General features: G+C 39.9%; 1 protein-coding gene across 2 annotated transcripts; it reads left to right on the plus strand.

Annotated features, from left to right (window-relative positions):
• The first annotated feature begins 6067 nt into the window (after nucleotides 1-6067).
• Nucleotides 6068-55745, plus strand: tbc1d9 (TBC1 domain family member 9). 2 transcript variants are annotated; one of them, XM_031896085.1, is made up of 20 exons: nucleotides 6068-6140; nucleotides 26561-26671; nucleotides 28478-28596; nucleotides 31205-31433; nucleotides 32127-32388; nucleotides 34410-34617; nucleotides 35561-35767; nucleotides 36490-36660; nucleotides 39887-40037; nucleotides 40171-40385; nucleotides 41993-42110; nucleotides 43044-43329; nucleotides 43879-44008; nucleotides 44160-44258; nucleotides 46004-46072; nucleotides 47163-47403; nucleotides 47987-48052; nucleotides 48768-48854; nucleotides 49976-50079; nucleotides 52028-54163. In XM_031896085.1, exons 1-20 carry the CDS (start codon nucleotides 6083-6085, stop codon nucleotides 52727-52729), a joined length of 3633 nt encoding a protein of 1210 aa, XP_031751945.1. In that variant the 5' UTR covers nucleotides 6068-6082; the 3' UTR covers nucleotides 52730-54163.
• Nucleotides 55746-56086: the final 341 nt, after the last annotated feature.

Genomic DNA, 56086 nt, shown 5'->3' on the forward strand with positions numbered 1-56086 from the left:
TTCCCTTTAATACAATCCAGCTAGAGTTGTTGCCCAGTACTTTACCAGCCTAGCCAGTAAAAAAATATGCTTTATGCTATTATGTTATTTAAGAGGAAGTATATCCCTTTTTCAACATTAGTTCAATAAGTCTTGTGCCGAACATACTTTCCTTTATTGTTTTACTTAAAAAAACAATTAGAAAAAAAGTTAAATCGCACACTCTATGCCCTGGTTTTAAAACACAACAGTGGTCCATGGCCCATGTATTACAAACTTCTCTTTATATAAAAGCCTATCAAAGGCTACAGATGAGGGATGGGAGAAGTTTGTTTATACAGAGGGCTACTCAGAGGAAAAAGATCATACAAAAGATGAAGGAAAATTGTCATTTTACTTTCAGAATTTTAAAAATTAAAACCATAAAACCAGAATGGGTGGCAAATATTTGTCCCTTTAATGGCATTCACGTTAAATTACAGCCAAAGGAATGGTGTCTGCTGATAAATACATTTATATTCAGTTTAAATAAACCTATAAGCAACATACATTGTAACTGGATACACAAACAAGGTTTAAGTTAAACAACCCATTGGTTACAGGAGCAGCCCTCCCTGTGCTCACTTGCTGATGTTTAGATGCATTTACTCTAGTGGCTTCTGACCACAAGAGCAGAAAGCACTGAGAGTTTACCAAAAAGCAAAGTTTTTTCTTACTGTCATACAGAAAATGAATTTAAATGTCAACACAAGGGAAAGTTCCAGTGTTTTTTCCTTTGCTGCACGCAGAACCTCAAATACATTTATAGATAACTTTTCTGCTTTCCATTTGGGTTATGTGTAGGTGCTTATATATCTATATTTATGAATTGGGTCAGCATTTATTTTGGCTCTAGGTTTGTCTTCTTTATTTTCCACCTACATTTAAAAATAAGATAATAATACAATTATGAAATTATGTTTTTTATGAAAACGTGAGCATTTTCTTTGCTTAATAACTTTTTAGGCTAATGATGAGGACACAGATATTACCTCTCAGTGTGGCAATGTTCACCCTTGGCACACAAGTAAGGCTGCCCAGACTTTCTTTGTCTGTAAGGTGGCCATCCTAACTCAGATGCAGGGGCCTAATGAGGACCGCATCAATGTGCCAATGTGGGCCTCGTTGCAATTAAATATCAAACGTCCCCAATAGTTATCTGCCCAATTTTCATCCAGATATCAGTTAGGCAGGTCTGTCTATGGACCCCACACACATGCCAAGAAGCTGCCACCTCGGTCAGAAAGGATGGCAGCTTTTATTGACCCATTTTATTGACCCCGCAGGGGTCAGTCCTTGGTCCTTTGCTTTTTAACTTGTTTATTAATGACCTGGAGGTGGGCATAGAGAGTACTGTTTCTATTTTTGCTGATGACACTAAATTGTGCAAAACTATAAGTTCCATGCAGGATGCTGCCGCTTTGCAGAGCGATTTGACAAAATTGGAAAACTGGGCAGCAAACTGGAAAATGAGGTTCAATGTTGACAAGTGCAAAGTTATGCACTTTGGTAGGAATAATATAAACGCAAACTATCTACTGAATGGTAGTGTGTTGGGGGCATCCTTAATGGAGAAGGATCTAGGGGTTTTTGTAGATCACAAGTTGTCTAATTCCAGGCAGTGTCATTCTGTGGCTACTACAGCAAATAAAGTGCTGTCTTGTATAAAAAAGGGCATTGACTCAAGGGATGAGAACATATTTTTGCCGCTTTATAGGTCCCTGGTAAGGCCTCACCTTGAGTATGCAGTGCAGTTTTGGGCTCCAGTCCTTAAGAAGGATATTAATGAGCTGGAGAGAGTGCAGAGACGTGCAACTAAACTGGTAAAGGGGATGGAAGATTTAAGCTATGAGGTTAGACTGTCGAGGTTGGGGTTGTTTTCTCTGGAAAAGAGGCGCTTGCGAGGGGACATGATTACTCTGTACAAGTACATTAGAGGGGATTATAGGCAGTTGGGGGATGTTCTTTTTTCCCATAAAAACAATCAGCGCACCAGAGGTCACCCCTATAGATTAGAGGAACAGAGCTTCCATTTGAAGCAGCGTAGGTGGTTTTTCACGGTGAGGGCAGTGAGGCTGTGGAATGCCCTTCCTAGTGATGTGGTAATGGCAGACTCTGTTAATGCCTTTAAGAGGGGCCTGGATGAGTTTTTGAACAAGCAGAATATCCAAGGCTATTGTGATACTAATATCTACAGTTAGTATTACTGGTTGTATATATATAGTTTATGTATGTGAGTGTATAGATTGGTTAGTATAGGTTGTGTGCTGGGTTTACTCGGATGGGTTGAACTTGATGGACAATGGTCTTTTTTCAACCCTATGTAACTATGTAACTATGTAACTATGTATTCTCAGCCCCATTAATCTGTCATAAAAACCTGCTGCAGCTTCAGGTTTTCTGTACCCCCATATACTCCTGGAAGTATGTACCTTTAGCATATTATTATCTAGAAATAGATGTTAGTATTTTGGGTTCATTCCCATACTATTCCTTAGCAACAGACGTCAATTTTTCACTTGATTTTATGCCTAAACCTTTACCTGTGATATAGGCAGAGCTGAAGGTGATGGAAACAATGGCCAGGGTGTAATGGGGCCCATCCACTCTGGTTAGCTTGATTTAAGCAGCGGTATCCCAATGCCATCCAAAAGACAACTACTGTTAGGTTCACCAACAAGTGTTACAGCTGAACTTCCCATTATGTTTGTTTTAATTATTCACAATTCTATGCATCCTCTGTATATTAGTATGATGCCTAGTGTGGCTTTAAACTTTATTGTGTAGGCATGCCTACATGGTCATCATGTGTTGCAGTTATGAATAACTAAAAATAGTTGTAAAACAACTTAGAATTACCATTTTTATTCACTTCCCAATGACTGTGAATTCAGCAAAACAAGATACAAAACACCAGCTTGCCTGATGAGCCTGGCCATATGCCAAAGCATAAGATCATGATGCTCCTTATAATAAGAAGCTGCCACCTTGCTCCGTCTCCATGGCTACAGCACTGCAGAGAAGAGTGCTGTAGGCTGGGAGGAGGCTGCAGAAAAAATAGGAAAAGAAAAGCTGTAATCTAAGACTACAAACCATTAATTTTCTAGTAAGGATCTATATTCGAATAGATAACGTCTTGGTTGTACAATGGGTATAAATAAAGGAACTTTTTTGTAAAATCCATGAAACCATATCAACATATTGTTTTTAAGAACATTCTCTCTTCTCTGTTAAAGTGGCCATTAGAGTTTGGCATCCAATTGCCCTGCAGATCATATAACATATAGATACTGTATGAGTACTAAGATCTTAGTGCACACTGACAGGGAGTGCTGCTGAACTGCGACCAAATCAATCAGTTCAATTCCATACCTTGTGTTATACACTGTAGGAGTAGCCATACACCTCAGCCTTCAGCCATGTGATGTGTGCTCTTATAAACTTCAGTCACACTTTACTGCTGCATTGCAAGTTGGAGTGATGTCACCCTTCCCCCAGCAGCCTATCAGCAGGTAACAAGATAACAGCTCCCTGACACCTGCATTCAGAAAAATGCTCCCTTGATACGTGAATAACAATAGTAAAAATCCAAGTCCGGCTCACCCAAGTTATGACACTTCAGTTACACTGAGTAGGAGAAGCAATAGCTTATCTGTAAGCAGTTCCATTGGGAAGTGCTGTCATTTTCTAAAAGCTCAGGATCAGGCACAATGACCTGAGATAGCTGCAAGCACACCAATATTACAGCTAAAAAAATAAATGTATTGGTTGAAGAATGACATTTTTAGTGGTAGAATAAATTATTTGCAATTTACACAGTGTAATTTAGTAATAAAAACTACACCATAAAAATCTGACAGTATCCCTTTAAAGCCTTTACCCTAAAATGAACATTTAGCACTTAGCAATAAGATGAACTCTCTAGCATTTAAAGTGGTACACATCACCAAACTGCCACATCCATGACACACACCCTGGGCGAGCAGATTCTCATTAGGCAAAGCCCAAGCCTTGTGAATGTGTTGTATCTATTTTTCTTTAGTGACACAGAGGGAAGCACGAGCAAACCAATATAGCTTTCTCAAAAGTAAATGTTTTGCAGCATCTTCTATGTCTAACTCTAGGGTATAGTATACTTCTTTTCAAACTGAATTATGCGTCTGGTTCATCCCTAGTTAAAATTGATAACCCTTGCAATCCTTACAGTTTTGGAGCTTTTTACAAGCAAAGAATAAAACTTGAACGCCAACATTTGTTGGAATCTTCCGTAGCCTATACAAAATAGTGTCCCTAATATAATTTTTGCTACTGAATATTCTGTATAGTGCACGGTGTCTGGTTTTGACTATGGAGCCCTGATCACAAGGCTTAGTTTGACTATTATACAGTATAATAAGTCTGTGTTTGGGGAGCAAGAAGGATTGTGATGTATCACGTTTTATAGCCATGAGGCTGTTAGCCTCCCCAAAATACTCAGCTATATTTAGATAAGAACATTAAATGTTCTTAAGTATGTCAGAACAAAGTACTTATTCATTTAGGGTGATAATGTTCAAAACATGGACATGCTGAGGCTGAGGTCACTTTACAAAACACAACATGATAACAGAGAAAGTTAATAAATTATAAGTGGAAAAACATTCCACTTGAGAGTGGATAAAGAATCCAATAACTTGCGGTCTTGCTGTTAAACCATGTTATCAGCCAGGCTCTCATTCAGCTTTCTCTTCACCTTTGCCTTAATATTTTTATTGTCTATCTGCCTTGACCACTAACCTCACTGTTTCTGTATCTCTTCTGCCCTTCTCTGCCAGCTAACCTTGAGCTGATCAAACCTATTAATAATGTCATCTATTTAGCATTCAGCACTTTCACCAAAACAAGTACGAAGAGCTGGAGCAATTTTCTGTATAAATGTAGGCAATGCTTGCCAGAGCAGGATGAATATGGGCAGAAGGTGGGAGCAACATAAGCACCCCTAGTCACTTTCCCTAGCTTGAATATCATTCAGGCACATTTGGACGAAAAGTACTAGGTAGCCTGTAGTTACCACCTACCTAAAGCAGGCATTAAGTACAGGGATACTTTGCACAAAGCAGTTCACAAACAATTCCCCAGGCACAGGTTCTCTGGGCATAGAACCTAGAGTACAATGGTAAATATTAATGCATAATTACAAAACGCTAACATATTCAGCAGCACTGTATAGTAAATGGGTGTGTACATTGAACATACATATATTTACATACAAATATAAAAACAATATAAAGGAGAAAAGAGTGCCCTGCCCAAATCTACTGGTTCAATTTCAGGTGTCACCATATTGACATGCATGCACTATAGTCAGCCACAAAATGATAAAGGTTAGTGCATTGCCTAGCAGTAACCAGCCAGTCACCAGTCATCTGGAGAGCAGTCTGTACAGCTGCAGGGAATGCTTTGTGTTTTTAGCAAGTATTTAGAGTACACCATGGTGCTGCAAAAGCAGTCCAATACTAATAGCTGACTCTGCTGCACTTAAAGGGTTAACCTTTCCCTTAGTACTAAACAAACTATATTCTGGTGAACAGAAACAATACACAACCCGCTGCTTGTAAGTGTAGAGCTTTTCTTTATCATTTGCATTTATACATATTTGCTGTATTTTTATCTCTTTCGGGGTCTGAGGTGAGAACTTTGCAACCAGTATTAAAATTAATATATCACAAGGCAATTATTTTTAGAAAGTATTTGAACTAAGACCTTCTAGAGAAAGAACTATATGCAAGTGCTATACCTCTTTTTATCAGAAGAACCAGAGTAGTTGTTTATACCTGTAAGAGAATGCAGAGGTCATTTATAAACAGCAAGTAACGTACTTTTTAGTCTGCAGGGTGCACAATATTTGCCCATGTGTTGGTTTTAATGTTATATCTAAGACCACTGAGCCACATGCATCAAGTACAAGTTACAACAGCTTTCTTGCAACTAAGCAACAAGGAGCAAGAGAGTGCTGGGGGGGGGGTAGCTGCAGAGGTGGCCTTCTTCCATGGGTGGAGTGTATAATTATCTGACCCTGCACCTAATGCTGAAAGAGAAGTGGCTGTCTGAAGTCTCTACAGGCAACAGTCAAGAGTCAGTAGGTACAAACTTATCCAGTCATTCCATGTGCCAACTTGTGCCAAACGAAAGGCCTATTCATTATGTGGGGCTGGAGGTGAGTGTATTGTAAGTGGTCTTTAATGTAACTGGCACCTGAGGAATTAAGTGGGTTACAGGATGCATGTGAGTGCAGGTACAATATTTTAAGTCTGTTTAAAATAATTCCACATGTCTCCCTTTAAGCTCCCTTTCTGTACATATTCAGGTTCCACTTGCACTGTATTTGAGCACACATGAGCTCATGTGTACATACCTTTATGGAAAGGTGTGCAGGCATATTTCTTTTCTGTTTGTATTTCCAGACTGTATTTAGACACCTTTTTACTTTTTGCTTGAATAGTAGGAATATGCTTATGTCACCTAAATCCTAAATTGCGCTAATGGAATTTCCTTGCATAAAAGCTTTATTCTCTCTCTTATTCTCCAGGGCAGCCCCTGCATGCAGGTGTCTCCTAATAAACATTCTAATACACACAGAAAATATAACCACTCAGTAACAACTTGCTTGAACACAAGCCCCAGTCTGTTCTAAAATTGTCATGTTATTTGTATATCCTAATCAGTAATAGCAATGTTACTTGTCTTTGTCCATATACACACACCCTGAACTGCAGCATGTGCTCAATTGTGCTGTCAGCATTTTCTCTATTTAAAATAAATGCTTCTTCTTTAGTTGCATTCCTTTATATATACAAAGTAAATGATGGAGGCAAACCTTATTTTGTGTGACTTAGAGGGCTTTCCCCCTATATAAAGTAGAAAAGCTGGTTAGACCAGTACAGCCACTATAATGATTGATGTCACAAGTAAAAGGCTAACAGGTAGAACGCTTCCAGACCACAACATATTGCAGGGTTGTATGTATGTATATTTTTATTTAAATAGCGCTACTTATGTACACAGCACTGTACAGCAGAACAATAAATAGATAATAATAATAGAACAAACAGGGGGTCAGCGATAGATAAGTAAATACAAAGTACGACAATAAATTCAAATAAATAAAAATGATGGTTGTGTTAAGGATTCCACAGACCTAAGTATGAAAGTGACAAGAGGAAAGATCCCTGCCCCCCCCTAGAGCTTACAATCCAAATGGGAGTGTATTATACAGACACTAATAGGAGGATATTAAGTGCTGAAGGTTACAGTGGGTGACACTGTCCTATACTGTCCAGTTTCCAGATCAGGTTCTGTGTCTTTGAGTTTAGATCTGTAAAGACAGAGGGAGGATTCTCTCCGGAGGAAATCAGGGAGGGCATTCCAAATGTAAGAAGCAGCTAGGCAAAAGGGTTTAAGGCTGGAAACAGCAATAGTAGTGGGGGGTGCAACCAAGTGGTTGCTCTGTGAGGAACGAAGGAGTCGGCCAGGGACGAATGGAGACATAAAAAGAAATGTAGGGAGGTGCAGAGGAATCAAGGGCTTCAATGACTTTATAGATTATTGTTTGTTCTATGGGAAGCCATGATAAGGACTTCAGCAGAGGAGGGGCCTGTACCCTCTTGGATGAGAGGAGGAAAATTCTGGCAACAGTATTTAATACAGACTGTAGTTGGAAGAGATGGGGGTTAGGGAGGCCAGTTATTAGCAGGTTACAGTAGTCTAGTCGGGAGAGGATAAGAGCATGCACGAGTGTCTTAGCTGTTGAAAAATGGATTTTGGCAATATTGCATAAGAAAAAGTAACAGGTTTTTACAGTTGTGTTAATATGGTCAGAGAAGGAGAGATAGGAGTCTTCCTCAGACAACATATTGAGCTGACAGGGTTAATGAGCAAGCCATCAATAGAGATAGTATAGGTGGAGTAGGACCAGTCTTGGGTGGAAAGATGATCTCTTCTGGTTTTGTTAGGTTCAGTTTGAGGTGGTGTTGGTTCATCCAGTTGGAGATTACTATGAGGCAGAGGTTTGAGTTCAAGTTTCAACTGTTAATGAAGGGGTTGCTAAAAATATTTGGATAACATTGGCATACAAATAATAGTTAAAGCCAAATTAGTGGATGAGATCTCCTAAAGACAGAGTGTAGCGAGGAAACAACAACATACATAGCCTTGTGGCACTCCTACATAGGTGGAACTGGAGATGAGGTTTTGTTAGCATAAAAGCCAAGGATTGGTTAGAAAGGTAAGAAGAGATCCAGCATGCCTGATTACAGATACTAAGTAAATACAGAATTTGCATCAGGAGGGAGTGGTCAACTGTATCAAAGACAGCTGATAGGTCAAGAAGGATTTGTATAGAGAAGTGAACTTTGGCTTTGGCAGCCTGAAGATTGTTTGTAACTCTGCACAACGCCATCTCATTAGAGTGTGCAGGACAGAAACCAGATTGTAGTGGGTCCAACAGATTATGCATGTTAATGGTTAATATGATAAACCATGGCGGCCCACTGTTTTTTAAATTATTCATAAATTACCTTGAGGTTTGCATTGTAAAACCTATCTCTGCTTGATTATGATGTTACAATGTGCAGAGCAGGTTCCATGCAGCATGACTCCACTTTGCAGTGTAATATGAATATAGAATTTAGGACAAGTGGGCAGCAAACTGGCAAAATAGCTTCAAGAGTAAGAAATGCATTTAAAAGGTTATGCACTTAAATGCTAGATATACACATTGTGTTGCATTGTGTTGGGGGTAGTAATGTTAAAAAGTGACTTTTACATTTAACGTTCGTATCTTTTGATCAAGTACCAACAAACAAATAAAGTTATTTTTTACATGAGAGAATTTTTACAATCTATAGTTCTGAGAGACATGAAGGACATTGGACCCCCCTATCATCCTGTAAAGAACTAGACTCATTGTATTCAACAGAGCTTATCTACTATGTAACCTGTTCTCCTTTTTTAGAATGAATGGTTACCCCCACGGCTACACTACACTATAAACTATAGATGTCTTTCTGAAGCAAACAAAATGTTTTAAGTGATGAGTAACTGTGCACTATATTTAAATGTTTACATAAAACACTTTTTGCTACTGGTCCTTGAGAAAGATTTTGGGGGTTTCTGTAGATAACTAACACACAGCTCTAAGCAATGTCAGTAAGTGTCTGCTAAAGTGAATAAATTACTTTCTACTATAAAAAAAAACTGAAATGACTCAAGGGGTGAATGTAATTTATAAGTCCCTGGCAAGGCCTAACCCTGAGTATGCAGTGCAGTTTTGGGCACCAGTCCATAAGAAGATATTAATGAGCTGGAAAGAGAGCAAAGGCATGCAACTAAGCTGGGGAAAGGAATGGAATATATAAGTTATGAGCTATGTTGTTTTTTTCCTCTGGAGAAATGGTGCTTGCAAGGGGAAGTGATAAGGTAGATATTTTCATTTAAATCAGCACAAATGGTTCATCACCATGAGTGGGATGGCTATGATGACAGATTTGCTTGCCTTTGGGAAAGAAATGTATTGATTGCACTGTTGCTTTGCAGCACTGTGGTAACAGGTTTATTTCCAGCCAGAGCTCTATCTGCAAGGAGTTTGTATGTTCTCTCTGTGCTTGCATGTGTTTCCTCCTAGTAATCTGGTTTCTTCTAGCACTCCAAAAACATACAGCAGGTTAATTGGTTCCTGATTAAACTTGACCATACTGTCTATGTGTGAAGGTCCATTGGGGCAGGGACTGATGTGAATAATATGAATGATGTATAAGCAGGTGCATACGCTGAAGTGTCAACTTGATGAACAGATGTTTTTTTACCAACCCAAACTAACTGATAATTTAGCTGTTTATGCAAAAGAAAACACATTTCTGACCATCTCCCATGTCTCATTGACAGATACAGTATCACAGATAACACTACCCTCTTTTGGTCAAAGAAGAGCATATTGTTGAATGCCACTGAATTTTCTGCTTCACCCAGCAACTTTATGGCAGGCAAGCATGGCAGACTCAAATGGCCTGCGCTGAAATTAGAAGTAATATTTAGTGATAGCTGCAGATGTTCTCTGGGGGCTGCGTGGATTGTTGGGAATTCTGAAAACTTCTAGTTATGCCACTTTCCGTGGGCCATTCATTTAGAAGGGGTGAAATTAGTTTCCCAAGTTGCTCAAGATCAAATCAGTTGGCCAGTGGGCCTAGGAATTGACTTGGGGGGAGATATTTGGGTTCAATTATTATGCTGAGTTTTGTCACTGCAGACTTTTTTTGCAAGAGACCACACACAGGATTGGTCATAATTCAGTGTTGATCATTTTATTGCTTTTATTAAACTTTGTGGTATATTTCATTCCCACTGTACCAAGGGCACCCCATAGAATAGTGGACGTAAAAAATGAGCACCATTCTGCAAACATGTAATTTAGGAAGACTGCATTGGCCTATCTTTCAAAGGAAAGTAAAGCTACCCTCTGAAATAAACTGAGAATCGTGAGTATTTTAATAAACAGTTGCACTGATTACACCAGAAGCAAGAGATCAGACTGCACTGCCATCTGGAAATGAAACTTGGCACCCAAATGCTTTGTTCGCCCTGTATCAGGTCAGCCAGAAAAGCTGCTTCTTTCTGCTTTCTTGGCTTACGACCTGGAATATTAACAACTATGGACATCACAATGTTGTGTTGCTTTTATCTCCAGTCAGAGATGAGATACATATACATAGGGAAAAGAAATTACATTGTACCGGATGCATGTGCAAAAATACTAATGGATGAAACATTTATCCTTTAGTGCTATGCACCAGGTTAGAAATCCCCCTTTCCTAGCCTGCATGTCTAGCCAGCTTGGAAACGCCCCATGGAACATCTACATGCTGTGCACCACCTATCCATTTTGAGTACAGTGGTGCCAACTGTAGGTGCAACATATGGGGTAAAATGGAAACAGTACAAAACAGGCAACTTGTCCCTTGTTTTGTAAATGAGTGTCATAATGTACAATTATTTTATACTTTAAAAATAAATTGGCATTTTTATTTGGAAAGCATAATATTTTCATTTAAAAAGAAGGATCATTATTGGGTTATTGGTGGCACAAATCTAGGGGCCATCCTAGCTGGAGCCAAAAAAACAATATTTAATACTAGGCTCCTTAACAAAGATCTATAATACTTTGAACAGGGCCATGTTAAGTTCCATGGAAAGCCATATAGCCCACTGGGGGAGTCCACCCCAAAATAGTGATGCACTGTTGGTACAGCTAAATATGGTCTAAAGCTGACCATACAGTGCATTGTTTAGTTAAATTATAGTTTCAAGATATCTGATTCGTAGCACTGTCTCAAATTGCTACGTGACAATGTTATTAACAAATGTTATTGACCCTAATCCTAGCTAGGCTGCTGGCTTGGAATATGTCTGATAACAGCTGAACAACTGAAGCATTTTGTTAAAATCACAGCTAGTTTTGGTAGCCTCCCACAGCCACATGGCCATAAAGCCTTGAATCCAGACTGTGTTTGCTAGCTCACCCATCTATCAGACATTCACTGAGCGGATCACAGAAGAATATGACCCTCTTTTGAACTGGGGCAGTAACCCATGGCAACAAATCAGATGTTTGTTTTAATTGTTCAGCTTTAGCTGGCTGAAAAAAGCCAATCACTTATTGTATATATATATTATATATATATATATTATATATATTATATAAGTGAGACCACAGCCCTGGGTGTCTTGACTTCTCCAGCTTGGTGGTATCCCTTGCTATCTCCATTTCCTTTTCCAAGTACTTCCAGTTGAATTTTAAGGATTCTTCAATGTCATCTACGGGTGTGTGATTAATCTTAGCGCCAGTGACTTTGCTATTTTAATCACGTGTCGCTTAACCAATACTGGGAGTGTACAATTAGTAGAATTTGATGTAATTTGCACTAGTACATCAATTTTAGATAAGTGTATTGAATAGACTTTTATAGGGTGTTTAATCTTGTATCTTGTTGTAGGTCAACTACCTCCTTATTAGGTATTCGGGTTTAGCAAACCATTTTGAACAAAGCTCTAAGTCATATTATGTTGTAGTTCAACTTGTTAGGTATTTGGGTTTAGCAAGCCATTTTGAACAAGTTAAAAAAAAAATCCTATTTGTATACACAATTTCATCTGTAGTGCTTGTCACTAATGAGAAGGGGAGTGTGATAATAGTCAATATCACTCACATGTCACTTAGTAATTTGTTTGGAAAAGTAAATTTAAGTGATCAGGAGAGGTACCTTTTTTTCCTTTAAGAAAAGTAAATTGAATATACCTTAGAAGGGTTGTTTTTTCTTTCCTCCTAATTTATTAATGGAAACTGCTTTTCACTGCACATAACAAGCTGTTTTTTACACAAAAACTGTCATAAGCTGCGGAGGGCAGCTTTCATTTGCAAGAATGACAAGAGGCACAGGGATGAGGGGATTAAAAAGCTAAATATAACATATGCATTAGGCCTTAGTGCTATATAATTACCCGACACACACGATCCTCTGCGCCAGAATTCACACTCACTTTATACCACCCATGCAATTTCCAGTTCAGCGGATAGGCCACAAAATTCTTGTAACAGCCCCATTGGTATTTGGGCAATGGCACATAGGGATATTTGTTGCCCATAAGAAACCTGTGCTGGCCTTGAGCAACAAATCTCAGAAAAATGTGGGATCCAGCTTTATCCCTGTCCTTTGTGCCACTGACATCACCTTAAGGTTGATTCCACATTGGATGAATTCTAGCATGTTGTCCCCAAACTATTTTTCACTCACTGGTAAGGTAACAAACCACTAAAAATCACCATTGTTCTGTGTCAATGTGAATCACTGGTGCATACAGGGTCTTGTCTGTGACAGGTGCAGGTGGCTGGGCGCATACTAAAAATTTGTATTCACACCAGAATGAGGTGTATTTCTATTTGTGTCTCCCTCCCACAAAATGCAGTGAGGGGCTAAGTTAGAACTGGCCCAAAACCCTCAACTGTGCTGCTTAACCCCCCCACCATCACAAGCGCACACTTGGGGCTCATTTATAAACCTACAATCAATCAATGTTTAGATTTTTCCAGGTAGAACAATTAAAAAAAACATCTTTTTTGTTGCCATGGGTTACTGCCAGGGAACAAAGTTACCCAGTGTTTATAAATGATCCCCACTGACTGTCAGAGCGAGCCCCTGCTATTCAGCGCACACTCCGCTTGTAAAGGAGCGCACAGGCGCTCTCTCTGTCAGTCTGCCGCCAGTTCTCCCAGTCAACCAGGACCCAACTAGGGGGAAACAAAATACAGTTTGTGCTTAGTGCCCCTGCCACCCCTGTGCCCTAGGTACCTGCCTCTCCTGCCTACCCCAGACAAACCGATTCATTGCTTTAGGGAGAAAACACTACAAAACACACTATGTGCCTTTACCCTAAGGTAATGCTGCTCATGGGTCAGGTGATTATTGCTGTGGGGAAAGCTAGGAATCTCCCCTTGGGCATATGCCCCCATTGCCATTCTATGTAGTGCAGCTCCCCAGAACCTATAAATAACCTCGTCTAATAGTGATGCTGGGGGACCCATTCCTGGTGTCTCAGTTGTACATCTGGTACAGACCCCAGCACCCACTGCCCAGGGAACAGATTACAGATCCAGCCCACTGCCCAACCTGTACAGCCACACGCTGATGTCATTGTTATCAGTCCGGCTCCGCCCCCCACTGTTGTCATCCGCAGTCCCCGCCCTTCCATTCTGAGGGTGCCCGGCTCTCCTGTCAGAACTGGCACTAAGGTGACCTGGCTATTGGCTGCTGTGTCCCTCCTCCTGCATTGCTTCCTAGGGTTCCCGGGTGAATGGATCTGCTTGGGATACTGCTACGTTCCTAATTATAGGTTATTATATAAACTGACAATAAAATTAAACTTCTAACTTATAGTTACAAACTGTATCCCTATTAAAAGCAAAAATGTAAAGCAAACATATCCGTTTAGTTGCTTTTATTATACAATTTCATATCTATGTTTACATTTGGGTTAGTTGAAGTTAAAAGGAAAATAAGATAAGATGGTACGGTCGCACTCCATATGTTGACGTTGCAGCGGAGGCCAGAGGGATAATGGAGCAGGTTAGAATGCTGCAGCACAGTAGGAATTAGGGAGCAGGAGGGCGGGGCCAAAGAGAAGGGAGGTGGGGAGGGGCGGGGCCAAAGAGAAGGGAGGTGGGGGAGGGCGTAGGTAGGAGGTAAGAAGGAGAGAGATGGGTGGAGGGAATAGGACAGAGAAAGTGTGCTGCAGCCCAGTACAATCGCTTACATATAGGGGATCGCTTGGAGCTGAATTAGGGGAGACGCGATAAAGCCTTATCAAGGAGATTTTAGACTGGGGCAGGACTCTCTGTCGCTTTGCACATAAATGTCCTAAATCGGAGCCCGTATGCTGCACTGGCTCAGACAGCGCCTCCAAGGCAGGTGCCTGGGATTAGCCAGAGGCAGGGAATCAGATAAGGTTGTATATTGGATGGTATGAGCCCTGCTGGGCATTGTGGTATAATCTCCATCCTGGAGAATATAAAAGATCGCTGCGTCTGCTAGCCAGCGCTTGCCTGCGATCACATTACTTGTCTGATTGTCATCATTTCGGTCAGTGCTGGGAGTCTGTGATGTCAATGGACAAATCAGTCAGAATAACATGAATGAGGAATCGGTGATGTAACTGAGAGAATATCCTCCTCCTCCCATGGCCATTCTGATGGCTGCTCGCCTGTGAGCTACTTGCCATTGTGTGACAGGGAGACAAGGGTGAATGCCTCGGAATCTGCTGCTGCCATCACATCGCATCGTGTAGCCCAGGCAGCCTTCTATTGTGTAGGGCACACAGGGGATGCCGCACTCTCTGCCCTGAGCGCTGCTGGCCCCAGGCTGGTCCTGTCCATGGGCTGGTGCTGAGCAGAGACCAAACACAACATGTGGGTGAATCCAGAGGAGGTGTTACTGGCAAACGCCCTGTGGGTCACGGAGAGGGCTAATCCCTATTTCATCCTGCAGAGAAGAAAGGGCCATGGGACGAGAGGAAGTGGGGGACTGGCAGGTAAGTGTCCTGACTGCTGGAAACTCTTCATGTTGGGAGCCTGCTTCTTTAATTCCCTTCCTGCAGTTTTATCAGGGGCCCAGAGGTAAAGGTCCCCCCACCCAATTAATGTTATTTTGCACAACAAACAACAATGTCAACTTTCTAAGGACCCAAGAATTAGTGTAGAATACATTCTGTAATTGCTATTGGTTATTATAGGAAGCAGTTGCGCTGCATTAAAGGGGACGAGGGAGATCCAGTCTTAATATCATGGGAACCCATTCTGGGTTCTGATGCACATGTGCCATAACCAAACAGCACGTCTTGTTACCATAACCATATCATTTTTATGCTTTCTAGTGAGATTAGTAGTAATGTTAAGGTTAAAATAACTAAAGGGGTGGTTCACCTTTAACTTAGCTTTTAACATGTTATAGAATGTTCTGTTCCTAGCAACTTTGCAATTGGTCTTAAATATTTATAGTTTTTGCCTTTCTCTTTTACATCCTTCCAGGTTTCAAATGGAGGTCAATGACCCCCAAAAATATTGCTCTGTGAGTTTACAATTTTATGATTATTCTTACTTTTTATCTCTTATCTTTCTATTAAGGTCCTTTCTTATTTATATTTCAGTCTCTGCCTGGTTGCTAAGGTAAACAAGACCCTAGCAACCAGATAGCTGCTGAAATTCCGACCTGGAGCACTGTTGAACGAAAAGCTAAATAATAATAAAAAAAAACCTACAAAAAAAAAAAAAATGAAAACCAATTGCAAATTGTCACAGAATATCAATGTTGACATTGTACTAAAAGGTGATTTAAAAGCGAACAACCTCTTTAAAGGGATTCGGTCATGATTTTTATGGTGTACATTTTATTTCTAAATTACACTGTTTACATAGAAAATAATTCACTCTACCATTTAAAATTTTATTCTTGAACCAACAAATGTATTTTTTATTAGTTGTAATATTGGTTGAGTAGGCAGCCATGTCAGTGCATTGTGCCTGAGTCTGAGCTTTCAGAGAGCCAGTGCTACACATTAGAACTGCTTTCAGGTAACTTATTGTTTCTCCTACTTCCATGTAACTGGAGGAGTCCCAAGCCAGACTTGGATTTCTTACTATTTAGTGCTATTCTGATACCTACCGGGAGCTGCTATCTTGATACCATCCCATTGTTCTTCTGATCGGCTGCTGGGAGGAGGGTGGGGGCGGGATATCATTCTAACTTGCAGTAAAGTGTGACTGAAGTTTATTAGAAGTCACATGGCTGTGGAACCCTGGGAATTGAAGGTATGGCAATGTGAAATTTCAAAAAAATCTGTACTTCAATGAGGATTCTGCTGGAGAATCTCTAATAACATGCGTTTCCCATGTCAGTATTCCTTTAAATATTCAGCTTTAATGAGTTATTGGCAGAGCAGGGTGCAAATTTCAAAAAAACAGGCACAAGCCACCATCTTTTTCACATTTTGCATCCTGCCTCTTCCCCACCCCTAGTAAGCTTCTGATGGAACAGGTTTTTAGACTTCAGAACGGAACACAAGAACCTGTGCTTTCCCCATGAATACAGCACATCCTGCAATTGGCAGTGCTGTACCCATGAGGGATGGACTGGGGAGGGCATGTATATGTCTCCCATCCTACCCTCTAAGATGCATGTCATTCATATGCGCAAGTTTGGGAGCGCTGTTGGCACACAGAGCAAAGTAGCCTTGTGCCCACCAGCTCTGCCCCTTACCCCAGAGTTTTATTCTAGTGCAAGGTGCAGACAGTGCAGTGCTACAGATGCAAGTGCTGGGTTAAAGAGCATCTCTGGCACAATGGTTAATAGCCCCTCTGGTGTTTTGATTGCTGCATTGAGTTTCTGCCGCCTCTGCAAGACCCTCGCCCGGAAGAATTGTAACAGCAGCACAGAACTTGTTGTCCAGGTGTTTATAGAACTTTCTTGATATGGATACTCCTGTGCACTTCTGAGAGTATGTTTGTAATCAGCCCGTAGTATGCATATTTCATAACCTCTCACCTCACTGTAGCTAGCAGTATGTGGAAAAACTAGAAATGAAAATTCACAGTAATGACGTGCAAAAGCCTAACAAACAATGCACAGGCATTTCTCTGTACCAGTTGTGGACATAGTATGGGATCAGGATTAACGGGCCATTGATAATGAGCACTGTTGCTTGTAAGATGCCTTGCATCATGTTACATCACTTCCTGGGAAAAGCAGTGGAATGGCGTTCTCTATGCTGCCACAGCAGCCGAAAGCAAAGTAAGGTTCAGTTCAAACACGAAAGCCTTTTATTTATATCCCCTGTATCCCACCAACAATCTTTCAGGTTACACATTTATGAATATTACAATAAATACTTCTTTGTGGGGCCCTGCAGATGAGCAGGTGTATGCAGTGGGAATGTAAAGTAAATCCTTTGTTCCCTTTGAATTTTTTCATAGTTTTTCATACAGAATAAAAACTCATTCCTATGATATTCTTGGAAGCATATTTATTAATGGGTGAAAGTTTTACTATTTGATAAATACAAATTTAAAAATCCCATAGGAATGAATAAAATGTGGCTAAGTTTTTATGTATTAAGCTCTAAACTCATATTTTGATAAATCTGCCCAAAGTGTTATATCAGGGCTGAATAACTTGTACCCAGCAGCTAGTGCTGAACTGTAGCTAAATTTTCTTGGGGCAGTTGGAAGTTGTAGTACAACATCAAAGAGCTAAAGACTAGATCATGATTTATGGAGTTCAGACAGGGTGTTTTCCAGGGTTTCCACTACCAAGGACAGCCCTGGGTCTCTGTATGGCATGCTGTGGTGGTGATTTTCAGTCCAAGTACTTTTCAAACAGATACTTACCAAGTGCTTTTATACAGACCATTAAATTCCGAGTTATAGTTATATTGTATGTTATTTCATTACAGTGAGCACTGACCTTGTGTGGGGGATACATTACTTTTGAATGAGTTTATTACTTTTTAACCAAACCTTTTGACAGCTTGCACGCTTGTCTTAGCCAGACCCAATAACATCCAGGGAAAAGATGTTTAACCTAATTTTCTGCCATAGTCATTAGTCAGAACAGCAGAGCATATAAAACCACCAACCATTAGCACTTTAGCAGCAACCATTTTTAAAAAAAAATATTGTTATAATAAAATGGGCGGGTACTGGCATGAAACTGCTGTTATTATAAGGAGTGACTACCCTTATAGCCAGGATTTTTGCAGGCAATGATATGTTAGCCAGTAGCAACGCTGTTGCTGACTGCTGGTTACTGGGCAGATCAGGCAGAGTTTCAGAAGCTAATAAACTAACTTTAACCTTTTGAATCCCACCAGTACTTCTCCCGGATGCCAAATGCCTCTTGCTGTTTCATTTAGATCTAATTGGTTAGTATGGATTATTATTCTGCTGCAAAATTACACGCATATTTGTGAATTTACCCTCTGACTGAATTTTTTCAGGTCTGCTAAATGAGTCCCTCTAGTCTGTTTTCAGCCTTAAAAAAATGCACTGTAGAAAAGACTAAATAAGTATGTGTTTTTAGTTGGAATTTTCCATCACTATGTCATATACTGTAAAGCCTTCCACTGTAAAGGCCATTTAATTTTGACATTGTGGGTAATTCCCTACCCCTGGCTGCAATAATTTGGCACAGCTTTTCCTGTCACTGAGTTATTTTCCAGTAGAGTTTCTCCCTAATTATCCACTATCTGCTTCACTGGCTCTCAAAGTTTCACTCAGCCAGTTTCAGTTCCCACTTTCTAATTCTCTTTTACAAACATAGTTGTGTTTTGTGTAATATAGGGTTTTTTTTTCCAGATGCACCAAAATACAATTTTTGGATTCTCCTTATTCAAAAAAAAAAAAAATACATTGTGATTGTACCTCTTTTTCTTCACTGAGAGCCAGACACGTAATTATGGGAACCAGACCCTACAACTGCTGGGGTGACCTGTAGTTCTATAGGTCTAGAACCAAACCGAAGGAGGCTGTAAAATTATTTTTCTGTGGGGCCCTGTAACCTGTAGTAATATTTAGCTATAATGTATTTTAGGTTAGATTTTTCTTGTTCAGGAGTAAGAGTCAATTGCAGAGACAACCCTTTCCCAAATAACTGGGGCTACTCTGTTAGGGCCCCAATTAAAGGTGTGATCAGATTAGGGCTGCCAGTCTGTAGCTATATAAGAAAGTATAAGAGTGGATCTTGGCACTTTACTGCTTGAGTATGCAGTTACAGGCAGTAATGGATGTTTAAATGAAGACATCTCTGAACTTCAGCACCCAGCTATTAGCTATAGCTATTCAAGCCCTGGGGATGTCTCACTTGTTTGGCCTTGTTGGAGCTGCTTGACCAGTTTGCATTCTGTTTGGTTTGCCACCAGTGCTGTAAGTTAGTCACGTGGAAGTGAAGGCACGACTGATCCTGCGTGATGCCAAATGTTATGTCACAGTTTTAAAAGCGGAAATAGTTTGTGACTGATTTGTTTATGCACAACCTGTTTAGACAACATGCAGTTTTAGGTATGTTTGTAACATGTGACTTCCATTATGGTATTAACCTGGGCCCCAAATGGGTTTAAAGGCTGACTCTCTGTCAGGTAATTAAAACAGTAGGGTTGTAATAACATGTTGTACGCCACTTTACAATGAGATAATAACCAACAGGTAATAACTTACAATACAACAGGTATTTAGGGAGTGTTTAGAGATACACATAGTAAAATACATGAACAGTTATTTATTATGCTGGTGTCCTGGCAGCATGACTGTGATCGCTGGGGACAGCAGGATGACCTTTTCAAACTGCTTCCTGATGGGCCATGTATACACAGATTGGTGGGCAGTATAGGCAAAATCAACCAAACTGCCCAAATCAGTGGATGTTTTGGAATCTTAAAGCAGGCCATACATAGGTCCAATGTGTGCAGCCTATATTTGACCACAAAAGGGGTTGACATTAAGGGCAATAGGAATAAGACCCATGTCCTGTTGCTTCCAGGTCAGCCTGTGATGGATGGCATGCATCTCTTAAAATACAGGAAAACGAATTTCCTTTGTCACAGGGCTGCTATAAACATGCAGCTAAAGCTGCCTTATTCTACTCACCACTCATTTGAATGATCGATCACCAGTGGGCACATGAGGCAGCAACCGCATTAAAGTCACATACACTATCAGTCTGCCTAGGAAATTGGTACAACATTTCCTCTTGTTACATGTTAGAGCCTTGGTGTTGCTGTAACTGCAAGTTGTGTCTGTAATCCCTGTACACATGTAGCATGTGAGTAATAGACTTTTCTCTATGTTCAGTTGAGCTTTTTGGGATTCCAAAACAAGGTGTAGCTAAATGCACTGTAGAGTTTGTCTATAGCAGCTTTACTGCGTATAACACCTAGAACTGACACTTATCTTCTTTATAAGAGTGTCACTAATATATATATAGATCAGTATTGTTCTTAAACTCCTTGTAAAGGCTGAACCCTTTCCATATAATTTGTCTCTTGTCACTTAATAGACAGGAGAAGCATCAGGGTTTCCCAAGGTGTAAAACTTGCTGTAATATGGAATTTCTGAACACCCCTGAATTTGTGTTGGTAGCTTGCAGCCCATTATTCACATGACAAAACATGTCACTCAGACTATCACTGCATTCATAATAGAATACTTCTCATTTTATAGCAGCAATGGCAGACCGGATTCATTAGCATGTTATCATATGCTTTATAGGAAGTGGCACTCATTGCTACAATTCTAAGAAACTTGTGACAAATTAAGGCCGGACAGCATAGTAAGAGATGGTTGTGTCTAATACATATTAAATGTAAAGTAGTTTGCTTATTCCTCAAAAAACAACCAACCCTGTATTCCAGTACTCAGTGCTGTTGTGTTCATTTCCATGCATCATTCAGTTGATAGGGTCCGAACCTGGCAACTAGAAAGCACGCTGATTGTAGTTCCTTAGTTGCTGTTTTATTATTGATTCTACAAAGTATTTAGGCACTTTCCTGCTTATCAGTCTTTTCGACTGTGGAACAAATCAATGGTTGCTAGGTCAGATGCGCTAAGTAACCAAATGGATAAGAATCTCTTTGGGGGGGAACTGGTACCAGCGAACACAGACAAAGTTATCCTGGTTTCCTTTCAGTATGTGAAATCAAGTATGTCTATATAAATAACATATTTATATTTATTTCTGGAAGTTCATATAGTGTTTATCTAACTTAACTACATAAGCCCACTAAATAAGCTATTTTCAAGTGGGGGTATAATTTCCTTTTCCAATTCTTTAAAATTGACTGTAAATGAAAAGTTACTAAAGAGTGATGTGCAGAAATAGTCTTGGGGTAGCTGCTATTTATGCAAGTATAACAGCTAATGTCAGTGTTATTGTTAGTCGGTTGCAATTTTATTTGGCTCAGATTTTAGCTTGCATGAATTATCAATAAACTATATTAATAGAGTTATTGTTGGCAATTTACCACTGTATTAGCAAATGTAATTATGGCCAATTAATATCAGTTATTTTAATTGTATATTACATATTAGCATTAAATTCACTGGTCATATTAAAAACAGAAACATGTCTGACCCATTTATTCATTTCTCATAATGCCACTCTGCAGGTGGTGATAGACGTTGCAGTAAATGTTGGTGTGGCTAGGCAGTCATTCTGGCATTAGACTTTTATAATCCTTGCAAAAAAACTTTTGGGTGGATGCAATAATAGGCGAAAACATTAATGTGCACACAAAAATATGTAATTGGAGAAATGATTGCAGTTTAGTAAACCTGCATTGGTTTACTACGGGATGGTAGTAAAGAGGCACCTCCGTAAGTAGCAGGGCAACTTGTGAATTTGAATTAGGAAACTCTTTTAAAAATAATGCCCTGAACCTGATTTATGTGCAGGCGAGACCCTTTTATAAATAAGGGAATGTTTGACTGGATGCAGTTTACTAAAGTAGGAGACTTGGACACAGTGTAGTATCAATAAACACATGCATAGGGCCAGATTCAATTCAGTGAGAAAAAGATTTATCACATGAAAACTCATGGTTGAGTTCAGAAAAACTTATCTCACGTGAAAACACTATTAAAGTCTATGGGGAAAAAAAAACTAGAATCAAATTAGGAGAACATTTTTTACTCCTCCAATTGAATCTCACCCATGAGTTTTCATGTAATAAACCATGAGATATGAGCACTTTCATATATTTGTGCTCAGCACTGCTCAGTCCTTCCTGCCATCTGTTCTGATTTGGGTGCTGCTGCCACTGTTGACACAGGGGTACCCTGGAGCTACCGCCACCTAGAGAACAAGTGGTAGCTCCAGGCTTCCCTCAGCGCCCTGCATCAATAGGCGCAGCACACTTGTGTCAAATGAATAGGGTACACATGTCATGATGCCAGGCTGACTTAGAAAATATTCAGCGCTACTGTGCCCAATTTGCACATCACAGTTACAACCATTTCAGCAAATCGGATGCAATTGTGGTAGGTGCAGCACAATATGGTCAAGAGAATCACCCATTTGCTTCTGCAATAACGCCTTAATTCTGGGAAAAAACACTGTAGTGTGGCGAAAATATGTCAGTTAAGCTTGAAATTGCACTTTGCATACTGTGTCAAGATAAGTAAAAGCGCCCTACTTTGGTGAATTGTATCTCTCCAGATCTGTGTTTGACCGACATAAGAGGAGCAAAATTGGAGTAAGGATAAAAAGGTGTCGGGTTTAATGAAAACAATAGGGAAGAGGGGAATTATGTAATTTGTGTTACACACATTTTGGTTTTGCTTTTATGTTCTTAATACTTCTTTTATTGTTTCTTTAAAACATAGGGCAATAAAAACATGGTTCATTAGATTACTTCTAGTAAAAAGTGATTTATAGCTTGGGGATCTGGAATATAAAGGGAGCTTTATGCATTTTATTTTTTATGTTTAAACCAAATCCTAGCAAAATGTAGAGTTATAAAACACGTGTCCTTAGCTACATAACAGTTTCTTTATGAGAAATCACAATTTTTGTAGAACAGAACATTCATCCTAAAATAAAGAGAGGAACTGAATATGGAAACTAAACATTTCTGTCTCATATTCACAGAAAACTGCACTGTGGCTTCTTTTGCAGGGGCACAATAACAGCCATTTTCCCTCTTCACAAATTCATTTTTTATTGGAGTAATAATAATCGCCTCTGGGCACCGTGTTTAGAGGACAGCCATAGGAATATCTCTATGAAGCAAGTTGAGGTGTTGGGGTAGTGCTAATTAAGGATGTTGGAGTGTTGTTGTCAAAAAGCTTTTACATATACGGTAAGTCAGTAACAGACATTTGGTCATTTTTTTATGGGTGCCAAATCTTCATTATTACCTCTCTTACTGTTCATAACTAGAAACCACATTGAAGCAGCTTTGCAAGAATGATGAGCTAATGTATTGTTGATGCTTAGAGCAACTGAAAGAGAAAAGACTGAATGCAGAATGCCATTATTGATCTGAATGAGCCTAATTTTATCTGTACATTAATAAGCTGCCTTTTGCCGTGGCGCGTCTCCTTTCTCATGTGACCTTGGAGGCCATTATCTTTAAGCTCATTCTATATTTCCCAGTGTAGATATCTGAAAAGATTATCTGCCAGCTAATGAACACCATTATCTGCATTCCCAGCTTGACAAAAAGCAAGTGAAGTGACCACTTAAGTTGGTCCGCTTGTTTGGCAAGGTTGCTAAAGGAGCAGCTCTGGGCCCAATTTGACCATCCATGTACAGGGCTAAATCAGACTGATACCAGGCCACAGATGCAGGCATTTTGGCACCACTTTGTGGTAGGGCCATTTACAGTATGTCTGCTTCTAATCCTAACTGTAATCTTGAGAAATTAACATTAGTTCAATAAAAATCAATTTTGCTTGTTCCATAAGATCTGTAAGTGCAGTGTTAATAATGAGTGTCTTTTGGGAGTCTGGGCAGGGTAAATGCACCTGTTCAGCTTGGTACCCCTTTGGAAGCAGTCAGGATAGATACCTCAGTCCTCAGGTTGATAACCTCTAGCTTGAGATTCCTACAGCCGACTGTGGAGCAGGGTTGAGATACTGCCCATCTCCTATGTCTTAAACCGTGGCCCTATGCTGAGGCAACATTGCCTGTATGGAAGGATACTTCCTTTCCCATGGTGGAGCTGAGCTGTTCTTGCTTTCTTCCCACTCTATCTCACTCTCCTAGAGAGTGCTCTTACAAGAGTAACTATCTAACTGGTCCTCATTCACGGGGTCCCTGTCCCCGATTTCCCCAGAGTATAGGATGGGTACTCTAGGGCAATAAGGCTTTACTGGGGCCTATTCTGATCCCAGGCTATTACATGGGTGGACCTTCACCTTAGACACAGAGGCAGCCAAAAAGGGAGCCACTTCCTCCTGCTAAACACTATATTGGAGTGCAAGGGGTGTGATCAACCATATAAACCAATAAGGTATACAAAAGGGTTGAACTAGATACATGGGTCTTTGCCCAGTAACAGCAGAACTAAGGAAGTAGTAGGGTTTAAAGCCATAGGGGCATATTAACCGTATGGTTCCCTACATATATACACTCTAAACCAATACAGGTATGGGACCCATTATCCAGAATACTCGGGACCTGGGGTTTTCCAGATAAGGGGATCTCAAACCTTAAGCCTATTAAAAAAATAATTTAAACATTAAATAAATCCAGGAGAATTGTTTTGCCTCCAATAAGGATTAATAATATCTTAGTTGGGATCAAGTACAAGGTACTGTTTTATTATTACAGGGAAAAAGAAAATCATTTTCAAAATGTGAATTATTGGATTAAAATGGAATCTATGGGAGATGGCATTTCCGTAATTTGGAACTGTCTGAATAATGGGTTTCCGGATAAGGGGTCCGGTACCTGTACAATAATTGGGTGCTAGATCAAAACATGTAAATACCTATAAGAAGGACTAGCATACCAGGTCACATCAATATCTTGTTTTTATTTACCATGCAATCCAACGTTTCAGTCTTTATCAAGGTCAATATATAAATATATAATAATATAAAAAGTCCAAGGGGATGTACTACAGTAACCCCCAACAACAGCTTGCCTGTGTACATGTGAATAGCACTGTATTTCATAAAACCTGAATACTCAGCCTGTTAGTTAATTGCTGATTAACTGCCAATGCACCCATTATTCCTAGGTCTATATTTCAATGATAACTATCTTGATTTGATGACTTATGAAAAAAAACTTAGCTTCTAGGAGTCCAGCAGTCTCCCTTTCTATTACCATAGCATAACAATCCTATGCAAGGAATACTGTCATGGGAAAACATGTTTTTGTTAATCAGTTAATAGAGCTTCTCCAGCAGAATCCTGTATTGAAAATTTTTCAATTATATTTAATTTTGAAATTTCACATGGGGCTAGCCATATTCTTCATTTCCCAGGGTTCCCTCAGCCATGTGACCTGTGCTCTGATAAACTTTAGTCACACTTTACTACTGAGCTGCAAGTTGGAGTGATATCACCCCCCTTCCCCATCAGCCGATCCGCAGAACAATAGGAAGGTAGCAAGATAGCAGCTCCTAGTAGATATCAGAATAGCACTCAATAGTAAGAAATGCAAGTCTGGCTTGGGACTCCTCCAGTTACATGGGAGTAGGAGAAACAATGGGTTACCTAAACGCAGTTCTAATGTGTAGCGCTGGCTCCTTCTGAAAGCTCAATGGACTGACATGGTGCCTACACACCAATATTACAACTAAAAAAATACATTTGTTGGTTCAAGAATAAAGGTTTAAATGGTAGAGTGATTTATTTGCTATGTAAACAGTGTAATTTAGAAATAAAAATAATGACAGAATAAAGGATATAATTTATTAGCATATGCCCTGGAACAGAAGACCAATGCTGCCACCAGCCAAACAAACAGATTGAATGGCCAAATTGGATAAGACCTGAACACTCAACCTGTTAGTTTATTGCTGATAAACTGACCAATGCACCCCATCATTTCTAGGTCTGTACCTCAAAGATAACTATCATGATAACATTTGTGATATATAATACATATATATATATATATATATATATATATATATATATATATATATATATATATATATATATATATATAATATTTATTTTAGCAGAATTAAAATAATAGTATCATAATAGCTTTATTTCTGTAAACAAAGTGTTCTGGCTATTATGTTAGACATTTGTTTACTCCAGCCTTTATAGCTTACTGTTTCTAATATAACTAACTATATTAGAAACAGTTTTGATTTTGCACAGCCTCTAGTTACCCAGTTTCACTTTAATATTGAACTGTTCCTTTGAGCAAATTTATTAACAATTCACATGTTCCCATTTTGTGCAATTTCCATGGAAGCTTCATGTTTTGCTTTGTTTTGGTTTTTTTAGGGTTGCTTGTGGGAACGCTGGATGTTGTCTTGGATTCTAGTGCAAGGGTTGCACCTTATCGCATCCTGTATCAGACACCTGACTCTCTGGTATATTGGACCATTGCGTGTGGTAAGGAAATTTGCTCACCAGATTATTTGACTCTGGCAAGTGTGGTATTTGATACTTTAATTTCTTTTGCATGATGTGTGTATAGTGTAAGCACCCGCTGTGTATATACAAGGTAGCTGGAGGCCACATTAAGAACCTAAAGAGAGAAAAAGCTTTCATTTTATTAATAATAAATATATTTGTAAGCATTTTTAGTGTGCAAAAAATGTTTATGTTCAGCAACATGTACTGGCAATTAGTCTGGCCATACATGGGTAGATCAGCTCATTGGGTGAGTTGACAAAACAAACCAATCATTCACTGATTTGGCCATCCAAGTGGTGGATCAGTTCAGGCTTGGTGGGCTGGCCCAAGGATCAGTGACATGGAAGGGAAGAGCATGCAGTAGAAACAGACAACATGCACAGGTCAATGTGGTCTTTGCTCAGTCAAGTGTAAACTGCATTGTGATATACATCTACTGTTACAATTTTATTGTTCTTGTTACTTTTTATTACTTATCTTTCTATTCCGACCAATCCTATTTATATTCCAGTCTTTCATTGCAACTTTACCTTAGCAAGTCCCTGGTTGCTAAGGTAACTTGGACCCTAGCAACCAGATAACAGCTAAAATTCACACAAGAAATCCCACAAATAATAATAAAAAATGCAAACCAATTGCAAATAGTCTCAGAATATTGCTCTCTACATAATATTAAAAGTTAACTCGAAGGTGAACAACCCGTTTTAATTTGAAAAGCACTGCAGATATATAACTGGACAATATATAGAACATATATAGTACAGGTATCGGACCCCTTATCCGGAAACCCGTTATCCAGAAAGCTCCGAATTACGGAAAGCCCGTCTCCCATAGACTCCATTTTAATCAAATAATTCAGAATTTTAAAACTGATTTCCTTTTTCTCTGTAGTAAGAAAACAGTACCTTGTAATTGATCCCAATTAAGATATAATTAATCCTTATTGGATGCAAAACAATCCTGTTGGGTTTAATAAATGTTTTATTTATTTTTTAGTAGACTAAAGGTAAGAAGATCCAAATTACGGAAAGACCCCTTATCCGGAATACCCTTGGTCCCGAGCATTCTGGATAATAGGTCCTATACCTGTACTATACATACTATTCTATCTAGTACAGGTATATAATATAAGATCCGTTATCCAGAATGCTCAGGGCCTAAGGGTTTTTCAGATAAAGGACCGTTCCATAATTTAAATCGGCAGACATTACGTCTGCTAAAAATCACTTAAATAAACGTAATAGGATTGTTTTGCCACCAATATGGATTCATACTTCATTCAGTTACCATCAAATACAAGGTACTGTTTTATTATTACAGAGAAGAAGGAAATCGTTAATAAATAATACATTTTATTTTTTTAGAATAATTTGTTAAAAATGGACTCCATGGGAGATGGTCCTTCTGTAATTTGGAGCTTTCTGGATAACAGGTTTCTGATAAAGAATCCTAGTATAAGGAACAACTTTAACAAATAGATGGAATTAGGCAAGCAGTGGGAATCCTGTCATGAAGTTTAATACAGTAATGTACTAAGCCAGATCATCTCAATATACTGTGCCAGGTCATGGAATATCTCTGCAGTAAAGCCAGTGATTGGTGTTATTCAACCAGATGTCTGGAGGCTTCAGTTATATGTGGGAGTGACAGTGTTGTGATTGCTGAAATCAAATAAAGATGTAATGTTTTCTAATGGTTCAATTAATTAGTTCCATTTCTTTCCATGTGGAATAATCCATATTGCAGTTGTAGAATTTCAATTGTTTTTCTCTGTTTTTTTAGGAGGTTGCCGAAGGGAGGTAACAGAGCACTGGGAGTGGCTGGAAGTTAATTTGCTGCAGACCCTCTCTATATTTGAAAATGAAAATGACATCACAACATTTGTGAAAGGAAAAATCCAGGTGCTTCTCTTTTTCCATTTTTGTGTTTAGTCTCTGCCATGCGTATAATGTGATACTAAGAAATTGCTTCCTTTTGTGCCTGAAAACAATGCATAGTATTGAATACCATCCAACATCATTGGATTATTATACATGCAGAACTTTCTTTTTTCTCATATTAGTGCAAACTGATACATTTCATGCTTCAGCACTGGCATTTTGCCCCCATTTCTTAATATATGTGTTTGCACAGAGCAGATCTTACCCAGAATATGTCAGTCATTTCAGTCAGATATTGTGCTATTAGGCCACATCAATGATGGCACCAAAGACAGATTGATTGGATTTCAACACAGAGGTGTGGGATCACGCAGTCCTCAGTTAAATGATAACCTTATATGCTTTATTGGCTCATCTTTTGGCCTGTTGTTCTCATCCACCAAATGATGGCAGTAGATTTAAAATAGGCCCTGACATTTCAGAACACTGAGGCCCAATAAATAGTGACTGTCTGTGGAATCTCACCGCAAGCCCTCTGGCATTTGCCAAAATCTACAGATTGCCAGTCTGGGTCTAGAAGTAAGATTTCTTATAAAGGGGACCCTTAAATATACAGTGGCTTGCAAAAGTATTCGGCCCCCTTGAACTTTTCCACATTTTGTCACATTACAGCCACAAACATGAATCAATTTTATTGGAATTCCACGTGAAAGACCAATACAAAGTGATGTACACGTGAGAAGTGGAACGAAAATCATACATTCCAAACATTTTTTACAAATAAATAACTGCAAAGTGGAGTGTGCGTAATTATTCAGCCCCCTGAGTCAATACTTTGTAGAACCCCCTTTTGCTGCAATTACAGCTGCCAGTCTTTTAGGGTTTGTCTCTACCAGCTTTGCACATCTAGAGACTGAAATCCTTGCCCATTCTTCTTTGCAAAACAGCTCCAGCTCAGTCAGATTAGATGGACAGCGTTTGTGAGCAGCAGTTTTCAGATCTTGCCACAGATTCTCCATTGGATTTAGATCTGGTCTGTGACTGGGCCATTCTAACACATGGATATGTTTTGTTTTAAACCATTCCATTGTTGCCCTGGCTTTATGTTTAGGGTTGTTGTCCTGCTGGAAGGTGAACCTCCGGCCCAGTCTCAAGTCTTTTGCAGACTCCAAGAGGTTTTCTTCCAAGATTGCCCTGTATTAGGCTCCATCCATCTTCCCATCAACTCTGACCAGCTTCCCTGTCCCTGCTGAAGAGAAGCACCCCCAGAGCATGATGCTGCCACCACCATATTTGACAGTGGGGATGGTGTGTTCAGAGTAATGTGCAGTGTTTAGTTTTCCGCCACACATAGCGTTTTGCATTTTGGCCAAAAAGTTCCATTTTGGTCTCATCTGACCAGAGCACCTTCTTCCACATGTTTGCTGTGTCCTCCACATGGCTTGTGGCAAACTGCAAATGGGACTTCTTATGGTTTTCTGTTAACAATGGCTTTCTTCTTGCCACTCTTCCATAAAGGCCAACTTTGTGCAGTGCACGACTAATAGTTGTCCTATGGACAGATTCCCCCACCTGAGCTGTAGATCTCTGCAGCTCGTCCAGAGTCACCATGGGCCTCTTGGCTGCATTTCTGATCAGCGCTCTCCTTGTTCGGCCTGTGAGTTTAGGTGGACGGCCTTGTCTTGGTAGATTTACAGTTGTGCCATAATCCTTCCATTTCTGAATGATTGCTTGAACAGTGCTCCATGGGATGTTCAAGGCTTTGGAAATCTTTTTGTAGCCTAAGCCTGCTTTAAATTTCTCAGTAACTTTATCCCTGACCTGTCTGGTGTGTTCTTTGGACTTCATGGTGTTGTTGCTCCCAATATTCTCTTAGACAACCTCTGAGGCCGTCACAGAGCAGATGTATTTGTACTGACATTAGATTACACACAGGTGCACTCTATTTAGTCATTAGCACTCATCAGGCAATGTCTATGGGCAACTGACTGCACTCAGACCAAAGGGGGCTGAATAATTACGCACACCCCACTTTGCAGTTATTTATTTGTAAAAAATGTTTGGAATCATGTATGATTTTCGTTCCAATTCTCACGTGTACACCACTTTGTATTGGTCTTTCACGTGGAATTCCAATAAAATTGATTCATGTTTGTGGCTGTAATGTGACAAAATGTGGAAAAGTTCAAGGGGGCCGAATACTTTTGCAAGCCACTGTATGTAAACATGTAGCTATTAGGTAATTAATAAAAAACAGAAATTGTGTGAATAGAGCAGACTTACATACTGTAGAATAACAACTGATCAATAGAAAGAGTAGGCACAGTAAAGCTAAGGGGCAGATGAGGGATTCGAGATCACAACAGAAAAATTTAAATTTAAAATTTACCCATTAATAAATACACTTCTAAAAATCCAAAAGGAGTGAAAAGAAGGTGGGTAAATGTTTCTGTGGTGATCTCTAATCTCACATTTGATCTGCCCCTAAGTGTCGGACTTTAATCTAATATTAAACAAACATCCTACTGTACTGTGATTGACTGAAATGTACACAATAGATTTGTTTGTAGTAGTAAAGTTGTTGCTTATATTTATGTGTGCGTATAATAAAGTTATATATTCTCTATAGGGTATCATTGCAGAGTATAATAAAATAAATGGTATAAAAGAAGATGATGACACAGACAAGTTCAAGGAGGCTATAGTCAAGTTCCACAAGCTGTTTGGGATGCCAGAAGAGGAGAAGTTAGTAAACTATTACTCATGCAGCTACTGGAAAGGCAGGGTTCCTCGACAAGGATGGATGTATCTCAGCATCAACCACCTTTGTTTCTACTCCTTTCTGCTGGGGAAAGAAGGTAATGCTACGTGATGCTGCTGTTTAATAAAACAGCTTTATCAGCATTGTATATTGGAGATTGGTTACTTAGGATTGCCATTGCAGTTTAACTGGAACACTGTGTGATTTAAACAATCAACCCTAGCAGCCAGACTTCTGTGGATATGTGCAGTGTGGGTCAATATGGCCTAACTTGTCTGTGGCAAGATGTTATGGCAAAGTGGATTGCCGAAAATGTAGAGCCAAGTGTTGGGGTCGGGTTGAATCCTTATGTATATATGGATTTGCCTCACCTCAGAAAAGTAAAGCAGTCCTACAAGTTGGACCTTTTCCTATATAATCAGTTTATACACTGTTGTTGGGCCTCATTTATGAACATTAGCCAGATATTCACTGGGGTAATAACCCATAGCAACCAATCCCTGATTAGGTTTTTTTCAGCCCGCTGCAAGTCAAAAAATCATTAGTTGCTAAGGGTTACTGTCCAGGTACATATTTGCCCAGTGTTCATAAATGGACCCCAGTTGTGATAGTTTTACATTTGCTCCATGTATGTATGTATAACTTTATATATAAAGCGCCACAAGGGTACGCTGCGCTGTACAATCTAATGATGATGTCCTGAAAATCTGCACTGATGGGGACTGACAACAAGCTGGGATGTCTTTTATTGTGACACTTAGTAATTCATTTTTTATGTAATATTTCTTAGCAAAACTGGTGATCCGATGGGTTGATATAACACAGCTGGAAAAGACAGCCACGCTTCTGCTCCCTGACATGATTAAAGTCAACACACGCTCCAGTGAGCATTTCTTTTCTGTGTTCCTCAACATTGGTGAGACATTCAAACTGATGGAGCAGCTTGCCAATATAGCCATGAGACAGCTTCTTGATAATGAGGGTTTTGAGCAGGACAGATCCCTCCCAAAACTGAAAAAGAAGTCTCCAAAAAAAGTGTCTGCCTTAAAACGGTGAGTTTGTGATAATGACCCCTTGTTGGCTTATGAGTCTCTGTATTTTTAGAACACTGATGGAATAAGATTTCTGCTTGCCTTGGTGCAAAATCATCTTATGGCCCCTATAAATATTAGGACTAGTTAATAAGTTATTTTTCATAAACACATATTAAAACTGCCTTTTAGTCAGTGTCACTGGGCTCCTGTATCTCTTGAGCACCCAGCAGTCACAGGGTGCTCTTCCTTTATAGTTAAAGCCTCTCCCTAATCAGATATATAGGGAAAATATATGGCCATATAAGAATATTACAAATTGTTGAGAAGCAGTGTTGGACTTGGCCAGCGGAACACCAGGAAAAACCTGGTGGGCCCCACTGACACAGTCCAGCTCCCAGGGCCACTCTCGGTGCGATTAGGGTGTTAGGGGGGCCTGGCTGCGCTGTACTTACTTAACAATCCGAGTCCCCTGCATCACTTGAAGGGGTAATTCACAACCTCAATGCCCTCACTGTGAAAAACCCCTCTGCTGGTTTAAATGAAAGTTCAGTTCCTCTAATCTAAAGGGGGGCCTCTGATGCACTGATCGTTGTATGGGAAAAAGAACATCCCCTATCAGTCGATTATCCCCTCTAATGTACTTGTACAGATTAATCATGTCCCCTCGCAAGCGCCTCTTTTCTAGAGAAAACAACCTCTACAGACCTTGGCCCAACTTTTCAGTTTCTTCGGCCTGCTCTCCCCGCCTGCGACCTTACAATGCTGGGTTCCGGCTCTCTGATTTATAGGTGCATGTCTATCCCCACCCTGCCCCTTATGTGACATCATAGGTGGGCAGAATGGGCGTGGATCTATAAATAGAGGGGACTAGCTGGGTCTGGTAGGGTTTCTTCTGGATGCTGGCCGGTTAGGGTCGTGGTTCCAGTCGTGTTTTAGTCAACGCACACATCGTTAAAGAACAAATACTGTATATACTCGAGTATAAGCCTAGTTTTTCAGCACCCAAAATGTGCTGAAAAAGTTGCCCTCGGCTTATACTCGAGTCGGGTGCCATGGGTCCCTCCAGACTAGCACCCTCTGTCCTTTGTGTGCAAATCACACCCCAACCAGACCCTCCAGTGCCCTGGCCCACTCCCAAATTCATCTTCATCTACCATCCTCACCTGTCCCATTCTTCACTAGACATTGCACTTTATATTCTATATTAAGGATTTTAAGTCTTTGTGTTTTAGCTTGGTTGCTGATTGTGCTAAGGGGGTAGTACTCTTAAGGTATCATTGTTGATACCATATAGTTTCCCACCCTAGGCTTATACTCGAGTCAATAAGTTTTTCCAGCTTTCTTAGGTAAAATTAGGTACCTCGGCTTATATTCGGATCGGCTTATACTCGAGTATATACGGTATTATGTTCCAGGCCAATATCCCTCAATTTTATTATTAAAGGGGACCTGTCACCCAGACATAAAAAGCTGTATAATGAAAGTCCTTTTAAAATTAATTATAAAATCCAAATGCCTTTTTTATTAATATATCCATACCCACAATAAAGCTATCTCGTTCCCTTTTTCAATGTAGCATTCCCTATTCCCTTTTCAGTGTAGGGAATGCTACATTGAAAAAGGGAACGAGAGGTTCCCGAAACATCTATATCCTTCTCACTGATTACTCCAATAAACCTGCATGGAGGCAGTTCTTTGAACCTACTGAATCGTGAGTGACTTCCTTTTTTGTATATTGCACTTCTATAGCTAGAAGCCGCGGCTTTTAGGAATACGCACTCCAAGTTAACTTAACTATAGACTTAATTTTGGATAGCACAACCGATTTTTTCTTTTCGCTTTATATATTCTAATACTTTACCTCAGTAGCTGTCACTTGGCCAGTAAATTTATAACCTGTGAATATGGGGGAATATGCAATAAGGATCTTTAAGCCAAACAGTGAATGAACAGCCAGTTTATTATCCTACTATTTTTATACAGGGATTCAAAAAGAGAAGTATATTCTTTTTTATCATTTTTTGTGCATTGTTTTGCAGTGATTTGGATGCCAGAGCAAAGAGTGAGAGATACCGGGCACTGTTCCGCCTACCAAAAGATGAGAAGCTGGATGGACACACTGATTGCACACTCTGGACACCATTTAGTAAAAGGCACATTCTGGGGCAGATGTTTGTTTCCACAAATTATATTTGCTTCACTAGTAAAGAAGAGAACTTGTGCAGCCTGATCATTCCATTGCGAGAGGTGAGAAAGTTGCTGCATGTTGTACAGCTGGTAATGAGCAGCTGGGCTTTTATATTACAATAACAAATCTGGAGAGAATAACCTATAAAGCATAATCCTTCCAACATGCCTTATAAAACAAGAAGGCGTTATTGAACTTGGCTCCAGAGGTAGTTGACAGAATCTATTTATATGTGTTTATTAATGCAGTTCAAGGGCCAATAAAACGAAAAAAGGAATATTCTGTTAAACAATATCTTTCTGGCTTGCCTTGTAAAAGAACATGAATGTGTGTAATTGAATTGGCTCCAGAGATAGAGTAAACATATAAAACTACTAAAAGACCCAGTAAAACCAAACAAATGTATACACATAATGTGTCCTTTGTGACACCAGTAAAATTCATATGTTTGCTTCTGAACTTATAATATAGTTTATGTAAGTGAACTACCGTGTAAACATAGGAGCTGCCATTTAAACTTCAGTAGTGCTGTGCTGCCCATATTTACTAGATGACAGAGAAGCTTAGGGTAAGCTGCACACTGCATGTATTGTACGGGGCACACACTTATTATTATGCCTCTTATTGCTCTAGCCTTTGTGGCCAGGGGTATAGTAAATGACCCCTATAATCTTTAAATGTAAATATGCCAATAGCAGCCAGGGATTTGTTTGAATGAGAGACTGATATAGTTATAGGAGAGGATCTGAATTGAAAGATAAGTAATGAAGTAACAATAATAATTAAATTGTAGCCTCACAAAGCAATAGCTTTTTGGCTGCTGGGGTCAGTGACCCCCATTTAAAAGCTGAAAAGAGTTAGAATTGAGGAAGGTCCCCAAGGATTTGCAACAGTTTCTCCTGTGATATATAGAATTTTACATGGTGTTTGTTCTGATAAATAGTAAAAGTACCATGTATGCGCTTGAGAGAAAGATGGTGCTAAGAATCCCTTTGTTTTTAGGTGACAATAGTAGAAAAGGCTGACAGCTCCAGTGTGTTGCCAAGCCCTCTTTCTATTAGCACCAGAAACAGAATGACTTTCCTGTTTGCCAACCTAAAGGACCGAGACTTTCTTGTGCAGAGGATATCTGACTTCCTGCAGCAGACTACTCTCAAAATGTATTTTGATAAAGACATTTCTGGAAGCGACAACAGCCTTGATGAAGAGGTAAGTGTGTAAGTGTGTAGAGCCCAACTCCTCCTGCTGACATTGTCCATAGTAGCAAGTAACTTCATGAGTACTGAATATACTCAGTAGGCTAGTGTGTATTAAAGAAGGACATATAAGGGCCTATTTATTATGCTGCATAAAATGAAATTCACAGAAAAAACGGTGTAAAAAGCTGTGTAAAATAAATGGAGAGGTTGTTGTTGAATGTCAGATTTTATGTTATTATTTCTGCTGTTTTTGTTTTTTTTTTAATTCTGCCGTTTTTTACGCGATGAAGCCTGGCATTTTGTGGCAGATATCGTCACAGTTTTTTACACTGCATAATAAATCTGCCCATGTTTGGATAGGTTAAAAGGGAGAACTGCCTGTTGCAGGATGAACCACTTAGGTGGTTGATTGGATTATGTACAAACATGCACACATCAAATGTTATTTTACTACTCTGCAATATACTTAAAAAAGAGATTTGCTAAATGGCTGCTATGGGTCACTGGGCTTTTGCATTATGGATCCTTCCCGTTTTCACCCTTCCTTGAAAGTTGTGCTTGTTCAGCAGTTACACAGCTAGTTTTTGGTGTAGAATCCTGCCACATAGGTCCTTGTAGTTGGTAGGCACATCATTTAGGCAGCTCCATGATATACAGTAAATTACAGGAAGGTACTGTATTATTAATAGTTCTTGTGTGTTATGTATTAATATGTGTGTGTTGCTTTAACAGGTTTACTCCAGGGCCAGCGTATTTGTTTCCTGCAGCCCTAAGCAAAGCGTTGGCAATGAAACAGATGGTGAGCGCCAATTCAACCTAAACTGCAATAGTGCGCCAACTGCAACCCAGACACTAATGACCATGTATCGCAGGAGGTCGCCGGAAGAGTTCAATCCTAAACTGGTAATGATTTCATTATTTGTTAATGCAATATCTTTAATGTAGACTCGATGGGGGGAATTCACAAAAGTGGTGATATTGAGACAAAATAAAAATGGAGATAGATTTGTGGGATTTTCCACCTAATTCATAAACCTCTCTCTCCACTTTTGTGAATTTGTCTTTTAATCAGACAGTTTACAGATTTTGTCATTTTCCCGACATATTTTTTTTTTATGAATCTGCCTTTAGCTCTTAGTAAATCTGTCGGTACCATCAAACCCAGTCCAAACACAGCTACATGAGCCTTGGGGTAAGGATTTTACCAGCAGGATTTTGCATTTCATATGCCATTTCAAGTTGGGGGCATTTCCCGAGGGGTAATTTTAGTTTGCACAGGGAAACTATACATCATTTTTTTCAGGACAATCTATCATTTTTTTCTATATTTCTGTGTAATTCCACTTCTGTAACAAGATTTAAGGGTCTAAATACCTTCTTCTCTAGCCCCTACTCATTACTAGGCAGCAGCAATCTGGCCCACGCACCAACATGCCCAGTGAATAGAGCTCCAACAGGACTAGGACCCACCGGGTTTTTATCCAGTGCCCTGTTGGGCCAGTCCAACCCTGTACCCCAATATCCCAGTTTGGGTGCCAGTGTGCATGTGCTGTTTGCTGATCCCCAAGATGGCTGCTGGGAACAGGTGGGGACCAATGCTGTCGGGCAGCTCTGTAGTTCTGCACATGCTATGGGGGCACAGATAAGTTGGGGCAAATGTCAGTGAAGTGATTAAAGACGGGGCACTGCTGCTGCTAAAACTAAAAATTTGCCTGGGAGGCTTTACTTTTCCTTTTAATAAAAATGTTTACAATATATTCACACAAAATGTTATTATTGCCTCATTGATTAAGCTATAATTGGCATAATTATGAAACTTTTTAAATATAAATTGAACTTTTTTTTAATCAGTGTTTTACTAGTTTATAAAATGTTAATGAGGCTTTTTGCAGCTTTTGTTCTAGGGTGAGACAGAAACTTGTCCCCTAACAATAGGCTGCTAATCCCCATTAATATATTAACGATCCCCCCATGGGACCCCTACCTTAGGTGTGAAATGGAGATTGGGGGAAACAAAACAAAATAGAAGAGCTTAGAATTGATCTAACAGTGTAACAGAGTTACACTGAGCTTTACTCCATTTTGAAAATGTCGGGAAAAAATGTCGTTAAAATGTTGTTTAAATGTCGTTTAAACGACAAATTCACAAAAGTGTCTGTAAACTGTCTTTTTTTCACCAAAAACACAAAAGTGGCGGTTGAGTCGGAATTTAGGCGGATTTTTGTTTGTGAATCCGGAGAAAGTGTTTTCCACCAGTTTTTCCACCACTTTTACTCCAAAAAAGGGTTCTCTCTACTTCCCCCCAATATGTTTGTGCCTGGCCAGAGAGAATGTGTAATTTTCTATCATTATTATCTCAGTCTCACACTGTATCCCCAGTTGATGCCACAATTTTTTTTTTTACATGTGGTGACACATGAAAGTAATGTTGTTTTCGCAGAGCTTCTAATCATTCACTTTATCTGTACAGTTGCTTTAAGGGCTCTGGCACACAGGGAGATTAGTTGCCCGCAACAAAACTCCCTGTTCGCGGGCGACTAATCTCCCCGAGTTGCCATGACCCGCCATCCCACCGAAAATTTCCCGAAAATCGTGGGCGACTAATCTCCCTGTGTGCCAGAGCCCTAAGGAGGTGAACCAGATTTGGGATCTGTGTGGTGCCACAGATCAGGGGCATAACTATAAGTTAATGGATCCCACATGCAACCTTTTGTACAGTCTCTCTAAACTTTGCACATCAACCCATCTGGTGGTTTTATCCACACTGTGGCCATGTTCCTACCATGCCCCTGGCCATGCCTATGATCACACTACCAGCCCCACCCAACACTGTCCATTGCCATATGCACTATGTCCATGGTTAGCAGTTTTTTTTCGTTGTTGGTGTCTAACCACCCCCATTCCCAGTAAATAGGTGTGGTATCCTCTCTCTTCAATCCTATTGCACAGTGACAGGTTGAAAGGGGCATTTTGCTTGGCAGTGGAGGACAAAACACCTTGTGTGTCATTATTCTTTAAAACAGACTCATGCTAAATCCACTTACCCCACCAAATACAAAGTTTTCTCTGTTGTTTTTAGTTGATGTTTCCTTTTAACTTTCCATGGAAATAAGTAGCCAGGAGTTTGGTACAGGTCAGCCTTTGTGCAGACACATAGAGCTTATTGAAGTTTGAAAATGCATAGCTCTAAAATCTGCTCCGTGTGTCTGCACACAGGCAGTGTCTCTTGGTGCAAACACACCAGAGAGCGGAGCAGAGGAGCTGCCCTATGTGCAGTAGCCTGGAAGGGGCATCAGCCTGATAGCTGAAAATGCTGGACAGACAATGGACTTATAATACATCACAGGAGTTTTAGTTTTATTACAGCTTACCCTGAGCACATAAAATTCCAACATTACCAGATCATCTGCATTCCCTGACAATCAGGGCCTTTTCCACAATTTAGAAAAAACAGACAGTTTGTTTTTAGCCTGGACACAAGTCTAGAAACATTCCTGTGTGCATTGATATTTTTAGCTGCTTTTTACAAGAAAAAAAGGTCTGTGTTTCTACCCCAAAAATAGACTGCTCTTGTTTGCAATATGAATGTCGGGATTGTTTACTAAAGATGTTTACAAAAAAAAAAGCATAGTAACATCTATTTACATATAGAGGTGGTCGATAAGCTGTTTTGAGCTAGGCATGCATATAAAGATATGCTTGTTTGAGAGGATACGAGACAAGAGGATCTCTGCCCAATTAGGCCATGCAATTGCTGAGCTAAAATATGATATTCCTATTGTTTCCCCAATGATAACATTATAATACAGGCCTTTACAATCTTGTTGAGAGAGTATTGCATCAACTGGCCAATGCGGTCATTATCCAGTGGGATTTTATAACCCGCACATGTACTGACTGGATATTGATATGCCAGGTTATGAGGAATGTCCCAGCATGGGCCAATAAGCTGATATTTAGCAATTTTATATTTGCCAGTGTATAGGTAGCTTTACTTTATTGGGCATCTTAATGGGTTTAACATAAGATCACTAGGACAGACTCAAACTTATGAAACACCATATGTATCTTATAGATTGTTCTTGGCTTTTGTGTTATACTGAGATATGTATTTTTATTTGCTTCCAAGGCCAAGGAGTTTCTGAAGGAGCAAGCCTGGAAGACACACTTTACAGAATATGGCCAAGGGGTGTGCATGTATCGTACAGAGAAAACACGCGACCTTGTTCTGAAAGGCATCCCGGAGGTCATGCGAGGGGAGCTATGGCTGCTGTTTTCAGGTCAGTGCCATCCTTTAGCTAGTTTATCAGGATGTACGTATCTGCAGGGAGTTAAGACTTAAGTAAAGCCATTAATGACAGGAGCAATAATGAGCTATTCTGTTATTGAGGATCACATGTTGTCCATCAATAGGAGCCATAAATGAGATGGCCACACACCCTGGGTATTATGAGGAGTTGGTTGAGAAGTCCATGGGCAAATATAATCTTGCTACAGAGGAAATCGAACGAGACCTGCACCGTTCTCTCCCAGAGCATCCTGCCTTTCAGAATGAAATAGGGATATCGGCACTGCGGAGAGTGCTCACTGCTTATGCCTTCAGGAACCCAAACATTGGTTACTGCCAAGTAAGTGCCACTTAACCCTTTTAAGTTAACCCTTTAAAGTCATGCTTTCTTGTCTCCTTAGTATATGCAAAACCAATAGACTAGAATAATTTTGTAGGAAAGAAGCTACAGTATATGACTATTTTGTATGAATAACCAAACAATTCTGTGTAGAATTTGATTAAAAGGAAATTATACACTCTACATATGTTCTGCATCATGGTGACTTAAGCTACCATATTTCTTATTGGTCGCTTCAGATTAAGTATCTTCTATAAGAAAAAAAAAACAAACTGCTCATTAAAGGATGAAAGATCTCTTTGCAGAAAGGTCTGTCCACGCAAGATGTTACATTCTCAAGCTTTTTTGTCTTTTAAGGGAAAATAAAAGAAAGTCAGTGTTTTTATAAGTAGGCTATATCACATAGTCAGGAAATGTTATTTAGCAAACTAAAGAAACCCTTTTCGTGGCTCCCCAGTTATATTCACAGTTAGAAGCCAGTACAGGTATCGGACCCCTTATCCAGAAACCCGTTATCCAGAAAGCTCCGAATCACGGAATGCCCGTCTCCCATAGACTCCATTTTAATCAAATAATTCAGAATTTTAAAACTGATTTCCTTTTTCTATGTAGAAATAAAACAGAACCTTGTAATTGATCACAACTAAGATATAATTAATCCTTATTGGATGCAAAACAATCCTATTGGGCTTAATTAATGTTTTATTGATTTTTTAGTAGACTTAAGGTATTGAGATCCAAATTACGGAAAGACCCCTTATCCGGAATACCCTTGGCCCCCGAGCATTCTGGATAATGGGTCCTATACCTGTATTGTGTGCTTTTCAATGAGTGCTAAGTCTCTGATCCTGCTTTCTAGAATAGGGACACATGAGCTGTCAGTCTCCTTGCATAGGGAGTATGTGTATGTCAGCAAGGGCAGTGGTTTGTACAGCATGCCATTTTACAGACAGAACAGTGGGATTCTTTATGCTGCTGTAATAGTTTGAGTCATACATCGTCAGCACAATCAACAGCTTGGGCTGAAATGTCTATTTTACTGCTGTTTGATTTCCTTTAAAATTGTTGACAGTAGCAAATGATGCTGCAAACATCCGCCCTGACCCAGTTTACAGAATACAACAGAGGTTTTTATGATGATGTATCATATTCAGGGAAAGTGAAACCCAGTGATTGTCTTTGTTCTCCCTCTAAGGGGTCTCAGTAATGCTGGGGGCCATAGCAGTTTGCCTTTGTGCTCTAGTAAAATTAACTGTACAAGCAGGACTGATTTCAGGGATGGGTAAAGAGGGCATTTGCTTTGGGCTATCGGCATCACAGGAGCCGGTTGAAGTTAAATGTTATGATTTTATGCAGTCAAAAATCCAAGACATTAAATTTCATCTACAAGATCAAATGAATCATTGCCCTACAGTGACAGAAATTTTAATAAAAAATAAATGGTAGTGCTTGTCTGGCTTTACCAAGGGGTCATTTTTGGCCAGTTAATATTTTAGAAATTATAGTTTCCTTATTTCAATCAGCCAGAAAATCCTGCATAAAGTATTTATTCTTATTATTTCCCAAAACTTTACCTACTATATGATGCACCCCTCCTTCTTTTGCAGGCTATGAATATAGTGACATCAGTCCTCCTTCTATATGCCAAAGAAGAGGAAGCCTTTTGGTTGCTTGTAGCTCTGTGTGAACGCATGCTTCCCGATTACTATAACACCAGGGTGGTTGGTATGTATCTGGGGATAATGATATTTACCCTTGTATGTACAAAATACATTAGAGGACCAGCCACTGTATACCAGAGGACTCATTAGGCATCCAAATGCTATTATCAAACCGCATTCTTGTTCTCAGTGCCATGTTTATTGATGGGGGGGCAGGGCAACAAAGCAATTGGGGGTGGTTGCTGTCTGTAAGCTATATATAATATTTGACTGTTTAACTTCTAGATATTATATTATATTATTATTATTATATTATTATTATATAACACCCCCTGACCTTTAGCTTAAACTGCTGCTAAAGGTCCACAGGTATATTATGGCCCTATATTGTACATTCTATATCACAGTCTCTGCCCAGAGACTGATCCACACCCGTAAGCTACCGTAGAGGCTGGACATCACTTTGTTGAGCGGTGTGGAAGCCCCTTTTTGCACAGATCAATGATCAGCTGCCTCTCATGGACATCCCTATTGCCTATGCTTTTTACACTATAGAAATACAGTGCAGGTGTGCCTGATTTTCATGGGTTTTTTTGATAAGAATGTGTTTTGCAGCAAGAATAGTGCTGGGGTTTTCACAAATGTAGTATCAGGTGGTGATCGGTGGTGAAAAGCACTGCAGATAAATGACCCCTCTGTCCACAGACCTAGAGGCAGCTCTGCTTGCCTTGATCTATAATTTCCAGGGGAAACACTGAAAAGAGTTTGTCCAGATATATTTCCTTTTTTCCAGACAAATAATGCTGAATTATTGATAACTAAACTTTTATTGTTTATTAGACTTTTATAACATGGGATTTATGGTGTATAAGACTTCAGTTCATTCAGTAGTTTAGTAATTGTCTAGGATAGCTAACTCTAGTATTTTAATCATAACGAAAGCCAGAGACCAGCAAATTGCACCCCTATTAACAATACTTTTTTGCTTCCACTACAGGTGCTCTTGTAGACCAAGGAGTATTTGAAGAGTTGGCCAGGGATTATGTGCCACAGTTGTACGACTGCATGCAGGACCTGGGTGTGATCTCCACCATCTCACTCTCATGGTTCCTCACCCTGTTCCTCAGTGTAATGCCCTTTGAAAGTGCAGTTGTGGTCGTAGATTGTTTCTTCTATGAAGGCATCAAGGTGATATTCCAGCTAGCCCTTGCTGTTCTAGAGGCAAATGTGGACAAGCTTCTGAACTGTAAAGACGATGGAGAAGCAATGACTGTTTTGGGCAGGTATATTCTGAGTTAATTTCTCACACAATAGCTAGGGGAACACAGGGACTGTAGGGTATAGCTTCCACCTGTTGGAGGCAGTTCACTAGGGAACAAGAAAAGACTCCTTCCTCTCTAGCTATACCCCCCAGATCCAACTTCTCTTACCTATTCAAAGTCTAGTAACCAATAGCAGTCCATCAGATTTTTGCCTTCTAAGAACAGATTGGTAAATGCTTTGTTGCTATGGGGGTATTGGACCTGAAGATAGCTAAAACCCTTATTCCCCTATATGTAATAAAGGGCAGTAAGTGCCTGGGTGCAGTAACCCAGAGCAACCAATGAGATACTTTCTTTTATACGTGTCCAGTAAATGCTACCTGCTTTAGTGTACTCCACCTGCAGACTTCTCTAACATAACCCCTATGTGTTATGTTGCCTTTTTTAGACTTTCTCAGAAAAGCCTTTTTGCAGTCAGGCCTGACTTTGTTTCATACAAACGTAAAGAATTATAGAACAATTTCTTTTTAATAGTGACAGTATGCTGCCTGCGTATTCTGTTTCCTTTAGGTATTTAGATAGCGTGACTAACAAAGACAGCACCTTGCCACCAATCCCGCACCTCCATTCTCTCATCACAGACGATTCTGAGCCCTATCCAGAGGTGGACATCTTTAAACTGATCAGCACTTCCTATCAGGTACATTTCCCATAATGCACTTCCGCTGAATAGCAAGAAATATTCCCAGCAGTGGTACTAAAATTCCATTTATAGACTAGACTTCAGTCTAGTTAGCACAGTTTGTACTTCAAAATATATGCATTTGTAAAGCTTGTTTCACCATTTGCAGAAATTTGGAACAATAAGAGCCGACTTGATAGAACAGATGAGATTCAAACAAAGGCTTAAAGTGATACAGACTCTTGAGGACACTACGAAAAGAAATGTGGTGAGTGTTTTTTTTTGCTACTTTTCCATATGTGTTCAAGACAATACTGTGGTATAGATACAGAGCTTTTAAGTGATACTATTATCATTAAAGGACAAGGAAAGGCTACTAAAGAGTTAATCCCAAGCTGCAGGCATACCTTCAGTTGTCTCAATAATGCCCTTAAGTCTCCCCATATTTCAACCGTTCAGATGATCAGAAGCCAGACAGGAAGAAAGAACGCTGAGCTGGGTAAAGAGGGTTCCCAAAATGCATCGCTCCTGCACGGAGACTAAAACCAGCACTTTAGGCAGCGCAGAATATCCAAGGCTATTGTGATACTAATATCTACAGTTAGTATTACTGGTTGTATATATATAGTTTATGTATGTGAGTGTATAGATTGGTTAGTATAGGTTGTGTGCTGGGTTTACTTGGATGGGTTGAACTTGATGGACAATGGTCTTTTTTCAACCCTTTGTAACTATGTAACTATGCATGCATCTACCTCTTTTGTGAGCGCGCACAAACAGGAGCTGTCCCCTTCACACGGACCCTCCCACTACGGGCACTCACCAATAGCAAGCCGGTTGCTATGGTGACGCGCTATACACAGAAGTAATCTGAACAGCGCGCCTAGGCTCAAGGGGGAGGGAATGTTGCGCATGCGCAGTGTAGTGTGCTGAAGGAAAAGAAGTGGGCATCCCACTTTCAAGATGGCGGCGCGGTTCACTAAAGCGATGGTAAACTTTGAAGTAAGTTTAACTTGTTTTTGTAACTTATTCTTGCAATAATAGAGCCAAAACTATAGCGTTTTAGATTAAGAGTAGTAGGACTATTGAATGGTATCCTTTATAGATTTTGCCTTTCCTTCTCCTTTAAAAAAGCAGAGCCAGTTATTTGCAGAGGGTTGCACTTATAGACATGCATGGAGACAGAGAGACCTTCTTTATAACACAATATTCCAGAGGATGCTAATCCTTCTCTAAAACTGTCCCAAAGTTCTCTGCTGCCTCTTTAAAGCAGTGGTCCAAACTTAATTACTGATGCAAGAACTTTCAGAAGAACGCGTTGCTGCGATTTGCTGAAGTTGCCTAGAGAGGAAACTTCAGGAGACTTCGGCAAATCGTAGCAGCGCGTGTTCCATCCCACCAGCAAGATTGTAAATCAAGGCAACTTCCGGCGACTTCCGGAAATTGTAGCAACGCGTATGCCATCTCACCAGCGATTTATATTCTTGCTGGTGGAATGGCATTGCGGGGAGATTAGTTGCCCGTAGCAATGAAGATTTGTTGCGGGGCGACTAATCTCCCTTTCTGCCACTGCCTTTATAGAAAGCCAGCTTGGTACTGCTACATCATTCATCCCTCCTGGTATCTAACATACAGAGATTAGTGTGCACATTTTAGTTTCTGGATATTATATTGTAATTAAATCTAAGGAGGGAGGACATACTGCTGTTAATTGTTTGATCCAAAAGCTTTGTTTACTGTTTTCAGCTGCATTTAAAGGAACAAAGAACATAAAATCAGTATTAAAGGACAGGTCTATCACTGGAGGGCACCAATTTGTTAAACACCCCAGTGAACAGCTGACCCTGAACAGCTGCCTGAGTTGGTTACTAGATCTGGTGCAAACTTCGCAACATTTAATGCATTACCACCATATATCAGCCCATTTATAGGTGGTTTGTCCTGTATGTGTATTAATGCAGGTAATGTAAATGGGCAGGAAATAATGAGAATAATATTTATTTCTTACTCCAGGTCCGAACAATAGTGACTGACACTGCATTTACTATCAATGAATTGGAGGAATTGTATGCTCTCTTCAAGGTATGTGTCAAGCACATCCTTTAGTATGGGAAGGATGAATGGTCAACAGAGAGAACAACTGGGCATTAAGAAATTACCACTGTTGCTTTAGGGTACTCCACCTTCTCTCATAAAGTATGTGCAGTAAGGTGGGAGACTGGGGTTAGAATAGTATTCAGGCCACCTCTTACTGGGTTGGTTCAGTTGCCCACCAAAGAAAATTTTTTTTTTTTTGTTTGGCCAGAAGAGGGCAGCTAAGATATCTAAGAATCTAAACAATAGATAATCACCAAAGGCTTTAAGACCTTTAGGGTGAAGACACACTGGCCTACTAGTAGAAGCTGCTTGTCACGGCTACTGAACGCCAGAAAATACCCTGCCATAGACAATACTGAGAATTGCCTCTGCTAAAACACATGTAGAGACAATTATCAGTAAATGATCAGCATTGTCTATTTTTGTAGCCACGACAAGTAGCTGCTACTAGTAGCCCTATGTGTCTTCACCCTAATAGTGTAAAGCTTATGAAGCATTTATATAGAACCTCTCCTACAAGAGCAGTGAATAGATACCCTCAAGAAAAGTGCTGCCACAGATGGCATGTACTTTTAAAGGGAGAATAAACCCACCTTTTCTACATGAGCCCATTCAGTTGGGTTTATGTAGAAAAGATGCCACTATTTGAAATGCCAAATTTAAATGTATTTTTTACACAGACATAATTAATTGCACAGACTGAAAGGAAACCTTGATAGTCTGACTCCATAGAAACAATTTCTATTTATTCAACCCCTCCCTCACCTCTTCCCATTGTGAAATTATGGATTCTGGGATTTGAAGTCCCTTGGCTTTCCAGAGAATCTGAATACCACAGCAGGTCCCCAAGCATTCCTGATAATAAATCCCATACCTCTACTGAGGTCCTAGAGGAGTATCAAATGGTCATCATGTGCACTGCAGTGATTTCTCTGAGCTAGGGCCCAGTTACACAAAACACCCTGTTAACAAAATATAGGCACTTTAGCACAGCCAGATAAGTCATCTAAAAATATGGACAAATTACATTCAAGTTTAATTTAAAACCTGACCCTTATTTCAATGGATGTTGCAGGCGGAGCACCTAACTAGTTGTTACTGGGGAGGCAATAGCAGCGCAGTGGAGCGCCATGATCCCAGCCTACCGTACTTGGAACAGTATCGCATAGACTTCCAGCAATTCAAGGGCATGTTCTGCTTGCTCTTTCCATGGGCTAGTGGAGCACACACCGATGTGATGGCCTTCCGGCTCTTTCGCCTGCTGGATGAAAATGGAGACTGCTTAATTAACTTCCGAGAATTTGTCTCTAGCCTGAGTAAGTCAATGTTTTAAGGAACCTACGTATTCTAACAAGATGGATGAATATTTAAGAAAGACTTTCTACTGTGATTTCTGTTTATAATATAGCATAATTATATTTGTAAGCATGGGTTAGATGTCTGCATTCCCCTTTACAACTTTATTTGCTCAGGAAGATTTGCAAGGAAGTTTTGGACATTTAATAGCAATGCATTTTTTCACCTCTGGAGAAATAAATCACAAGAGTAGATTATAATTGGTCCATTATAGCATCTTATTTTACCTTTCCGGTCTAATGCTAATATTTAGAGCTGTGTAGTAATTTCCTGACTGGGCAGGTCAGTATATCTTAAACCTGTCTATACACAGGCAATTTGTCAGCAATTCGATGGTCTGTGCATGCCCCCAAAACAATGCCCATCCCATTCATTATCAGAGCTGGGCTAGTACAGTTTCTGTCAGGCAAGCTTGGAGTATTCTTTACCACGTGATTCAGCTAGCTTATTACAGACTTTCAAGAAAAAGAAATGTTGTAAAGTCGTACAATTGTGCAGTTGCATATACCAGGGTAATTCTGTTCTTATTCTATTTATGCTTAGGTGCTGCATGTCACGGTGATCTCACAGAGAAACTGAAGCTTCTGTACAGGATGCATACATTGCCTGGTACGTGCATGTGGCGCTGAGGACAGCAGCCATTTATATGATCAACTACTAAGTGCTATGTACAGAGACCCTTCCCATAGGTACTGCAAATAGAAATTGTCTATATATGTGTTTCAGATTCCACATTCACTCTTGAATATGCAGTTAATTCCCCTGTAACTAGGGATGAGCGAATTTTTTCTTAAAAAAAAAAAAACACCTATAAACTCCAATGGCTGGAAAAATTAAAAAGTCACACAGTAGCCCCAAAAAAGTTACCCTTGATTTCTATTCATTTTGCAAATCTTTTCCATTTTGCACATTTTTCATTGAAGCAAAACAGGACAGATTCACTCATCACTACCTATAATCTTTGGTTCCGTTTTAATCAGTTTGGACATAACAAAACACTTCCTCCTATTAGTCTCTACATCCCTAAATTGGAATAGAGAAGAAATACAGGCAGATTGACAATGCAGAGGAGCTGCTTGCTTTCTGCATGTATATATTTGCAAATATTCCTGCTCTCTGTTGTCCCATTTGCCCCTTGTGAAGGTTAATGACATTAAACGATTTTTAGATTTATTTAATGAAATAGGACTTGACTATATTTAAGAAGCCGTGACTTCAATGGGATAAGCTTTGTTACAGATCTTTTTGTGCAGTTGTCTTTAAATTACATGCTAATGCTCACCATTCCTGCTCACATTACTTTCATCCTCTTGTGTGTTCAAAGATCCGTCCCCTGAACAGGAAGAGCCTGACTCTGCGTTTGAGGCCACTCAGTACTTTTTTGAAGATATTACACCAGAGTGCAGCCAAGGTAGGCATATAAAGAGGTGAAGAATACATTTTCAATGGAGGTGTAGTACTATGAAATAAAGTGAAATGAGTGGAACCAGTGGCACGGGAAATGTAGTACAATGAGCGAAATAAGTGGAACCAGTGGCACAGGAAATGTAGTACAATGAGCGAAATAAGTGGAACCAGCGGCACAACTAGAATACTGGGACCAATAGCAACATTATTTTAGTGGCCCCTCTTTTTTTCCATTAACGAATAAGGACGGAGTCAAATCCAGAATTCTGTTTAACAAAATTGTGCAGTTGCACCCTATATGGCCAGCTGCACAAGTGCTTTTTGCACCATTAGCGGAAAAGGTCTTTATATCTTGCAACAAGTAAATTTTAGGTCAGTCAAAAGACTTTCACGTGTCTGTATAGCCCTATGGACACAGCCACCCAACATTTCCCAAACAACACTTGGAGGAAGTTCAGCTTCCCCTGTCTGCATTATCTGCGACAGGACACCAGTCAGGTTGGTAAGATTCGACTTGCAGCACAATGTATTGTACAGTGAGGACCAGAGCTAAAAATTAGCAATAGGTTACTGATCATTGCCTAACATTTTGACACCCTCCGGTGAGCATACCTCTCCTTCTCCTTTACAGGCCGGACTTGTGGAAAGGCCACAAAGGCCCGGGCCTAGGGCGGCAAAAATTGGGGGGTGGCATGCCGCCCAGCCGCACCAAAATATTAAAGTTTTTCGCGCATACGGAGCAATGGGGACCTCTCCCCTACTGCTCCGCATGCGCGGGGGGAGGTTCGCCGTTCGCGCATGCGCAGGGGGGGGCGACAGAGAGGGGGCGGCCTCGGGGCGCCCGGCAAACAAATCCGGCCCTGCTCCTTTAAACTGGTGATGGCTGCTGGTTGGTTGCTATGGGTCACTGTTCCTGGGCAAACTTAGTGCATTTTGTTACATACCTACCTCCCTTAGTGTGAGAAGAGAGCATCATACAGATTATTAACTTGCTGCTTTATTGGCAAGCACAGAGCAGGCAACGGCATTACCATCCTAAACATCACAGTTTGTGTTTCAATTAATATGTAGAATGCAAACTTATATGTGGGTTTTAAGTTTCTGTTACTCCTTTTCTTTTTTAAGTGAAAAAGATGACAAGCCAGGACAGTCGGCTCTACCTCCGTATGTGGGCACAAGAAAACAGAAGTAAACAAAAAGTTGACAAGGAACTTCCTAGGCTAAACCAGGTAATACTAGTTATGTTCCCAAGAATGCTTTCCTTGATTACATTATGTATGTAAGTGTGTGTGTGTGTGTGTATATATATATATATATATATATATATATATATATATATATATATATATATATATATATATTTAATATGGTAGTGGTTTGATAAATAGTATATAGGCTGAATATCTTAATATAAAGCCAACCTAGCAGTTATATTCTTGTTATGGTATCTCCCAGGGTTGCCATCTGCCAGGTTTTGACACAGACAGCCTGGTTTCTGGGAGGGTTGTCCGGGTCAAAACTCCCTCATATCCCTGCCCCTGGCCACGCCCCCAACGTCACCTGTCACAACCCCGCCCCTGCCTGGTTTTCCGACAGTGGAAAGGTGGCAACCCCTACTCTGGCCTTGCCCTGCAGCATATATATAGGCCAAACCAGGTGCACAGATTTTTACCAACTTAATTCTCTTTGCTGTCCATTTTTTATAGGGTTTGTTCTCCTTTAAGAACTTTTAATTTGACGGAAGTGCTATTATAAGTGCTATTATAAGTTTGGATTTTCTGCAGCTATCTGGTTGCTAAGGTCCAAATTACCCTAACAACCAGGCAGTGGTGTGAATGAGAGACTGCAGAATTAATAATAGAGAGCCTACATAGAAAGATAAATAATTAAAACAATAACAATAACAATACATTTAAACCTCACAAAGCAAACCGTTTTGGCTGCTGGGGTCAGTGACCCCCATTTGCAAGCTGGAAAGTTTGAAGAATTCAGCAAATTTTTTGAAACCTAACAAAAGTAAAAATAAGTTAGTTTAAAGGTGAACTACCCCTTTTACTTCTATTGTGCTGCTACATTACATTTTTAAAAACATACTTGTACATTTATCTACTGGCTCATTCTTCTTTTTGTGCTATAAAATATTATAGAAATATTAGAGACAGAAGGGCTTTCTTTGCTCATATTGTTAACTGGGGAAAGCCTGTGCAGACCACTCCTCAGGTTCCAGCCAGCCAGAATTTGACATTTCTGTGCTTAAAGGAGAAGGAAAGGCTAAGTCACTTGGGGGTGCCAAAATGTTAGGCCCCCCAAGTGACTTTAATCCCTTACCTTGTACCCCGGGCTGGTGCCCCTGTACGGAGAGAACAGCACAAGCCCGGGGTACTTGTAGGACAATCACATGCGCAGTAGAGTGAAAAGCTGACTTTATAGTTTAAGTTCAGCTTTTTCACTCTACTGCGCATGCGCGCGAGTGAAGCCGGAAGGAGGAAGCGCTTCCTACAGGTACCCCGGGCTGGTGCTGTTCTCTCCCAACAGGGGCACCAGCCCGGGGTACAAGGTAGGTAATTTAAGACACTTGGGGGTGCCTAACATTTTGGTGCCTTTCCTTCTCCTTTAAATAAGAATATCCCATGTACTGTACATGGTGCTGTGATTCTTAGGTTGCCTTGTGCATTTCTGTGTGACGGATACATGCTTCCATCATACACTGTTGCACAATCTTCATAAATATGATATATAATTACTGTATGTCTAAAGTTATGCAGAGTGGTTTATAATTTTATTGGCTTCACTGGTTGTTATTTATGATAGCTCTGTATTTTTATAACTTTATCTTCATTTTTTTTTTGCTATCCCTAAATGAAAATTTAAGGGCAATGACACAGGGTGTGTTTGTTGCAGCTACAAAACCCCAGAATATACCTTGTCATAGTGGATACTGAGAATCGCCTCTGCTTAAACATTCAAGCAGCAAATCATTCACAAATGGCTTCATATGTGGTTTGTGTGTTAGCAGAGGGGATTCTGTGTATATGGCAGGGTATTTTCTTGTGTATCGTTGCCTTAGCAAAATGCACCATACATCATTGCCATTGAGACTGCGCCATTTGCACATAACTTTATTTTGTCTAGTTGCCTCCAGCATGTTTTTATGCTGCATATTTCTTGTATTTCTAGGGCCAGTTCATTGAGTTGTGCAAGACATTGTATAACATGTTCAGCGAGGACCCATGTGAGCAAGAACTCTACCATGCCACTGCTGCAGTCACAAGCTTATTGCTGGAGATTGGTGAAGTGGGAAAGCTATTCTGCAGCCAAACAATGGAGGACATTCCTAATCAGAGCTGCAAGGAAAGTGAAAGCAGAACTCAAGAAACAAAGGTTTCCCAGACATACAATTATGAACACGAGGGGCTCTTTTGCGACAGACCTGTTTCCAGAGGCAGTGTCGGAGACCTCAACTCAGATCAGATGGAGGAAGTGAAGCTGGAAGATTCCTCTCCCAGAGACAATGGGGCTTGTTCATCCATGCTTATATCAGATGATGACACTAAAGACGACAGCTCTATGTCTTCATATTCTGTGCTGAGTGCTGGATCCCATGAAGATGATAAATTGCAATGTGAGGATATTGGTGAGGACACTGTTTTAGTGCGCACCCAGCAGAAGTCTTCTTTGCCCAGCAGTACCAGTTTGGACAGGGATTGGGCTGTTACATTTGAGCAGTTTCTTGCTTCTCTCTTGATGGAACCTGCACTTGTAAGATACTTTGACAAGCCAGTGTCCATGATGGCTAAAATTACCAATGCAAAGAACGTTCGCATGATGGGAAAAGCCATGCCTTCCTCAAGTGATTATGACATTTCTATCTCTGGATAAGAGATTACTTGGTTGATTTATGAGCAGAAGGAGTAGCAGGGGTGGGCACAATAGGTACTTATATATATATACAGTGGTTTTGTCCAAAAGTTTTTTTTTTTTTAGAATGGAAAAAATTTGGTCACATTTGGAACCTTCCAGCAATGGAAAGCACCTGTGACTGTTTTATTGTGGATGAACTGTGGCTGAATTGCGTCCGATTGTACATAAGAATTACTCCTCAATATCCATGGGATTTTAACTGCGTCGGCAGATTTTAAAGAAAACAGGAGCATATCTCACCTTTTTATTTCCAGACTGTTCAGTGGTTTACAATATGCAGGTTATAAAATCAAGAGTTTTGGATTGTATCCTAATATAAAGTAAGAACACAAACGGCCTATAAGCAAAGAAGTAGGAACAAGCTTTTAATGTAAGTCCATAAGAAGTATATGCTGTATATGTATTTTTAAAGTAAAGAACAGATAACTAGAACAGTACTGTAACTCTAAATCCTATTGTCTCAAAGAATATATAGACATATCCTTTTGTTTAACTCCCTCCCATCCCTCTTGGAGATATTATTTGCTGTTACAGAATGAAGCACATGCACTTTGAATCTTTTTTGTCTTTATATTCAGGAGTATCATTGTTAATTTGTTGTAAACATTCTCATTGTGTATTTAACTATTCCATATGTGCATTATTTGTACATTTTTTTTTTCATTTTTTACTTTAAAGCTGATTTTTAATTTAATATATATATATAGAGAGAGAGAGATGTGTATATACATATATATGTAAATCACCCCATAACTGCTACCGAACCAATAATGGATGCTGCTGTTACATTTCCCTGCCCATGAGACCTAGATAATAGAGTTCATATCAGCAGATTAAAGCACTCGTAAACTTCCTGTCTCACTGCCTCGGCACATTTCTGGATTGTCCTGGCATTCGCTATTCCCAAATCACTGTATACATAATAAATGAAGTAGGAAATGGCTTAGAAGAGTTATACTGAATCCGGTGCCTACTTCGATACCTTTGTTAGGTCAGGCATAGTTTGACATGCAGCACCCTTAAGAAGCCACCCTAGAATGGAGCATCAGTTTGAGAGCAATGTGGCATTCCTGATTTTTTGCCTGACGTTCATTTCAAACAATAAAGACATTTCTTCAGTGAATTTACTTCTCCATATAGTTCTGCATAAAGACGCAAAGAACAATGGCCTCCCTGACTGATAATTGATTGAAGCTTTGTTAGCTATCACTAATGAAGGGTGGATTGCATTGGGCCATAGATGCCATTTTCTCCTGACAAGTATGCTTGGGGTCTCTGTACATTTGTTTCTGGCCATAACAGCCATATCATTCAGAGATGGAGTGCCGGCGAGCACAGGGAAAGGAGCTCTGTCTTTTGATCAGCCTATTAAATGTTTGGAACACCATGTAATAATACTCTGGTATCTGTCTACATATACAGTACTTATAGTTGTATGCTTATAATGGTCTGTGGTGAGGCTAGGATTAATAGCTGAACAGCCTGATTTTTTGCTTCATTTGGCCCTGTTCTTACTGCCTTCCCCTACTGCCTTGCTCCTGCCAGCACTGTGCTCCGCACCTCACACAGATATGCCTCAAATGCAAGTCCAAGGCCCCATATCCTAAATTTCTGCCCAAACATAGGTCAATATTGTAGTGCAATTAGGGCTTTAATAACCTGACTGACCCAATATTAGTTTGTGTATTGGCACCAATTTACCTGACTGTCCACGAGATCTGTTTGGGGATCTGATCACTCACTCTGAGGTGCTGCATGTGGTCATTTGTTGCTTAGTCTTAGGCTGGATGACAATATATATATTACCGGTATGCATATATATGCATTTAGTAGCCATACTGGCAACCCATGTCAGGGTCCCATTCCCAGTGCCACCTTTATGTGGCTCCCTGTACAGCTCAGGCACCATAATAGGGCTGCTTTTGACAAACTCACCAATCATTTTTTCATGTGTGGGCCCTGTAAATCTGAGGGAATTCAAATCAGGTCTCTAAAGTCAGCCATAGCCAGGCTAAATTTGTACACTCTTCAACTGAAAAGTCCACGAGGTAAATGGAAAGAGATAATACAAGGAACCACACATGGTATGGCCGCCTTTTCATCGTTCTGGTCATGAATGATCAGAACAGCAGGAAGTGCAGCTGCTCAGCTATCTTTGCATTGGCCGATATGGTGTGTCTGCAGATTAATATACAAGTTTATAACCTGCCTGATGGCTAGACCAACCAATATGCATAGTACATGGATTGTAATTGGATTGGTGTACTCCCATACACACACATAGTTTCATATGATCTTACCCATGCATGTATGGCCACTTTTAAAACAGAATGCCCCCCATCACTGATTGTATGGCTTGGTCTCCTTACAGGCAGGAGTTATGTGCAGACCATTAGTTTCGGATTGACACTCATTCCAAGAAAAGAATATGAATTGATAAATAAGCCAACGGTCCATTTTTTCTGGCTTGTGTGTGTATTTACATTGCCGTCATACTGTTGTGCAATATTATTGACATCTATGCATAGAACCTTTTAGTGTTAGTCCTTCAGAATGCCGGCAGTTTGTGTATTCACCTTCAGAGTTCATTAGCCTCGCTACAGTATACAGTATGCCAGTGCAACAGGACAGGGCTTATGTAAAACCAATCAACAGTTACTTATATATTTCTCTCCTGCCTTGCTTTTTCCAGGAATAATCTGAGAACACTATGACCCCAAGATGTAGTTGCACGGCAACAAGCAGCATCCCTTAAGTGAGAGTTGTATCACCCATGGCACTTATAGGTGACTGTTCAGAATAGTAAGGAAAGTTCTTCAGTATTTCTGTAAATTTCTCAGATCTGTTTACTTTTATTTCCATTTTCTTCACTGTAAACCAATAGAATGCCATTTACATCCGCAACTGCAGTCTCACTAAAATAGACACAAATATTGTGCATATTGACGCAACTCATTAAAGGTGTCCAAACATGTTTCTTGCACTTCTGCATTTCTGCACTGAGCACAACTGCCTCCGTCCTTCCTCTTCTGATGAATAGTGCACAGTTGTGCCTACTGATGTTGGGAAACCCTTGCACATCCCAATTCATCGCTTAGGATCTGCAAGGAAATTGAAGGTGAATTGAGTTTTATATAGGGACTTCGTTGCATCATCTGTTACCAAATCTCATCGAACCGAGCTGCATAGAACTGTCACATTTAAAGGAGAAGGAAAGGCTAATAAAGAGTTAATCTCAAGCTGCAGGCATACCTTCAGTTCACACAATAGTGCCCTTAAGTCTCCCCATATTTCTCCCGTTCAGATGATCGGAAG

The sequence above is a fragment of the Xenopus tropicalis genome, chromosome 1 (assembly GCF_000004195.4).
Source record: "Xenopus tropicalis strain Nigerian chromosome 1, UCB_Xtro_10.0, whole genome shotgun sequence".
In the NCBI taxonomy this organism is placed as follows: Eukaryota; Metazoa; Chordata; class Amphibia; order Anura; family Pipidae; genus Xenopus; species Xenopus tropicalis.

Bases quoted from the DNA above. Each gene is read 5' to 3' on its own strand.
- tbc1d9 (XM_031896085.1), top strand. From the start codon at position 6,083: ATGCTGAAAGAGAAGTGGCTGTCTGAAGTCTCTACAGGCAACAGTCAA. The intron at 36,661-39,886 runs GTAATGATTTCA...TTTGCTTCCAAG, and splicing joins AAGAGTTCAATCCTAAACTG to GCCAAGGAGTTTCTGAAGGA. The intron at 42,111-43,043 runs GTATGTATCTGG...CTTCCACTACAG, and splicing joins CTATAACACCAGGGTGGTTG to GTGCTCTTGTAGACCAAGGA.